This window comes from Colias philodice, chromosome 11, assembly GCF_061535455.1.
Source record: "Colias philodice isolate Cphi_HAF_F1 chromosome 11, ilColPhil1 Martin Lab GWU primary, whole genome shotgun sequence".
In the NCBI taxonomy this organism is placed as follows: domain Eukaryota; kingdom Metazoa; phylum Arthropoda; class Insecta; order Lepidoptera; family Pieridae; genus Colias; species Colias philodice.
This window is the reverse complement of record NC_143096.1, coordinates 847,324-919,412: the sequence shown is the minus strand read 5'-3', so window position 1 is coordinate 919,412 and position 72,089 is coordinate 847,324. Positions and strand designations below refer to the sequence as shown.

The window sequence follows — 72,089 nt, the reverse complement described above, 5'->3', positions numbered from 1 at the left end:
ACTAGTATTTTACCGATTCCATACGTAGTCATACATGTTTCAAAAGAAAAACTTTTACTTTTACTATTATTTCAATTTATCCGGTTTAATTAAGACTTAATATTGATACATATGATCATTATAAATACAAATAGGAATTAACAATATAACGAATACGTGGCACAACTAAAATTTTACCGATACCACCCGTGGTCATTCTCCTTTGTGGGTCATTTGTAACAGGATGGCGGTTCTACAGCGAAAAAAGAAAAATGATGGTCAGAACGCTGATACCGGATACCTTAAGATACTGTAATATAAAATATTACTAGATTAGATAAAATATTATAGGTAGTATCTTCACCGTGTGTGACGCGCTTTACATTCACGCCATCTAGAGTTAAATCTTTATCATTTTTGTATACGTCTGTGTGTGTAAACGACCCTGTATGCAATGACAGATGTTAAAACGCATAATTTTACCGAATTGGGTGGATTTTAAGGCAATGATATAACATATTTCAATAAAATATAATATTCAGTAACCGCCATGACTATTCCTAGGTTTGATGACTATTCCAATTACGCAAAAACTCAAATAAACTAGAAATGTAGAATTCAGCGCCATCTAGCGGGATATTGGCTGGGAACAGATCGTTGCAATCACCTGGTTTCAGTGATGAACTGATGAGTCAATTATAGCCACTATACTTTCGTCATACGTGTGTATGATTGATGTGATTTGCAACGTGGTGATATTTCAGAAAAATCACGGGTCAAATTGTCCCACCGAAAATATAACTGCGTTATAAGAATAACTATACCTACGATAAATTATACATAATACAATATAGTCTCAAATGCATACTAGTGAAATATTTTATTTGAATCAATAAAATAAAAAAATAAATAAAAAATAATAATAATACAAAAATAAATTCACAACACAAGAAAATCCGCGCGCAAATCATAGCGCGTGACAATGAAATCAAGAACTTTCGAGCCGACGCGGACGACGAAGGAGCCTAACAAAAGTACCTACAATCATAGGCGGCTCGTGACAAAATTGTATGGCCGTGTTCACTTGAAATAAAACAACGAAAATAGGTACCTACAATAGCGTTAGCAGTACAAAAAAAATGAGCACCACATTATAAATGTCTATTTATACACTAAAAATTATAGAGTATTTCAAAACGAATTCAATTATTATTTAGCAATAATTAGAAAATCCCCGAATTTGCATTCGTGATCGTATTCATAGTGTTTGTCTACACTAATATTATAAAGAGGAAAACTTTGTTTGTTTGTTTGATTGTAATGAATAGGCTCATAAACTACTGGACATTTTACCAATGTTTGCAAGTTTGTGATTACTTTTTACCGATTTATAATAATTGTATACTTATATCATTGTTTAAAAATATTCAAACACAATATGATATAGGTACTGATTTATCACTGGTTTCAGTGATGAACTGATGAGTCAATGTTAGCCACAATACTAATCACTTTCGTCATACATGTGTATGAACTATGATTGATGTGATTTGCAATGTGGTGAAATTTCATAAAAATCACGGGCCAATTTTTTGTTTTGAATCCCACCGAAAATACATATATTACTAATTGCGTTATTAGAATAATTAATTACTATACCCACGATCAATTATTACAATTTACAATATAGTCTCAAATGCATACTAGAGAAACATTGCAATTTGAATCAATTAAAATGCATAGCATACAAAAATAAATTCACAACACAAGAAATTCCGCGCGCAAATCATAGCGCGTGTCAATGAAATCAAGAATGTAATTTTATATCAAGCCGACGAGCGACGACGCCGAACTAAAGTACCTACAGTACCATTTACCTTCAGTGTACAATACAGTTTACAGACCTACGACGGACGAACAATAATGAGTAATAAATAAAAAAAAACATAGTTTCTAAGGTCATTAGTTTTATTTTATTTTATTGTTATTTTCTTTGAACGATTGGAAATGAAATTACTCAATTTTTACACAGAACTTTGATTTATTAGAATTATGCTCATTATGCATAAGATAACGAACGCGAATGCACGACATCTAGCGCGTCAATGTCTAAACATCGCCTTTCGTTTAGACATTGACGCGCTAGATCTGTAATAAGTATATAGTCTATGCGCTAGATGTCGTGCTTTATGTCGTGTTTCGCTTGGCAAAAGTCACGCACACTACTGTAGAAGTGTCAAATTTTTCCGGTATTTTACTGTTGTTTTTCTAAGTAAATATTGTAAATTATTGATTAAAAAGGTCGAACGCGCACACATTTCATTATAGAGAAGTGATAAAATGATTAGTTTTAAAGAAATAGTGTCTGTGTTAAGTGTTTAGAGGTAATCAAAAATGTATGGAGGGACGGTCGGAACATCAACCTTAAAGCGTCAATATTTAACGCATTGATTAAGACTCATCTCACTGTAATTCATGAGAGTAGCTGTGTCAAAAAAAAAGGATTTCTTTTTTCACAATTCAGTTTTTTATTTTTTCATCGTGGGTATTAATTATTATTACTATCAATGAAAAATTTCCCGAGTTTATTGGATTTGATAATTAGTGATTAGATATAGAGCTAGATTTCACTGTAAATGATTCAAATTAAACAATGAATAAATGTACCACATATTATAAATCTAGTACAAATTGATTATGCTCATCCCTTTACCTATCATATGATCGTCTTAGTCAAATGGGGTCGGTATTATGCCAGAATGTATATTTGTGTACGAACCTAGTGTCAGTTAATCCGAGATTGAATTAAGTTGCGCTATGTATATCTTGCATAACACACTTCAATATTTATATGCTATACAGCGTGATCGATTTGTAATAAATATTTAAAATTATCAAAATTATATTATATTAATTGCAATTATAATTAGTTTAGTTAAAACCGTTGAATGCTATTTGCATACGAATGTTTTCATTTGTTTTCAATTAATAAAATTTTAGTTTATTTTATAGATATGCATAGAAACAGGAGTGAGAATGACCGTCCTCAAGTGACCAATAAAAAAAGAAACATTTAAAAATATATGTAACTAACCATTGTTAACTCCAATGCAAACAGAGGGTGTTATAAGTTAATTATAATTATGTTTGTGGTAGCGTGACATCTGAATACATACCTAGTTGCCAAATGCAGTCAGTGCTGTTTTAAACCAAATCCTTTTTTAATATTTTTAGTAAGGGTATGTTAAAATAAAAGAAGTCATCTTATAATTAACTGCTACTTCAGCTATCAATATCACAGCAAATGTTGAATTGAGTAATTCACATTTACTTTTAATATCTACTTAATGTTTATGTTATAAATGCAACAATAACATCTGCTTGTCTCTTGTTCACAATTCTTTTGGTTTATGCAAATGAATAAACCGATTTAGATTAAATTTAGTACATAGAAGCCATACAAGCCAAGCTATTATCACACCCAAACTTAAAAGCTCCAAAGAAATTGTTAGTAGCAGTCCATACTTATAATTTTATTCAAATTAAAACTGCATAGAATTAAAACACCCTGTATAACAGTATCGGGGTTATGTAAACTAAGTCCAAGACAGTGGGAACCACATGCGGCCTTACACCTGACGGTCGCGAATTAGCAGATTTGCAGCTGGCTTTAATACCAAGATTTGATATTTATTGCGGACCTACTAAATTTGCCTATGTGAAGATACAATTAATTTGTTTTTTGTTACGTGTTCTGACCACTGAATACACGAGTAAATGTTTACATACACTGAATGCAGATACTCTTATTTTAAATTTTCCAAATTAAAGGCCAATTGCCTGTCCGTATTGCACGCCTCATAAGCGAAGTGTTGAGGTGGGTAATACTGTCACTTCGCGCAAAACATCTGATTTTTCAAACTTAAAATGTCTTTATGTATCATACATTGCACTTGTAAGATAATACATGTACACACACATATTAAGAAAAAACACTATTTTTAACATTCATGATATTTTTGATGTCATTTTTGTTATTTAAACTAGTTAAAAAACAGTTTAAAAAAGTTCTGTCTTGGACGTCCGTGTGTCTGTATGTGCGGAGGATTTTCTTGTTAACACGATAGCGACCGAAATACTTTACTAATCGAGACTTTTTTTTTCTCTTACGCTTAAGTATGCTCAGGAATAGAACCCTTTCATTTTTCAGGGTCTGATTCGATGTGGTTTAATTGTTATTAAATAAACAAAAATAATAATTAATAAATAATTATAAAAAAAAAATATGAGGCGTGCACTTTTGGATTTTCCAAATTTTTTTGTACTTAATTTATTCTTGTCTCAATTTTCATCCTCTGTTTCCAAAGCTAAGAATTAGATTTTCATGCAATTTTCATCAAGTTAAAGTGAATGATTTCATCCTTTATTCGCTTAAACCCGTTTTATTTCAGATCGCATGATTCTTGAGCAATGCCAGTTACAAGTAACAACGCCCTGATAAAGAAAAACATTTGCACCTGAAATATAAAAAAAAAGATTTGTAACACAATGTATGCAAGTTGACCGCACTCACAACTAGATGGCGCCAGCTGTCGTATCACGATATTTAGATCTCGCTATCGTTTATCTCACTAAGAATAGTGACCTTCGGTCGCATACAAATGTTTGTTTGGGTTCCGTTCAGGTTAGGGCCTGGATACACGCACGCTATACGCTTTCACCTTTGTTGAGACGTTTTAGTGTCAAGTACCCAGATATTCCCGTTGTTATCATAGTGGACTTCCACCCCTGTTGGGATTCACCTTGATAGCACGGCGCGCATCACAGTTATTATTGTCAATAGTCTGTAGTTACGTTCACTCAATAAATACTGTAGTATCAATCTGCATTTCTCTGTCACCCTTCACCCCCTCCCCCTTACAACTGGCGCCCTGACGTGAGGCCTGTCGACGTGACGTCACCGTGCTACGACGTGCTACGAGATCTGTAGAGTATCTACGAGACAACGTTCGCCTGCGCTACGACGCCTACGAAAGACGACCTACATTATTAATTAATGAGTGGAAGAGGGTTTGAGATAACAAAATCATACAAACTTAACCAACCTACTTACGTCACACGCTCCGGACGGCTTACAACGGTTAAAGTACAGAAAAAATCTGTGAAGATGTTATCTCCAGAACAATTTCAGCAGCTTTTGGAAAGGATTCCCGGCGCGCAACCTGTTAGGAAAGGGTCTTTTACAAATTGCAATTACCATTATGATGGCGTAAAGGATGCCGAAGTAGTTGAAGCCTTCCTGTCTGCTATAAATATTTTTAAGCGTTCCGCTGATATGGGTGACAAGACTGCTCTAGACGAACTTCCCTTGCTGCTTAAGGGTGAAGCAGGAGTCTGGTGGTTAGGAGTAAAGGAGGATGTGACTTCGTGGTCAGACTTTGAAACCCGCCTACGCGAAAACTTCGCGCCAACTCGTGAGCCATATCTGCTGTACTCCGACATAATGCAAGAGAAACAGCTCTCAGGAGTACTGACTGAGGATTTTGTACGACGCAAGCGACTGCTCTTTTCTCAATTACCTAGTCCAGGCCATCCAGAAACTCAGCAGTTGGATATGATTTATCATTTGCTACGCCTTGATATCCGCGAAAAGATTCCTCGAGCTGAGGTCAGAAACTTCAACCAGCTTTTAAAGGCGGCTCAAGCGGTTGAACATGTCCTTGAGGAGAAAGTTGGTGTTTCTCGTTCAACTGAAGTTGAGCCTACTGAACACAAGTTAGATGCCCGACTAGTCCCCACACGTAAAATGAAATGCAGATTCTGCAAGAATTTTGGCCATAATGCAGAGAACTGTAAGAAGTTAAGTGCCCGAAGGGACAGGGATAACGTACCGCAAAAAGGTACGAAAACTGAAGCTAAAGAAGCAGTTACCCAGTTCCCTTCACCATCGACACCAAAATTCAGTTGTTACGGCTGTGGTGCTCCTGGAGTAGTGCGAAGCAACTGTCCGACGTGCCACGCCAGTAAAACTCAGCGCCCCGACCAGAATGTTGGTTTCTGCGCCATATCTACTTCCGCTGACACCAGGGATCGGCCAGTAGTATATGTCGACATTGATGGAATTACCGGTGCTGTCTTTCTTGATAGCTGTGCCAAATCCAGTATAGCGTCCTACTCGTTATATTGCGAGCTCAGAAGGAAAGGATATGTGTTCAAGGAGTTAGGAGTCGGAATAACGTTGGCTGATGGTGTCCATAAACGACAAAACGTTTTAGTAACACAGGCTCCAATAAAAATTAACAATCGCACAATCCTCACAACCCTGTTGGTTTTACCTGAGTCGCGTAGGAATAAAACCCTACTTGGAGTTGGATTTATTCAAGATGCTCACATTGTGATGAACTTGCCGCAGTGCACATGGCACTTCCTTGAAGATCCATCACAGGAATTTGAACTCTACCCAGAGAGTTTTGTCAAGTTTGGGAACGTCGAGCTTGCAACAGTCACATCTGACGACATCTCCTTGTCGCCCTCGTTACCCGAAGAAAGTAACACCGAAGACTGCATGCCACGCCCATATGGTCCTTTGATAAAGGTAGCCATTCCGACGCCTCCTCCCAGGAAGAGACGCTTTGATGAGTCCCCTGGCGGATCTTCCGCATTTTTAGATGCACTCTACGAAGATGCAATGACTAGTCTCAAGAGTTATGATGAGGACTGCGAGTTAAGTGAATTTGAGAGTAATCTCTTCCCTAACACCTCATCTATAATCGATCGAAGTCAGAGATATTAATCAGTCATCTATAATCAATCGATGTCAAAGACATTAAAATTTACCTTAACAAGCTTCTTGACATATTTACGCCTAATAGTAGGCCCGTCAAAAACTTGAAGCACTTATTAAGTTTTGTACGAATGTGTTCATGGTACAGAAGGTTCATTCCTGCTTTCGCTAAGATTGCCGAACCACTTACTCGTCTGACCAAGAAAATGCCTGTTGGCAATGGAAAACGAATCGTACCGTATACAATTAAAACTGACGCTAGTAGCTACGCTTTCGGTGCAGTTTTGGTGCAGGGGGAGAGTGAAACTGAACACTCCTTTGGATTAGCAAGCACCGATTCCAATACACCTGTTGGTGTGTATCATGCCTCGGCTTTAACGAGATATCGTTCTGAAGATGCCGTAGTGCCAGAACCCACTCTACCTATTAGAAAAGAGGAAGGCCTAAGAAGCAAACCACAGACGCTAAAGTTATAACGACCAAGGCTTCTAGACCTAGAGGAAGACCACGCAAGAATCGTCAATAAAGCTACATTCCTGTTCCTGTCCTACTCGTCGGGTCGACTTCATGGACAGAGGGGGAGAATCTGTAACACAATGTATGCAAGTTGACCGCACTCACAACTAGATGGCGCCAGCTGTCGTATCACGATATTTAGATCTCGCTATCGTTTATCTCACTAAGAATAGTGACCTTCGGTCGCATACAAATGTTTGTTTGGGTTCCGTTCAGGTTAGGGCCTGGATACACGCACGCTATACGCTTTCACCTTTGTTGAGACGTTTTAGTGTCAAGTACCCAGATATTCCCGTTGTTATCATAGTGGACTTCCACCCCTGTTGGGATTCACCTTGATAGCACGGCGCGCATCACAGTTATTATTGTCAATAGTCTGTAGTTACGTTCACTCAATAAATACTGTAGTATCAATCTGCATTTCTCTGTCACCCTTCACCCCCTCCCCCTTACAGATTCTTAATATTTCCCTTTATAATTTTAGTTTAATGATACCATTAACGTTAACTAGTTTCACTACAACAATAGCTATTATAAAATTCCTTTTCAAAACAGAACAGTTGTAAATATAATAAACGTTATGGATCGATTTGCATTCGATTTCGATTTAAACTCGATATCGATTCGAGAACAGTTTCCACTCGAATGGCCTCATATATATTCTTGTGGGGAATTGAAATGTTCCTGAATTATTGTTATTGTGCGGTTATAATTTAATTTTAAAATGGCAGATATTGATATAAATGTTTTTAAGGATTATAATGTGTTATTGGACGATATAATGACTAGATGTCAGTGTGTAGGTTCCATGCGACAAAATTTGGAGTACCTATATACTTATATATCATTTTTAAATGTCGGTAAAGAGCTTAAAATAAGCTCAAATAATGATTTTTCGTTACGAATGTTTTCCAAAATGAAATGTATGTTGTGACTTGTGTTACAAACATTCACCCATCCACCCATCCTCTATTCGTCATCACTACATAGGTACATCATTCATCAACAATATAATAGTAATGTAAGTAAATAAGTAAAGAATCTATTTTTATCCGACTAATGACTTACTTTTGCACCAAAGATCCTCGCAGCTCCTGATCGCACAAACCCACAGAAAACAAATCTATTTACATTTAAATTTTAAACATTAACCAATCTAAACGAAATCATTAGTACCCCTGCAGTATAAATCATTGAAAAATCTCTATCGCTAAAGGCATTCAGCTAAGCGCGATCCGATCTAACATTACATAAATTTAAATTAGAAGCACCCTTTCGTTTCAATGTTTTGCACTTTTTGCTTATTGTGCTATGTGTGCCATAGATTCTGTTGTTTGGGGATGCATATGCGAATTTTATTAGGAAATTATGTTACTGAAAATTTTAACGTAAAATGCGTTATTTATTAATTGTAGCATTTCATTTGAACATATTTCATGTTCAAATGAAATGCTCAAATTGTCTTTTTCAGTCTTTATCAGTTCTCTATCTATATTTATGTATATTCTTCTCTAAGGCCAAAAATCCTATTCAATTACATGTTTCAAAAAATAATGTAATTTATTGTGTTCATAGTAGCTAAATATTAACAACACTACAAATCGCAAAAAGTGTCTATTTTTCCAGTACAAGCTTTTCAATTCGTTTTTATTTTTTATTGCCATGTCATCATTGTAATTATTTATATTTTTTTTTATTTCACTCTAATAAATTGTAAATGCACATAGTTATTACACAAATGTTATACATATATACTGCTTTTGCCTTCATAATATTAATTTGATTAATCACTTCATTACAGCGCTTTCGGGCTTCATACGGTATGTTTAAAACAATTCATATCCAACTAATGGAGAGTCAGTAATGTAATAAGTTCTTTTTCCCGCGCGATTTATTAAAATGGTGGTATTCCAATATGTGAGTGCAATCGATGAATGGTGAGTTTAGTTTTGAATCAACATTTTTTAATAAAATAGTTGTTTTGAAAGGTTATAAATTAAAATATTGTCATAGATTCAGATTTCAGCTGTGTAAAAATTTCTTTGTGGTTAAAATTACATGAGTTCTTTAAATTTCATATGAAAACTAGCCGCTCCGCGCGGTTTCACCCCCGTGGCTCCTCTTGGTCGTAGCGTGATGGTATATAGCCTATAGCCTTCCTCGATAAATGAGCTATCTAACACCGAAAGAATTTTTCAAATCGGACCAGTAGTTCCCGAGATTAGCGCGTTCAAACAAACAAACAAACAAACAAACTCTTCAGCTTTATAATATTAGTATAGATTTATATTCGTTATCAGCATGGTAAAAAATGAAGTGTTAGTTTGCCCAAATTGATTTCTATGACAATTAATATGTATTTACAAAAAAAAAAAACAATTACCTGCATAATATGATGCTCAAGCAATGCAATATTTTTCGCATTTTCCAATTTCGAGTACCTACCATAAGTCGATAATAGCATAATAATGCTCAGGCGTAAAATAGAAAAAACCTATTTAAAAATCTCCCGTAATTATAACGACCTAATTCCGTAATCTCAATCTAAGTCCATATACCAACTGTCAAGTAAAAGAATGGAATGAAAAAACCGCCTTATCCGAGATCTTTCCACTACGGAGCAAAACGGATATTTAGCATAATGAGTCGCTTGACGTTTAGCAAGAACGAGATAGGTGTATGAACTAGTCTGTAGGGTAGAAAGAGAGGGGTAGTCGTTTTGAGACAATAATGCAATCTTGTTTCTAGGCCATTTAGTTTAATTAGTGGTAAAGGACAGTGGACGATTTGTTCGCGTTATGTTTGAGATAGTCAGTCAGCGGTGAAGGGTTTGTCATTGTTCCCACTGTTTGTACGATACTATTGTGTGTTTTATGTAACACCACGTAATACTAGTATTTATTTGTTAATTGGGATGCGCTGTTTTGTATGTCAGCAAGTTAGATTCAATATACTATTCAATTCAATAAAAAAAAACAATCTTGTTACATTTAATTCAAGAAATGAGTATCTAATATCCTTTTTTTGTCATGTTAAAATATTAAATTAATATGCAAATGAAACAATGCAAACGTAAAAAATTCATTAAGTATACACATTAAGTAGACAGCATACTTAATTAATTGATTTTTTTTTATATTTTTTATTAAGGGATTTTTGTCCTAAAGGACGATGACAATCCCATAATTATCCCAAAAGTCACTCAAGCATGTTTACACACACACACGACTATTTTTATGATTTTCTTGACATATTTGTACCTTTGTCCAAATTCAGAATCCTAACCCCAAACTAAATGAATATTTTTCAACAAACACTGTCCCGAACATTTCCGTCGAATTAACCCTTCAGAGCCGACAGCGAGGTCGTAACATTGAAACATTTAACATTTAGTGCGCCGCTAATGTTCCGCGCTAAATTATCTTTTAAATGTCAAATGTTTCTCGCTTTTTAGCGACATGGTTTGGGTGAATGATGGAGCTTTTTTAGAAGTGGTTTGTGAAGGGTATCTCAATTTGGATGTATGTACTATGTAGATGTATTATTATTAGATGCAGTGTATACTGTATTGTGGAACAGGTTAATAGTGAATTTATTATATTGTTTTCATTATTTGGTATATGTAACGTATTGTGATGTAAAATTATATTTAATGAAATCTATTCGTTGTTTGATATCAAAATAATTTAATATACCTAAACAAGAATAATCATAATTCAAGTCACACCAGCAGAATGCCGAAGCAAACTAAAATTTACCAATATGCTCCGTTATAAACTTGGCTACGAAAGAATCTTGGCAGTGGCGAAATTTGAGGCGAAATTAACAAAAAAATAGTTCATAAATCATAGCGGCCAGACGGACCGACCGACTAGATTCTGAATATGAAATGAGCTACCATTCATTTGAGGGTTATTCCTTTGTACGTTTTGTGTTCGGGAATTAATTTGAATCTGTGCATTTGTAGTCAATGGGTCTCGAAAGATATATTGATCATTTTTTTGTTTGTGTGTTCCGTGCTTCAAGTTTTTCGTTGTATTTTTTAAAGCATTGCGGTAAGAGTGCACTGTTAGCTAAATTTCAATGTAGCGATGGCGCTAATTTACATATTTGACAATGGAATCATAAAAGTAAGAAAATTGGTAGTTGAGTTAAGAGCAGAAATCATTCGTAACCTGGACGCTATTAAGCTTGTTGAAGGGACTGAAAAAGACATTATTTTATTTCATATTCACGATGAAATTATTGTTGTTCTAATTTAAACACTCTTCTTCCAAAGAAACTGAACAAACTTTCCAAGAATAAATTAACCGTACCTTAAAAATCGTACCTAAAAATGTAAAAGATTCTTTCAACAAATGAGAATCGGGGACAATATGAGTTTGAAATATGGGTTCAAGAAATCCTGCTTCTGAAAAATTGTTCGAAACAAATGAAGAGAGAAAAAGTTGTGGAAAAAACCAAACAATGGTATAACTGGGAAGGAAGCCGTGAGTAAGTGCCGGCCATTGTAGCAACGAGGGTGTTTTCTTTTAATTTTTGCTTTATAAATTTAGGATTACAGGATGTGTACGTAGTGGCGTTTTGTTGGAGGGTCGATTACCTTGATTGTGGTGTTTTACTTTTAATAAAAGTGTTGTCGTTTTGTTATTTTGGACGCAAGAAAGAAATGAGAAGTTACGCGTGATCACTAACCATCAAAGCAATAATCGCTTTAATGGTTATTGCCTGTTGGTTAGTGATATCCTAAAAACCGTTTCGGAAATTTGGATTGAAATTGAAAAACAAGTAATTAGAATTAGAAGAATTAGTAGGAATGAAATCAGTCCAATGAATCTTTAATCTAAAAAATGACACTTATTCCTTCTTTAATGTACCTAATTGTAGAAATTTGCAACTTTTTTCGTGTTTTCACAGAGTTTTTCATCGCAAAAGAAATTACAAAAAAATTGTAAGGTATATTGCCAGTTACTTTACAGACAATAGCAAAAAAAACTCAACCTCCCAAACATGATCAGGCGTCATAACCACGAAGCTCTAAAAAATATAAACTGGTGGATGTTTTTAAAACGTTTGACACTGGAGCCCCTATTCTTGCACCACATATGTCTAAGTGGGACGTCGTAATTAAAAGTTGGGGCACTCAGCTTAGGGTAAGTTAATGCAATTACAGCGAAATTTTTCGCGACATATGGCCGATAGAGCACTGGTTACGAGCTTAGGGTTGAATGCGGTTTCAAGTCGAACGAAAATACTATCGTTTTTGTGGCTGTTTTTAAGGAAAAAGTTCGAGGCTACGAAAGATGCATCAGTGTGTCTATATTTTTATTTTAATTTCGGCCTTATATCCGTTGGCCAGTCTTGTCGTTAATGATCAAATATGTACCAAACATTGTTTGTTTACAGTTTGTGATGTGCCTGACGATTGTGATGTCTATTCTTTGTAGATTCTTTCCCGACGGGCAATACCTACCTAATTAGTAATTGCCATATTAGATAACGATTCTATAGAGGCGCTAAAAAGAAACGTAGAATGCAGGCCTGCTGGAGTTTCAATTTCAAGAAAATTGAAGTATTGAGAGTGATTCAGATTGAGTTTAGAGTTGATAATACTGTTTCTAGTGAACGATAGCTCAATACTTTTTCGCAATCGATACAGACAATGCTCAATTTGACAAACTGTTATGCATCTATGCACCCTTGCGAGCCGTTTTCATTAGCTGTGCCCTTGTCCCATGAGGCCGCTAAGCCCAAAGGTACATATGGTGAATAAATGCCCATCGAATTGCGTATGTATTTTAGTGGTATTTTTATTTGAACTGTACTAAGAGGAATTGTTGTCTTTAGTACCGAGTACCTACCTACTGTTTTTTTGGTACGGCGCTACAGGGTTCTGTCTTTATATTTTATACGGTTCTGGGAATAATAATTGTTGATAGGTAAAGCGTAAAATTTGAAATTATAGTGATGATTTATTTTTTGTTACAGTTACAAGTCTAAATGCTGCAATGACGAAAACGACTAGGAGTAAAAAGAAAGGAAACGCTCCCATAATTTTTAGGCTTTAGCAGTTGGTTTTTAAACATTTGGTATAAATTAACTACAATGAATTATTTAGATTTAATATATCCAATCCTCCCAAACATAAACACACAAAGTACTTATATATAATTAAAAAAAAACTACTTTTTCAGACAAAATGTAGACACTAACAAAAATATTGAATATCTCCATACATTTATCATACAATATGAAATAATTGAATCGCAGCGAGTGCTCCACATCAAAGTGGAGGTCTGATTACAAACAGATAATAGTTTGTCCGTCTGTCCGTCTGTTCGGATGCTGGAACCGCGGGCGCATATGTTGCGTGATTCTGCTGTGTAGTAGCGATTGATAGTCTTGATAGTTGCAAAGTAAAATTGTATTTTTTGTAAATTTTTGTTTGGTTTCAATATGTATCATAACATAAATGTGGTAGAAGTTAAATAAAAAAACATATTTTGATATTTTTCAAAATACAAGAGCACAAATAAAACACCTAGGTAAAAAGACAAATAATTTGATCAAATATTTGGAATGTTACTATTAGCAATATTGATATTGATCTATAGGTATGATGTTTTTAAAATATTTCGGTACGTATGTACTAGTTTTATAGTGAAATAATTTCTGTGACTAAAGAATAATAGATAATAGTTATCTATTGTTAATAGCAAAATCATAGAAATCCAACATGATAGATCTGTCTATAAAATATAAGTATAATTTTCGTTTTCAAGTATCAAAGCATGTCAGTCGCTGATCGCTCCCCTCAAATAATACAATATGCATTATAGCGAAGCATTCGCTCACTATTTATTTGCGAGTACTCAATGAACATTACGAGCTGACAACTGGGTACTTATCCAAAAACCATATTAACAGCTAATCAGGTTAATGTAGGAACAAATTTCAATTGTTATGCTATTTTCCATAGGTACATCTTATATATAAAAATGAATCGCAAAATGTGTTGGTAAGCGCATAACTCGAGAACGGCTGAACCGATTTCGATAATTCTTTTTTTATTATATTCCTTGAAGTACAAGGATGGTTCTTATGTAGAGAAAACGTAAATATTATGTACCACGGGCGAAGCCGGGGCGGACCGCTAGTATACTATGTTTATGTTTAATAGCGTATATTGGACTTATAGAGAAATGTTGGATATTATGGAATGTAGGAATTTCATACTAAACATATGTTTGGCAAAAAACTGATGATCCTGATGATGAATAGCAAATAAGAGGAAATAAATTATTCTAATAAGAGAGAAGACTTTACAGTCACACTTTACAGTCACACAGTACATAGGAAATGCTCTGCTTCATTTTTCCATTAAAAGTATGGTGAATGGTAAACAATTAAACATAATGTATATCTAACATGTGATAGCTATACCACCTTCATTTACTTAAGTAGCTTTTTGGTCTTGATATAATATTATTCATACTTATTTAACAAAATACTACAAATCAGTTTTTAAATATTTGGAGCAAATAAAGTAGCGTGAATATTCACCCGCTCTAACGTATATTTCCCTTTTACCAATACCTACAGTTAAAAAATATTAGCAGCTCTTCTATTTATCTTACTTTTTAAGGAAGATTAAATTTCCATCTTAACTAAGTACGCTCAGATTTCTCAGCGCTCCTTCTTCAAACTTTTTAATACACTTTTTTCATCCAATAAAGTTTTTAAATAATAGACTGCATAAAAATAATAGTGTCTACTTCAATACGATTCTATTCAAAGCGTTTAACGTGTCACATATGGTAATAGGCCAGTATGGGGCATGGGGGCGAATTGTCCTGGCTTTTATACCATATGGTACTGAACTTTATAAACAAGTGTGTAAGGGCTTTATGAATTATCGGTTTGAACGCGGCTTTTCTTTCGTAGATGCTTTTATTGTAGAAAAGGTGTCTGGTAAGGTGGATGATGTGATTAAAAATTTATGGGGATAAGGGAATTTTCGTCTGTAAATCAAATCAAATTTCTTTTGCTCATCTATATACCTATATGTAGTTAGTAATGTGGTAGGTAGCAGTTCTACTTAATTTAAGAAATCAGCCGATGAAAGATACGACGAACTTAATGGTTCATGTATAGAAATCCTAAGCTTTATGATTTTTCCATGTGTTTAGATAAGTAAAAAAGATTGAACTGTATATCAATGCAACTAGGTACAAAATCCTATAACTATTCCAAATACAAAATGGTATTGTAACCCAAATTAAATCCTTAGTACAGAGCTGCATACAGTTCAAAATTGTGTAATATCTCTTCAGAACAATTTTTAAATTTTGCTAACTACATACAAAAATTGTAAATGACGATGACAATCAATTTTGAACATTGACAGTAATCTCATAAAGTCCAATGTCGTGTAGCACAATTATGAACGATTAACAGGATAGCTGATCCAGAATTGAAAGGGAATAGCCGCGTCCAGACCGGCTGAGCGCGGCTCGCGAGCCGCGCTCAGACTTCCTGCTCGCGAGCCGTGGCACCAGAGCTATTTGTGAAAAGTTCCGAGCCGCGCTCGCGAGCCAAGGTGAGCCGGTTTGAGCATTCAGTTTATCTCCGTATAACGATGGAAAACCACGTTTTATTAGCTGCTGCGGCGCTTGTGTTGTCTGGATATATCATAAAAAAAAGAAAAAAGAAACAAAAAATCTGGATTAAAAAATTGTACCAAAACCGAAACCAATACGGTAACAGTTTGTTAAAGGAACAGGAACTCGCTTGTTTTTATTTAAATGATCTGGATCTTTCGAATCCCATAACATTTTGAAGCTTCCGTAAAGTTGTATTTAGCGAATACTGTCTTCTTTATCCATTTTTGATTCTGGCTCGCGAGCGTCGTTATGTCCGTCCACACCGGGCGAGCCGCTCGGACTGAGCCGCCTTTGAGCATCGCCAAAAACCGACAACGCATGGCTCGGGGCTGAGCGGCGCTCGGCCGAGCCAACGTGCGCCCGAGGAAGCCCGAGCGCCGTCCACACCGGCCGAACTATTGGCTCGCGAGCGGGACTCGCGAGCCGCGCTCGGTCGGTCTGGACGCGGCTAGATCATTTAAATAAAAACAAGCGAGTTCCTGTTCCTTTAACAAACTGTTACCGTATTGGTTTCGGTTTTGGTACAATTTTTTAATCCAGATTTTTTGTTTCTTTTTTCTTTTTTTTATGATATATCCAGACAACACAAGCGCCGCAGCAGCTAATAAAACGTGGTATTCCATCGTTATACGGAGATAAACTGAATGCTCAAACCGGCTCACCTTGGCTCGCGAGCGCGGCTCGGAACTTTTCACAAATAGCTCTGGTGCCACGGCTCGCGAGCAGGAAGTCTGAGCGCGGCTCGCGAGCCGCGCTCACCCGGTCTGGACGCGGCTAATGATTATCTCAATTCAATAGTGCAACAAACCAATACCATGCAAGAGTTAGACGAATTTAATTCTTAGTATCAGGGGATAGAGATAAAAATTGCAAATCAAGGAACGTTATAAAAGGGCATTTAGAAGGAACAAGTATTATTAAAATCAACACGACATATGGTATTTTGGTATTAGTTTTCAATACATTTATGGTTAGGCTAAACATATTTTAATATGATGTTAATGCAGGTGGTATTGTGGATTAACAGATTAATAATGGTTTATGATGTTGACTATGTTACTTTACTGGTTGTTTAAATTAATTAGTTTTAGTTAATTTCGTAACATACCTAAGTATTTGTTTTATAATGCCGTGAAGATGCACATATTAATCTTGCTAGATAGGTATCATTAGGCTAATGCTAGATAGGTTTTCAACACAATGTTTTAAATAAATGAACACCATTTATTAAATCGACTTTAATGTGATCCTGATGTAATTTAAACATGATGATGAGGCAATGCATACTTTTTCTTAGTTTTTATCAGTCACAAGAAATACTTATTTATGACAACAAATAATTTTTAGATTGAAGCAGCAGATAAACAAAATTTTATCAAAACCAAATGAAAAGAGTCATAAGTAAAGTAGCTTAGAAATTTTAAGCCACAGTAAAACTATTTCCAAAAAAACGATACCTCCATCAATTGATCTGTTATGACACCAAAATTAATTAACATAATCGTTCCTCCTGTACCTTCAATCTTCCACAATACACAAAAGACAAACTTTCACAAAACAAAGCACTACAACTGTGAACGCCAACCCATCCATACTCGGAACTCAATCAACTACTGTCCCCAGACACTAAAGAATATTAACTCGCAACTAATCTGTCTCCGTTGTCACGGCAACCGATAGACACGCCAATCAAAGTTGCAGATGTGACCTTTGACTTGGCATCATCAGTCACGGAGTAACTTGTTACAGCTTTGACTGTTCTGAGGATTGTTATTGTTCTAGTAGCTAAAGAAAAATGGCTGCTCTTGTAAGAAAGAAATATTGGGACTGCTAATTTTGGATGGAATTTTGGTCTTGAAGATGTTATGAATAAGGTGTTGACTTCCTGTAATTATTCCAATTCAAGAAAATTATCCTCGTGGTCATATCACGAGGATAATTTTCTTGAATTTAATTTTCTTTCAACAATTGAAAACAAGGCATCTCAAGCGGTGGTATCAAATTGTAGCATAGATTAACGATATAATTACTGCCACACTGTATCAAAGGTAATGTTTGAGTTTTACATAGATGTTATTTAAAGCTATTTGGATAGAATATTAGATGGTAGAAAAGGTCGTATAGTTTTGTGTAGCCATGGGCCATCAACTAATTCAGAAATAGTAAATCATCCAGTAAAATTGTCAGATAGGTACCTATTAGGTTACTAGAACATAATAATAAAACATTTTGTTGTGTTAGGTACTGAATATTACAGATACTATTTTTGATGGGACTTAACAGTTATATTTTATTCAGTGATAAAACCTATGATTTTAAACTACTCAGAGAAAAGATATCAACCAAAGGTAGACCGTAGAAGTTCCATCAAAAGACTAAATGAAGAGAACTACAGTTAAATGTCACACTATTTATACAGATTACTAATACCAAATACGTTCCAATAACTCAGTGTTGCGAAATTATCAACCCTCAGTCACGTGTTCGATAAACCGAAACACGCGCCACCAATTACTTATCACTAAACATCACTAGATAAGAACAATTCATTGTGATAACCGATTTATATTGAAATTGAGTTAAAAATTTGAATAGTTGAGAATGTATTGGAAACTGAATGGGTTGTAACGTTAGTCACAATGAGTGGTATAAATTGGCTTGCTTTAATTTGAAAGTAATCAATAATTTAGAATGAATAGGTATATTAAAACATTCATAATTTTATATCCCTTTATAGATTTGTAATATTGGACAGGCGTTTTTTAAAGTTTTCCATTAAAAAATACAAAACAAAATGGTGCAATAAAATAAAGGCAATTTTAATCTTCTCAAATCTTTTCATATGTATTTTTTTTTTCTTTCAGCGTATTGACCATTCTTTCATACAAATAACGATTTATTCATAACATTTCACCTCCGACAAGTCTAAAGACAATAATATCATTACGGATTTTGCTCATTAAATCAAAAAAATCTCATTAACGCTCGCCGAAAATAAATGGAACAGATTTTCATGAAGCGAAAACGAATGGCCAAAAAAATGGTAAAAATCTGACAAATGGCTTTCCTTTAACGTCTGCGCCCATCTTATTATCGTTACCCACTACTGAACAGACCTCATTTGAGACTTCTTTTCATTTCTATTAACCACTATTTGCTAACTAATATCAACCTTTTCTTTCTGTACTAAAGTAGCTTTTTCTTTACCACGAGCAGGAGTATTAACTTCTATAGTTTTCATTCTATTTGCAACTTTATCAGCTTGTACATAGAGTTCGTTTTCGGTTCCAGTTCCAACGTTAAGGATATCAATTTGAGAAGAAGCGTCTGTGTTAATAGCATTATTCGCAATCTCATCCATACACTCGAGGGTTACGCCGACTCTGAAGGTATCATTTTTTATGCCACATATAAAACATATTTATTGCAATCATAATCGTTGGAGTTTTTTCTAGCACCGTGTTTTGTGAGATAAACAGAGGATAATGATCAAAGTAACTTTTAGTGCCTTATATTTTACTTTTATCTTCATATTGTTCTGAAAGTTATCAAATTTGTTTGTATAGGCATAGAATAATAACAAACAAATAAGAGTATAATATGTACTTATAATTTTGAAAAATATTTTTTTTCTGCCATACGTCATTTTTTATGAAATAAATTTTGGTTCGTTAAATAGCACCTACCATTTTTTTTATAATTTACTACTACAGTTCTATTTTAGGATCCCACTTCCATAGATTTTTTCTAATAATATCTAGCTTAAATAACACTTCAATTACATAAAAACCTGCAACACGAAGTTCTTATAGATATTAAGAAGATACAGATGCAAAATCGGCTTTCAGTTCTCAACATCATACTGTCTTTGTCAAGCTGACCCTACCACAATTCCATGCGCTCACAATTCGCGGCAATTATTATCTTGAACCAGATAGAGCTCCCTTGCTCACTATCAATCCTCGCATCTCATTGGTCGAACAATCGAAGCTCCGCCCCATTCTCTACTCCCATTGGTCGAATAACCACGCCTCCCAACTTCAAAGACTTCATTAAGGGTAGTTTGCGCCCCGCTCACGTATTTTTCACCCTAAATATACGCTCGCATTCGCAAAGTTACGAGCGGGCAGTACGCACGCGTCTTTATACCACGACTACGATATAAGTGAGCAAAGTTTTCGTTCCGAGTGTCATATATTAAATGAAGAAACAATGACAATGGACATTCAAAATAATTATTAAAGTTATAAAGAGCAATCCCCTGATTCAAAAGAATCGAATTTGAACATAGAAAGTGCGCGAACGTCACAATTAAAACCCGACATGCAGTCTACTGTGTTAAAGGCGAAGGCCGCTAAAAGGTCCTTCGATGTGGCTTTTTTGATGATGCCTGATGAGAAACCCCGGCATCCACCACCCGAGAAGCAGCTGCGAGTATCCAAGCAGTTGTTCAATACAGAAGAATGGGAGCAGTCTACAAAAAGAGTGTCAGAAGTTTTCAAACACAGTGAATGTTCCAATGATAATACGCTAGACTCCAAAGACCAGGATGAAGATAGAGTTCGAATAAATAACAACATATCACCCGGTTTCGGTTCCGACGTCAACATAGATGTTGGCACCGATGAATACCCAAGTAAGACCACATATGCGAGTGATTCTGATTCATCTGACAAGTCGCGCAGCCGGCCAAACTCCAACGAAAGTGCCGCACGCCCGCCGAAATTTTTACCGGAGTACAAGAATAAGATTTTTGATGATCCGACTCTTATCAGTGTGCAAACAAGAGCAAGGTATGAAAATAGATTTTTTGCTAAACAGCCCGAGGTTTCACCAAAGAGCGCTTTTACAAAAGTATCGAATTTTGGATTAAGATCACCGATTCCGAATCCATCGGTCAGTCCTGACAGTTTAATGTATCAAAATTCTGTTAGTCCACCGCTGGCTACTTCGCCGCCGGTGAATAACTTTAATAAAGCTGGATTTAGCAATTTACTGACACCCGCACATCTGTTAAACGGACACAATTTTTTCAAATCGCAAAATATGCCTTCCTCATCTCCGAGTTATCCGGAATCTAGTCATATACCACAACGACCAACCGTGCCGATTAAGAATGTAGATTTTCACGGCAAAGCTGATGCAAAACTTCAAATGTCACCGAATAAAATGAATTTTCTACCATTCAGGCCAGAGCTGCCGTATCTCCCCGCAGGTTCATCTTACCCTTTTGGCGTTCAGAATTTCCAACAACCGAGTCCAGATTTCATGAAATTCTCGGCACCTCCTCGAGAGCCAGTTAATCCTTTAATAGCCAATCCAGCCGCGGCTATATTAAGTACTTTACTCCCATCAACTTTAGCTGCATTTTCGTTGCCAGCGCAAAACGTCTGCGCGAAATGTAGCATAAGTTTTAGAATGACTTCAGACCTTGTGTATCATATGCGAACACATCACAAGAGTGAGTCGACCGTGGATCCGAATAGAAGAAAGAGGGAGGAAAAATTGAAATGTCCTGTGTGTAACGAGAGTTTTCGGGAGCGGCATCACTTGACGAGGCACATGACAGCGCACCAGGACAAGGAGGGAGATATGGACGAGATATCGCCGTCTCAGTCTTACAAGAAAAGCAAACAGTATTATCCCCACAACGGCATTCACCAGAAGTAGTGTTACAAATTTCAATGTTATTTCATGATATTTTCAAATCGATATTCATAATTCAATTCTAGTAAGTATCGAGATTTCTTCCGATGCCTGTTAATCGATCAGTCAGTGTTGTTATTGTTATCAAATCACTCTTGTGCAATATTAGTTGTAAGTATTTATTTTGTAAATAGTTTATTTAGATGGAATATAAATAAATCGTATGAATTATTTCTGTTTTTCATTGACTTTCTTCAGCCTTTGTATAAATAAATATTAATATAGGTCAGTAAAAGTTATTGCAATGGTTAAGTTTGTGACACATTAATTTTCGAGAGACTCGACTGTGATTATGTACCTAGTCATGGAAGGGATGAGATGATAAAAATATTTTTATATGCACACAACAAACTTACAAAGACAACTTTGATTCTTTAAAACGAGAAATATTATTACTACCTACCTCATTTAATTCTTATAAAGACTGATCATTATATACAGGGTGTTCCACTATTGGTATACTAAGCGCGAAGGAACTTGTAGTTTTGCATACACTGATCACGTAAAAAATACATTTAATAAACAACAAAATTACGTCAAAAAATTTTTGATAATTTTTTCCTGAAAATCCATGTTTTCTTCTCTAGCTTCGCGCAGCCGTCATATACCGCTTCTCTAATGTGAGCATTTTGTCTATGAAAACATAATCTTAAACGATAGCTCACGTGCTAGTGGCAAAAATGGGCGGGTTGCTTGCTATGGGTGTACACATAGAGTTTTAAGATTTCATCTATTTGAAAAAAAAAATGCGTCTGGAATTTTTTAAGTATTTTTTACGTACTAAGCGTATGCAAAACTATAACCTCCTTTGAGCTTAGTATACCAACAGTGGGACACTCTGTATAATTGATAACCATGTTAAAATATAATGAATGCCTCATTAGAAAAAAAATTCTAGGTCTAAAGTCTAGACTAGACTATCTATACTTAATAATATTATAAAGAGGAAAAGTTTGTAATTATGTAAGTATGTATGTATGTATGTATGTATGGTTTTCACGCATAAACTACTGGACCGATTTCAAAAATTCTTTCACCATTAGAAAGCTGCATCTTCACTGAGCAACATAGGCTATATTGCATTTTCAAAAAAATTTGAGATCCTTACCAAAACTGCAATAATGTAACCCAAGGTGTAAAAAATTCCTTAATAGAAATGCTGTCATCACGTGCGCTGCGGAATCTATTGAAGATAGAACAAAAAAATGTTCTACGGTATTATAGAATGGATCAATATCTACAAGAAAGTCCGCGATACCATATGTCCATCTTCAGTAGTTATGTTACTACAACAACTTTTTTACGTTTTCAAAGTAAATAGAAGTGCCGACAGTAATCAAACCATGTTATCCATACACAATATATATTAATCCTTATCCCATTAAATGATGTTTTATTATAGACTGTTTCAATACCAGCAAAATACTTTTTAAATAAAAAAAATTGGATATTCCATTCAAAAGATATAACGAATTTTTAAAAGTGTCAATCTACAGAAAATAGTAGGTATAATGAGCAGGCGTATAGTGCGGGAAGGGGTGAAGGTGATTTTCATGTGATTAAAAATTAAACCTATAGTCCGACCTATAGTAGACTTTTCACTGTCACGATATCGCTATCTATGCGGGTGAAACCGCAGGGCATTGCTAGTATTAGTATAAAAAAGTCACTTCACACTATTACCATCCATCCATCTCCCATAACATATCTTTGACATCCATAATGTTGATATATCAACGCGTACCGTACAGTTAACAAGTTATTGTGATTACTCAAGTATTTTATGTCGTTAAAAATAGTTAAAAGTGTTATTTTCTTTTAATAATTAGTGAGTTAATGTGTGTAGTGCTTATTGACGTTAAAAGTGCACCATAAGTGATCCCCAATAAACAATAAAGGTACAATCCGTGAAAAAATATTCCTACTTGAATATAAAACTACCGTTCGGTCATCGACAAAGCAGCTTCACGGCAAAACGCGTAAGCGCCGCGATATGCATGGCGCTTAAGACCTTTTCGACGCCGTCTCACTGTTTGAATGCTTACGGCCTGTGGAACTAAATAGAACACTGCTATTTTGTCCATACTAATTACAAAATACAATTTATAATGCAGTGCTTAGCATGTCCACAACTAATTGATCGTCGCGAACTTATTATATGCGTGGCTTGTAAAGGGACATATCATTATCAATGCGTGAATATTTCCTCGGAGTATTATCGTGACAAGGTTTCGGAACTAAAAAAGTATTGGAAATGCCCTGGTTGCGAGAATATCGCAGCGCGCCCTCGCCGAAACGATAATACACCAGTACGCCGCGTCCTGGATTCAACCCATGACATCTCAGTAATGTCCTGCGACGATGAAACATTAGCGAAACCTCAACATCTTGACTCGCATTCTATTCCATACAGTGAATTCGGTCAACTGCTCGATATAAAACTGCAGAATATAGTCGAGACAATTTCTGAAAAAGTATTAATCGCCATAAAGTCAGAAATAAACACCGCTTTAGATAAACTTCGATCAGAATTCACACAAACAACCGATTTCCTGGCTGAAGAGCAAAGGGATTTAAAGTCTAAACTGACGTCTGTCTCTAAAACTTTAAAAGAGGTCCAGTCTGAGAACGCGCGTTTACGGGAATCCGTCTTAAAATTAAACACAAAAATAGAGACCATCGATAACATTTCCAGATCTTGTAATCTTGAGATTCACTCTGTACCCGAGCGAAAGGACGAGAACACTGTTGCTTTATTCAAAAAACTCTGTGAGGTGTGTAAAATACAATGCGATGACCAATCAATTCGCGCCTGCCGTCGTGTTACTAGGACGCAATCTTCTCCACGACCTCGTAATATTCTAGTTACCCTTGGCTCTTCGCGTCAGCGGGATGAAATCATTTCTGCTATTCACCGTCACAATAAAAATCACCCTAATGACCACATAAACTCATCCCACCTGGGCATAGAAGGTTCACCTGCCAAAATTTATGTAGCAGAGCATTTATCACCTGAAATGAAATACCTTTACTACGAAACTAGACGGACAGCGAAAATAAAATCTTTTAAATTTGTTTGGGTTCGCTTTGGAAAGATTTACGTACGTCGAAATGAGTCATCTAATGCTATTTTAATAAAAAACATTGACACTCTCAGTGCACTTTAGTTTTAACCTAACTCACACGGACTTATGTACAATGTTGTCATTTTATTTTTTCTATTTTATGGACGTATTTTATCAAAATGTAAATAGGATAAGATCTAAAACTAAGGACATTTATCTTAATATCTTAAGTAACGACTACGACATTATTTGTTTAACCGAAACAAATTTAAATAACTCTATAAATGATAACGAATTGTTCGATGATCGCTATATCATTTTTCGAAGAGATAGATACACAACGAATATTACAAAGAAAGAGGGTGGAGGAATTTTAATTGCTATAAATAAAAGGCTTAATGTGGTTCGTAGGTATGAATGGGAGGGTGAGATTGAAGATCTTTGGGTGACAATTATCCCATCCCAATCAAATAATAGGCGTATACATTTATGTTTATGTTACTTACCACCAGACTTAACTTTACCCTATATCAAAAGTTTTTATCAATCTATTCATAATATAGTTCTTCAATCTGATAATACTGACGAATTTATATGCCTTGGTGACTTTAATACTACTAATATTGATTGGCTAAGGAGCTCTGATAACTCCTCACTATTGCCTTCTAATCCACGGGATCAAAAAGCTAACCTTCTCTTGGAAACTATTAATCTTTGCAATTTTTACCAATTTAATCATATTGAGAACATTAATAATCGTTATCTTGACTTAGTCTTATCAACAATAACTTGTGTTTCAGTAAATGACGCAGATCCCATTAGCCGAGTTGACCGTCACCATCCCGCATTGTCAGTTACAGTAAATTATACAGTTAATCACTACCCATCATCCCGCTTCAAACAACCCACGCGTCCCAATTTTAATAAGTGTAATTTCTCACGTGCTCGGTATGAAGTTTCTCAAATCGAATGGAACAACGTGCTTTGTTCCAACGATATTGACGTCAACGTCGATATATTTTACGGCATAATAAATACAATCATTCGCGATACATGCCCTTTAACATCCAAAAGAGTCCATGAATTTCCCATATGGTTTACGCCCGCATTGAAACGATGTATTCGTGAAAAATTAAAGTTTCACAAAAAATTTAAAAAGTTTAAAAATCCACGCGATTACGATACATACTCTGTATTACGTCGTCGCAGTAAATTGCTTATTTCTAAATCTTATAATAACTTTATCTCCTCAATTGAAAGTGCCTTGCAGGATAATAATATTAAACGTTTTTGGCGGTACGTTAATGATAAGAAATCTTCCAAGTCCTCAATTCCTAAGACGATGAAGTATGGTGATCTAACATGTTCTGATAGTAGGGGGATATGTGAGTTGTTTTCTAATTATTTTAATTCTGTTTATCAAGGCGCGCAATCCTCCACTTCATCATTTACCGAAAATACAATATCTGCATCTTTAAGCAACTCTGTACTCAACAACATCGCAGTCAGTAAGCAGAAGATTATTACTACAATCCGAAGACTAGATGTGCGTAAGGGAGCAGGTCCAGATGGAATACCACCCCTCTTTATTAAAAATTGTTGCAAGGAACTGGCGATTCCATTAACGATCATGTTTAATCAATCCCTGAAGACTGGTACATTTCCTAAGGCATGGAAAACGGCTCACATAATACCCATTTTGAAGTCTGGTGACAAATCGAGCTGCGAGAATTACCGACCGATTAGCATACTATCTTGCCTGGCTAAATTATTTGAAGCAGTAGTCTACGATACACTATATTTTCATCTCCTTCCCTTGATTTCTCCGAATCAACACGGATTTATAAGACAACGCTCGACAACTACAAATCTCTTGACTTACCACTCATATTTATGTTCTGCCTTTGATAAAAGACAACAAGTGGACGCCATCTATACCGATTTTTCCAAGGCTTTCGATAGAGTAAACCACATAATACTTTGTAATAAATTAAGTGCTTGGGGAATACATGGTAATTTACTCCGATGGATTACTTCCTACCTGTCCAATCGTAGTCAGCTTGTTGCTCTAAATGGCTCATTATCCTCACCTGTTCTAATACCTTCCGGCGTCCCGCAAGGGTCCCATCTCGGCCCCTTACTCTTTATCGTATTTATCAATGACCTCATTGACAACTTAAAATGCCCATCTCTTATGTATGCTGATGACTTAAAGGTATTCTCCACTGTGGCCAATATTCAAGATGCTTATATACTACAAAATGACCTAGATTCTATAGCGAAATGGTGTGAACTTAACCAAATGACCCTGAACGTCAATAAATGTGCTGTTATAAGCTTTACGCGAAAGTTTAACAAATTAAATTTTAATTACAGTTTTAACAGTCAGCTTCTTCCTCGTGTTTCCGTCATTAAAGATCTTGGTGTCTACTTTGACGACAAATTGTCTTTTAGAAGTCATTTCGATGACATTATTAATAGAAGCTCTCGTCTCCTTGGGTTTATCTCAAGGATCACGAAGGGTTTTAAAACACCATCTAGTCTTTTATATTTGTTTAAAACCCTGATTCGTTCAATCCTTGAATTTAACTGTGTCATATGGTCACCGCACTATACAATTCACATCAGACGCATTGAACGACTTCAGAAGCGTTGCTTAAGGCTGGTTTCTCTTCGTTACCACATCGGACGAAGTGGATCTAGCTACGAAAGTCTTCTTGAGAAATTTAATCTTGTCTCGTTGGAAAAGCGTCGACAGAGGCTAGAACTCATAACACTCCATAAAATCGTTCACTCGTCTATCCACTCTCCGTCGCTACTGTCAACTGTTAATTTTAATGCTTCATTTCGCTTCCGGACTAACAATACTTTTTCTTTATCTTTAACCAGGAATAATACCTCTTTTTATAACCCTATATCTCGTTTCTGCCGTTTATACAATGATTTATCCAAAAAATTTCCCGATTTTGATATATTTGATCATCGAATAAACATATTTAAAGAACATGTTTGTCAAATAGTGAAATGATGTCCTAGTTGTCTAATTTTGTAATTTTGTTATTATTGTATAAGAAAGCATTATTTTAATTATTTTAATTGTCTTTCTCTTATATATAATATTTAATTATTGATTTTTTAATTATGATTTTATTGTAACACGCTTTAAATAACTGTAAGCTGTATCTCATTATAGTAGTAATTGTACACATTTTGTTGGGTTGCGATCTGCTCCCGAAATTGATATGTCGCCTGTGGGTCCGGCAAGATCGTGACCTGTTGTGTGTATTTAATTTAAATAAATAAATAAATAAATAAATCCGTTAACTAGCAAGTAGCATACATTTTCCCATGCATGGCACGCTCCAATGGCACGACACGTCACGCTGTTCAGAACGCTAATAGGCACCCATAGAAACTGAAATATACCGTAGCGTTGCTAATCATTGGTTGGGGGATGAATGAAGCTATCATCTCGTTGAGAATATCAATTCTAATATGTTATGAATTTAACAAGGGATCTAATTGTCCCAGTCTTTGAAAAGAGATCTATCAACTAATAACGCGATGATGGATTCATAGGAAGTAGTATTTAAAAGTCGTTATTAATTAAAACATTTTGATTTGTGATTTGATCAAAAGGTGATACCTTAATGTGATGAGATACACAAGCGGTGGGAATATAAGAAGAGCTATCAATAATGTAGAAAAATAAAGATAATATAGGTTGGAAAATTGATTGGAATCTACACAATTTATAATAATATGTTAAAGAAAATGTTGAGTTATACCACGATTTCTCTTCCAATCGACTATCTTCTGTCTGATAAAACAAACTTTTGCTTGCTCGTATTAATTTACACGAATTTGCAAAATTGTATCAAATAAGTTTTATACCTATGCTTCAATCTTCATTCAGATGTTTCAAAATCAACATGAACATTGCCATAACCTATTTCCCACCACAATTCTCTACGACCAAAACTCAAATGGACCTTGCAGTCCAAATCCTGTGAACAGATTTGTTCGCAAGCCTTTCGTCATGCCTTTGGACACGCTGTAGGGATGAATCAATTATGCTACATTCGATTAGTCGAAAATAATATAGCAGAACTGATTTGATGGCTGATATAATTTTATAATTCTAGGATGTAGTGTTGTAATTAGATTTAGAATAACTAATGGAGTACAAAGAAATACGTGTAGTTGGGTTTATATACTTTTATTGCCAAAGAAGGTTTTACCTGTGACCTATAGAGTATAGACTAACATTGCAATTGAAATATAAACTTTTGAAAAAAAAAAGTTTCTTAAAATCTAGATAGAAACATTATTAGATAAATAGCATATATTTATCTTCTTACTTACGGAAATTTCCACAGAAGAAAGGCAATCGCTCGCACTACAACGATCATAAAAACATATTTTGTTTTCATCAAAGAAGATAAAAATTAAAACACTTTAAAAGTGACGACTGAACGTTGAAAGAACATTATCATATGGGATATAATATCAGGGACCGAGGTCCGAGAAGAAACCGAACAGAAAACTTTAAAGAAATACAAAAACAGCTAAAACTTTAAAAGAAAAACAGGTACAATCATAAACACAGGTCACGGAGTCGAGAATGGGCAAAGTTCGCGGTCCCGATAAATGCTAGACGAACAATATTCGCGCTGGCTCGCCGAGCTGTGAATAATTCAATAGAAAATATTCATATTGGGGACACTGCTACCCTATGTGATACAGGATGTTACTTTTTGTTAAGGAAATAATTTTTTATAGCAACAAAATATGGGTATGTTTGAATAGGTCAGATTTTGAAGTGGTTTGTTAACGACAATAATAGTTTGTGAAATTTAGAAGTCAGTGTATATAGACAGCGATCTAAGAGTATTTGACGAGTTTTTAACAACGTTGAAAAAAGACGTTAAAGAAAGTACCAACTTAAAAAAAAATAAAACTTTACATACTATTGTTTCAACCTTTTGAAAAGTTCTGGTCTTCATTCTAATCTGTAGTAAGTTAAAATGCTAAATAATGTATTAAAGGTTACTACAGCATAGAGGAGCATAATTTTAACAGTTCTCATAAATTATATTGTCCTTACAATTTAAATATAATAAATTTCGATTAGATGCTCACTAAACAACACCCTGTACATAGAGAACATGTTTGCAACTCCTCTTGACGAATGTGTTCCGTAATACAGAGATATATTTGAATATTGTTCACTGCTCACTGCTTACACTGGAAACTGTTTATGTAAGGGAAACGTAACTACTATGTATAATTTATAAAACTTTTTATGGAAGCTGTAGAACTTCAGAGTTTAATACTTCCGGTATTTAAATAAAATTTACATCTATGTATCTAAGAATGATAGGATATATGTATTAAATAATGACTAGGTTTCTAAACAGGGTGATTCTTTAAACAGAGAGAAAGAAATTAACTTTCAAAATATCGACCACCGCTACAATCATCTCCGCATTACTAATCCCATCACAATCTAAACATTTTCAATTGGAATGCCATCACAGACATAAATAATGTATTTCCGAACGCATTTACAATATTACGCGTCCGCCGTCCTCCGCTGCGTCATTACAAATGATAAATAGTCCGCACACTTCGATAATCAAATTCAAATTTGGAATCTGCTACCCTCTTTTTTCTTTTCAGCCTGTTTTGTATTGTGAGAAGATTGTGGCTTTATTAAGCGTGAAGGAAACATTGGACGCGCTAGGCACGTGACCCGGAACCGATTATGGCGGAGATTTGTATGTATTTGTATGTAAATAGGTGAGGGTGAGATAACCAGGCGTGCTTGATAGCGATCGGTGTGATTGAATTAAGTGTGTCGTTTAGTTGTCTTGGCGGGGGTTGATATCGGGTTTGAGTGATTTTAGTGTGATTTCTACAAGATAATTGTTAATTAAATTAACTTGGTTACTGATAGTTTTGTTTTACAAAAAGTATTTCAATGTTTTCTTGTCGATCATATTATTAATTTATATGGACGTGAAGCTCTTTGAATCATATTGTGATTAGGTACACTATATTTGTTTCAGATTTTTTGAAGTGAAATCTTCTTTAGCGGCGTTGAGCACTTTTTCTGTAATGGGTATAAAATCTTAAACTCGCGACAGGACACGTGACCTGGTCGAAAAAGCGTAAGACGGATACCATTCCAAAATATCAAACATGCTCAACGTTAATAATCAAGTTTTCACTTCTGCCGGCACTCCCGGAGTGCAACCCGTCTTTTTTTAATGCAGTGTTGGTATTTATTATTTATCTTTTCTTCTAGTTATTATGACTTATAGCTTATGTAAAATTACTTAAAAAGTGTTATATTTAACATCTTCAGCTTTTTTCACCTGCAAGTGGTAAATCGAACCTGACTCTTCCAAATAAAAAGGATCTACTATTCCATTTTATAATGAACTAGCTTTCCGCCTGCGGCTTCGCCCGCGTTTTCAAAGAAAAACCCGCATAGTTCCCGTTCCCGTGGGATTTCCGGGATAAAACCTAGCCTATGTTACTCGTGGATAATGTAGCTTTCGAATGGTGAAAGAATTTTTAAAATCGGTCCAGTAGTTTATGAGCCTATTCATTACAATCAGACAAACAAACAAACAAACAAAGTTTTCCTCTTTATAATATTAGTGTAGAAAAGCAGGATGATGCTAATTATAGCAGCTACATTTAATCTTGCCAAAACACTAACATAGCGAAATGTGTTAATTCCAAACAATGGCTAATAATGTTTCCTGGCTCGACATAGGGCACAAGACAATGTGCGAGGCAAGCAGACGGAAAACATTGGTCTCGGTGACCGCGCTCGAGCTGAATTATTGCCTTATTTCTTATATTATAGCAATTTATTGCCTTATCTATAATATAAAAAACCGGCCAAGTGCGAGTCGGGCTCGCGCACAAAGGGTTCCGTAGCAGCAAATATAATAAATTACAGTTAAATCAACCTATCTCAAAAACTATAAGAGATACTTTGATCAAACCAAAAATCGTTGAAAGAGTTAATTAGCATGCATCACCTCTATTTTTTTTAGAATTTTATACCCCGTAGTTATAAAAATAGAGGGGGGGGGGACATACTTTTTACGACTTTGAGAGCTGATATCTCAAAAACCGTTCACTTTAAGAAAAATGTTTTTTAGAAAACTTTATATCATTTTAAAAGACCTTTCCATTGATACCCCACACGGGTATGTACATCGAAAAAAAAAATTTCATCCCTCAGTTACATGTATGGGGGGCCCCACCCCCAATTCTTTTTTTTACTATTTAGTGTCATATTTTTGTAGCGGTTCATACAACACATATTCCCATCAAATTTCATCACTGTAGTACTTATAGTTTCCGAGTAAATCGGCTGTGACAGACGGACAGACGGACAGACGGACAGACGGACATGACGAAACTATAAGGGTTCCGTTTTTGCCATTTTGGCTACGGAACCCTAAAAATGAATCCCAAAATGTGTTGGTAAGCGCATAACTTGAGAACGGCTGAACCGATTTCGATAATTCTTTTTTTATTATATTCCTTGAAGTATGAGGATGGTTCTTATGTAGAGAAAACGTAAATATGTACCACGGGCGAAGCCGGGGCGGACCGCTAGTTCCTTATATTATAGTAATTTATTGTCTTAGTTCTTATATTATATGCAACTAGCTGTCCCGGCGAACGTTATTCTGCCTTACTCTTATCACTTAGGGGTATATTAAAAATAGATGTTGGCCGATACTTAGATCTACCCAATCGGCACACAATATTTCAAGAGTAGGTCCAGCCGTTTCGGAGGAGTATGGTAACTCACATTGTGACATGAGCATTTTATTTATACCTATATGTGGGTCCAAATAAATATTTTTCATTTTTTTATAGAGAGATCGAGAAAGATGTATTGTCTAGTTTATGTTAGATATTTGATGTTTTGGCCTCTTAGAAAATTATAAATTAGGAATCACTGAATCAGTCTTCCCGTGACCTTCCCGTTCCTTTTAACGAAACTTGTTCATTTTTCATTAACATTATATCCAGAATTGAAATTTATACGAAAAAGATAGCATAATGAAATTACTAACCTACTTTAATTTTTTACTTGTAATTAATACAAAACTGTTTAAGGACGATTACATTAATTTTTAATAGAAAAATTTAGTTGTAACAGGTTTTGTTTCGTCATATTAAACCGTAAAGTGCAAAGTAAGGGAAAATAATATATTCCTTGAATATTGGTGGCTCCGTTCATTACCTTTGAATTTCGACTTACGAGTACTTGAAGGTTTGTTCTACTTTGTACTTTAATTCAAGTACACTATCCTTATTATGACAAATGAGAAAAGTATTTTATATTATCTTATTAATTGATAACTGAAAACTCTACCCAATATTTAGAATTTTTTTATCAGTAAAAGCTACATGTCAATATGATTTTTCATTTTTTAATTAATTAAAAAAGCAAGGAATTTGTATCCATAAACGTTGAAGTAAAAGTTCCATTTCACAATTGTATTGTTTTGATTAGCCTAAAAAAGAATTATCCATTGTTTCTACATTTCAACTAGTTTTATTTAAAATAGTTTTATTTAACAGGGTTACAAGTAGAATAAGACATAATACCCGGAGCGGCGGCATACATCCATATTAATTTGAACCATATTTCATTGTATTTAATTCATATGCTAAATAGAAGATCTTTACTGCGTTGTTATTTGAAAATTTAAACCCAATTTTTGATAATAGTATTTGGGTTATTTCCTTCAAAAGTACATTTCTTTAATCATTATATTTAAAGATAAATAATTTTTAAACTTAATACTTAAGTGAAATAAGAAATAGGTAGTGGTGTGCTTTATTTTGAAAATTCAATACATTATTACGCTTTATAACAACAATTAACAAACGTAAGTAAAAATTAGAATTGAATTATGAGAAGTATAATCTTCCTTAAAAATTGATTCAACGGGATGTACAAAAAAGCTTCAGCCTGTCACGTAGGTTTAAAAGAGCTTTTATTATATTATTCAGGAAGATAATATCTGATGTTATCAGTATTATAATAAGCATAGGTAGATACTTAATTTAGCCAAATCACATGTAGAAGCAGCAACACATATGTATTTTCGTGAAAAGGTAATATAGGTGTATGGTGGGAATTCCTACAAGAATAAGGTCATGCCCTCGCCCTCAAAGTCCTGTATCACACTATTTATTATTAAAAACCACATTAACACAAAAAATCTAGTTAAAATATACAGTATGTTCCATACCATAAAAGCATTGGCGCAGAAATCACAGCTTCGCATTCGTGCATATTTTCCGCTGCTATCTTTTTGCTCCATCGAGTGTCGATATTTTACTCCTATCTCGGTTCCCAGTTTTATGTGACGTTGCTTGAATATACATTTGTTTTTGCTTGATAACGTATGATATGTTGCCTCTTATTTTCTAAAATATGCTCGTTTGGATGTTTAATGATCTTTTTATTTTATTTCAGCAATTTGATTATCAACACGTCGCGTCGTAAGGATGGACATTGGACATTGGACATGGAGCAAACTTTAATTGTAAAAACACGATTTTAAACAGATATTTAGAATGTCGTTGTGGTGGTAGAGAATAATTAATAAGTCTTAAGTCCTGTGCTACATTTGTACTAGAAATATTATAAAGCTGAAGAGTTTGTTTGTATGATTGTTTGTTTGTTTGAACGCGCGTATCTCAGGAACTACCGGACGATTTCAAAAATTATTTCGGTGTTAGATAGCCCATTTATCGAGAAAGGCTTATAGGCTATATTAAGACCAACAGGGGTGGAGCAGTGCGGGTAAAACCGCAGGGCACTGCTAGTATATTACATATACATATAAACTTATCAATAATTTTATCCCTACATACAATCCTTGTTTAATCGATGTTATTAAAAATAATGTAATGTAAACTACTACAAGCTAGCTATGTCACAATTTATCAGTCAAAAAGGCTTCAAATGAAATATCTCACACATCCGTTTAAACGTTACCTCTATATTACAAAATAAACAAAATAGTATACAAGCCTATTTTAACCTGCTACAATAGTTAGTGAACAAAAGATGGGTCCCTTTCTACGCACACCGGATGCATGTATAAGTTTTGTCGTAACAGTATTTATTACCTTTTGTTTCTCACAATGTACGTGAAAACTAAGCCTGTCTAAAACCGTCTTATTAATAACCTTGTTTGAGGGTTAGTATAATTTTGTAATATCCTTACCTACATATTACACGGGATAATGCGGGAAATATTTAACACTAGCTTTCCGCCTGCGGCTACGCCCGCGTTTTCAAAGAAAAACCCGCATAGTTCCCGTTCCCGTGGGATTTCCGGGATAAAACCTAGCCTATGTTACTCGTGGATAATGTAGCTTTCGAATGGTGAAAGAATTTTTAAAATCGGTGCAGTAGTTTATGAGCCTATTCATTACAAACAAACAAACAAACAAACAAACAAAGTTTTCCTCTTTATAATATTAGTGTAGAAAAGCATCAGAACTATTTACTAGTTTTGTTTCAGAATTGTAACGGTTTGTTTTGTAGAACTAATATTTAAAAAACGAGTAGATATTTTAGAATCTTTTTATGACAAATTTCCCTAATAGTCCGGGATACATCGCCCATTTTTGCAAGTGATTACTATCAAGCTAATTTTTCGTGAGTAGCTTTATTTTGATGAGATGCCCAATAATTTCATGTACGAAACTCTCGATTGTGGTAGCTTATAGAGGTAACAAGGATAAAAATTTTTGATTTGACGGTTCTCAAATATTTATTACGCAATTTGTAGGACAATATGTCTGTTGAATTATATAAGTATTAAATAAGTGAAAATAAAAAAATCAGCTGGTTAGTAATCATTTATGATGACTTCGTTATCGATACACATTGGAAAGGGGGACTCTTTGATCAAACCATAGATTTTGTAGGACAAATATTTTTTCGAATAATTTAGATAATTATCTTGAGATTGAACAAAAAAAAAACATTCAGTTAGTAATTAATATTTGAGAACCATCAAATCAAAATATTTTATCCTTGTTTCCTCTGGTAGCTACCACAATCGAGAGTTTTGTACATGAAATTATTGGGCATCTCATCCAAATAAAGCTACTCACGAAAAATTAGCTTGATAGTAATCACTTGCAAAAATGGGCGATGTATCCCAGACTATAAATATCAATGGAAATTAAAGAAATCGTAAAAGAGATATAAATATGTACATACACTAAACAAAGTAGAGTAGAATTACGTAGGTAGAGTATTAGCGGAATGCCGCCTGGTGATCAATTTTTTTCTATTATTTGTAAATTTATAGAGTAGGTACAATTAGTCAAACAAAAGATATAATGCTAATTTTAGAAAATTATTGTACTTAATTTTACCAATATCCTCCAACTAACGTATACACAATATGATAAGAGTTTCATTGATTTCTCAAAATACGTTCATTATATTCAGTTAATGAATATTTATGAAAACTGAGCATAATACGAATCTCGAATAATACATAAATGTTAATAAGAAGCAATAAATTCGGCTTAATTCTGTGAAGCTGGGCTCCATCTGCCTATTCAGTAAAACAGACGACAGTTATTTTACACAAAATTATATTTATAACACAAAACAATATTGTTATAATTTATTTATTTAGGTTAACTTAAGTCACAGTTATTACAAAATAGCATCCGTGTCAGAAGTGAAACTTTCGATGCTTGACCGACGTATTTTAACATCACAGCGACCGAGATTTATCATTTAAGGTACCTATTATAATATTACCTATGTATTTAATTATAGTATTATGAAAAAAACCCATTCGCAAAGGAGGGGAATATGATAAAATACCTCTCTATGAGCATAAATGGTTATAATTAATTTACCTATATATAAATAAAATTTACTTTTAACGCATTAGAAGACCCTGTAAGTGTAAGAAAACTTCAATTACTTAAAAGTCGAAGAAGGTTCAATATATTTAGGTAACTTATAACTTACAACACGCAGAGATTCTTTATCAAAAAACAATTGGAAGATTGGCGTAGATTAGATATAAATCAGTTATCAGACGACATACTCGTACGAGCGCGAGTAGTCATATTTTTATTAAGGTGAAGCGATTTGCCAAAATAAGTAGTAATTTTTTTTTGGGTGACTTCTTCTAGAAGTACTTTTGGATCGTAATAACATAGCTTTACTATGTACCACCCGTTCGGAAAGCTTATACGGAGAACATGATAAATATTGAAAGTTACACAACCACACAAATCAATACAATTAAAATGCTTAGTTCACTTACATGTAAAATATACTACTCTAGCTGGCAGCTCATATCATATAGTTTTCCTTGATAAATGGGCACTAAAATAATTTCCATCTAACACTGAAAATTTTCAAATCAGACCAGTTAATGGCGTTAAAACAAACAAACAACAAACTCATGACTTATTATTTTTTATCTATATACATTACTTATCTATATAAGCCTCTCGTCTTCCCCTTAAATATCTATAATTTTTACCGTGGCGTCGCTCAATGTATCACGATAATATGATGGCGGATTTATGGCGGCAAATCGAGCCTTAATGGAGACCTACGGCTTCAAATGTATTGATGATAGATGAATTATCACCATTTTCAAATCAATTTCTTAACAGATGATAAGTTATGTTAGGTGGTAGACTTTTTTAATTTAAGGCTTTTGCTTTTTATTGGATAGACTAAAAAATTGCACCAATTCGTTCTATTGAGTAATGATAACCACGTTTATTAGTCCATTGAATAAAAAGTTCTAGAGTGCGTGAGTTAGTAACGTAAGATGTTTCTTCAGAAACATGTCAAGAGTCCCTAGGTAATAAACACACTAAAACCCCGGGCCACTAGGAGGAGCCCCGGAGTGGGGGGAGGGGGGAAATGGGTCCATTTTTTCATTTTTCGCTTAAATCTCAAAAACGGTACATGTAAGAGAAAAACTTTCAATGAAAAGTTGAAAGGCCATAAAATTATCTACAGTTGTACCTGAATCATTTTTTACTATATCCTACCGTTTCTGAGTTATACGCAGTAAAACATGATTTTGGCTCAAACAATTTCCACATCAATTGATCAAAAAATATTTATTTCTTCCAAAAAACTCAAATGTGCAACTTGTGACCGGTACTGATAGATTGCTCTTAATTAGGTCTATAATTGGTAAAATAAACACATTCCTCCATGGAAGCCTTTAGGAGGAATCGATTGTCAAAATATTATATTATGGTAGTTTGAGTTACTGAACTTGATCTTTTTATTTTTTTCTTCCAAAAAACTCAAAAGTGCAACTTGTGACCGGTACAGATAGATTGCTCATAATTGGGTCTATCATTGATAAAAATACCAGATTCCACCACGGAGGCGTTTACGGGGAATTGAATTTTATTAGGGTAGATACGATACTTGAACTTTTTATTTTTTTTCTCCAAAAAAACTCAAAAGTGCAACTTGTGACTGATACTGATAGATTGCTCTTAATTAGGTCTATAATTGGTAAAATAAACACATTCCTCCATGGAAGCCTTTAGGAGGAATCGATTGTCAAAATACTATATTAGGGTAGTTTGAGTTACTGAACTTGATCTTTTTATTTTTTTCTTCCAAAAAACTCAAAAGTGCAACTTGTGACCGGTACTATTAGATTGCTCTTAATTAGGTCTATAATTGGTAAAATAAACACATTCCTCCATGGAAGCCTTTAGGAGGAATCGATTGTCAAAATACTATATTAGGGTAGTTTGAGTTACTGAACTTGATCTTTTTATTTTTTTCTTCCAATAAACTCAAAAGTGCAACTTGTGACTGGTACAGATAGATTGCTCATAATAAGGTCTATCATTGATAAAAATACTAGATTCCACCACGGAGGTGTTTACGGGGAATTGAATTTTATTAGGGTAGATACGATACTTGAACTTTTTATTTTTTTTCTTCCAAAAAAACTCAAAAGTGCAACTTGTGACCGGTACCGATAGATTGCTCATAATAAGGTCTATCATTGATAAAAAAACCAGATTCCACCATGGAGGCGTTTAGGAGGTATTGAATTTTATTAGGGTAGTTACGATACATGAACTTTTTAACTAACTACCCTAATAAAATTCAATTCCCCGTAAACGCCTCCATGGTGGAATCTGGTATTTTTATCAATAATAGACCTAATTATGAGCAATCTATCTGTACCGGTCACAAGTTGCACTTTTGAGCTTTTTGGAAGAAAAAAAAAAAAGTTCATAATATATCGTAACTACCCTGATAAAATTCAATTCCCCGTAAACGCCTCCGTGGTGGAATCTGGTATTTTTAGCAATGATAGACCTAATTATGAGCAATCTATCTGTACCGGTCACAAGTTGCACTTTTGAGTTTTTTGGAAGAAAAAAATAAAAAGATCAAGTTCAGTAACTCAAACTGCCCTAATATAATATTTTGACAATCGATTCCTCCTAAAGGCTTCCATGGAGGAATGTGTTTATTTTACCAATTATAGACCTAATTAAGAGCAATCTATCAGTACCGGTCACAAGTTGCACATTTGAGTTTTTTGGAAGAAAGAAATATTTTTTTATCGATTGATGTGGAAATTGTTTGAGCCAAAATCATGTTTTACTGCGTATAACTCAGAAACGGTAGGATATAGGAAAAAATGATTTAGCTACAACTTGTAGATAATTTTATGGCCTTTCAACTTTTCCTTGAAAGTTTTTCTCTAACATGTACCGTTTTTGAGATTTAAGCGAAAAATGAAAAAATGGACCCATTTCCCCCCTCCCCCCACTCCGGGGCTCCTCCTAGTGGCCCGGGGTTTTAGTATGTTTATTACCTAGGGACTCTTGACATGTTTCCGAAGAAACATCTTACGTTACTAACCCACGCACTCTAGACCCCCCTTGGAGGGATTCATTCAATGGACTATATTTAAATTGTTAAATAAATCATCATTAATTGAATTGTATTATTTTCGAGCTTATTAATAAATGCAAGATGTTATTAAAATACAGTGAATGAATACTCCTGAATACAAGAGACTGTTAACACTTTAATAAAAGCTAATATCACTAATCTAACAACAATAATTAAAAACCATGTTCAAACCACACAAACGGGTCATTAAATATAGCAACAATACATCGCGAAAGCTTTTTCCAAAGCTTACCGGATGCGATGTGCCTGCTTCCTTCTCTGTCCCGCTCTAACGTGGGCGTGCGAGCGAGATGGAGGCACTTTAAAACGTTGATCGACGCTATGGGGACAGGAAACAATACTCGATGGCTTGAATTAATGACCGCTACCGGTAGATAGGGGTTGGCAACTTTTGGCGGTTTTAGATTTTATATTTACACGTTGTAGTTGTTACATTGTGAATTTTTTATATACTCGTGTGTTTCGTTCTGAGATGTTTAAACAAATTAAGTGTAATTATGTCGTTAGGGAGCTTATTTGCAGACATAATTGTTAGAAATATAATAGAATGAACAACTGTTATCTAATAATTAATTCATTACATTTAGCTACTCTGATCAATATAGGTAATATGCATAATCTTTGAAACTGGATTGAAAGGTACGTAACAGATAATAATCCGCATGTACGTAGTTACGCGAAATATATAAGTATGCATTTATAATTACACATTATTATCTCTGACAATTTGTTTGACAATACATCAGCGATCTTCAATGATTGATGATTCCCTAGGGACTAGATGATCAGAAATTTTGTGGATATAAATATACTAGCGACCCGCCCCGGCTTCGCACGGGTGCAATGCTGATACTAAATAAACTACAGGAAAACTGTGATCGTTGTATATAAAAACATAGCGGCCCGCTCCGTCTTCGCACACGGGTATAAAATAGGTATATAGCCGGGCGGCCGGCCGGTACCGCCGCAAATGCTACGTCCCGCAATTTTTAAATCTGTAATATCTTCGAAAATATTCACTTAAATCATACGGTGTAAAGGCCCATATAGATCTATATTAAATGAACAATGTATTGAAGGTATTTAATTGGTTAAGGATTAATGCTGTATTGGTTAAAATCGGATCGAAAATTAGCCATTATTTGTCGTAAAAAGTAAATGACAAAAAAAAGTTATTGTGGGTTATCCATAAGAGATAGACATATACCATCGCGGACTTTTCTATAGACCTTTTCAATGTGTATAATACTTAGTACATTATTTTGATAAAACTCGTAGGGTTCAGCCTGCGTTTGCAATGTAAGCGGAAAAAATGTAATTTTTTACGACATCACATTAGAAACCTCAAAAATAACAGTACTTCTCCACTATTTAATGGATGTTATTATACATATAAACGTTCCTCTTGAAACACTCTATCTATTAAAAAAAACCGCATCAAAATCCGTTGCGTAGTTTCAAAGATTTAAGCGTACAAAGGGACATAGGGACATAGGGACATAGGGACAGGGAAAGCGACTTTGTTTTATACTATGTAGTGATAACATATCATTTCACAATGAACAAAATCTTTAATATACAAAAGCTGTCTCTATTGTAAATTGAATCAGACAATAAATTAATAATTTAAAATGTTCCAAAGGTTGACGATATCCTCTTTACGCAATATTTCAGGAAAACAATGGAAGCCGTTGTCCGCGCGTTCGTTCAGATTTCACCTGCGGGTTTTAGAAGACCCCAGTGACACAGTGGGTACAGTTGCAGATGGTACAACATTCGATTTTATCACGAATTAAATGGTCAAAGATTTAGTTTGACACGGGTAATTATAAGTATTGTAATAAAGTATTTTACTGAGTAACTCTTCTTTTATTTATTTTTATACAAATACCATAGAATAATGAAGTAATATGTATAATAATTATGCACTTACCTATAAAATTTGTAGGGAACTTAGTCAAAAGACTAATTTAGCATCATTGACATAAACACAGCTTACTGATCTGTGCTGTAGTGTTTATCTATTCGTTAAAATGACAAAACAAATGTATGAAAATTAGCTAATCATACTCTTTCTTTATCTTCCTTCTCATTAGGTGGTGAAAAGTTATTATAACAAATAATACGTTACCGTGAAATAAAATTAAAAAAATATATAAAACTTGATAGTTGGCCTCTAGGCTTAAAAAGGTTTTATTGAAAAGTGAAGCTACAATAAATTAAAATACAGTACAAATTCCTATTGAAATTAGACCGCCCATACACGTCGATTGGTGTTCCGGCACACCTTCAAGCTTTAACTAATAGCTTTTCACAACACACGATATTAAACCATAACACTTGGAAATAGAGAGCAATATTCAGTTACGGTATTTGTTAACTGGATTCTGTTAAAGCAAATGATATTGTGATGTATGGCGCTGGGAAAAAAATGTTTCTGTTTCAAAGTGAGGTGGAATATTGTCTCTTTTTGAGAGATAGCTAGCGCCTACTCTTGGTTTTGCCTGCAGAATAAAGCAGACTTTCTATCGAAAGGTCATAGTTTTAGTTGCATTTTTTTATTATTACGTCCATTCATGTTCAATGTTTAGGCAGTATCTGTCAAGCGTCACTTGAAAATTAAATAAATACGATGAGACATGTGAAAGCTGTAATTTTTTTTAATCCGACCTTACCTCATAGATAATTGGCCTGCTTGCAATTAGGTTCATATTACATATTATCTTCCGCTCAAAATAACCAGGAATACTTTGCAAATGCAAACGTTCTAATAATTGCTTGATAGCAAAACTTCCTGCTTTCAGTTTTATCTAACCAGTGGGCCGTGACAATTGAAGCCAACCTTTGCATTACAACTTTTGAACTTGTTTGAAATATTGGTTTGGTTTTGTCTGATAATTACGCTCTACACTCTACAGCTTAGATCATTAAGTAATGATCTAAGCTCTACAGTAATGACTGCGCCTTAATAATTAAATTTAAGGACCATTTAGAAGCTTATCAAGATTATTAGAAAGAGCTTATCTATAAATTCAGTGTTTGTTTATAAAAAAAAGGTCATACAATTCAGATAAATAATAAGAACTTATCTCTTCATGTGTACCTAAAGAAATTTAAGATTTCACTCGTGTGACACAAGAAGCTGATTTAAAAAAAGCGGTCACCCATCTAAATACTGATAATTGATAAACATGCCGAAAAATATCATAAAGACAATATTTATTCCGATTGAAATAAAGAGTTGAAAAAACATTAGAATTAAAAATAAAACGTAACGTTCCAACTACGTTTCGAATCGGAACATTAACTTATCGAAATGGTCGAATCACTGAGCAGGCATCGCTTACCGACTAAACTTTGTACGATTCAAAATTCCATTCGAAAAACCGTACCCGTCGTTAAGGCACTGCCGATTTATTGCACCGAATCGGCAATATTTCCAATAAGCGTGTAAGTTTTAATATTTTAACCGGTTTTGCATTTTGATTGGAAGATAGAGTGCAAATGTTTCTATTGATATTGTACTGTTAGACGTCACTTTTGATTTAATATTTTTGTGGATAAATAGTTGTCAATATAGTTGTCACTGTTTCCTGTCCGAACATGCTTAGCTGTCGAATACTATAAATTGCCGCTTTCCTTTGACTCGTGGCGCATTCGTACGAATAGTGCCTAGGGGCTCAGACGTTGTTTATACGACGTTTGACCCAACTACCCTCACTTAACTGATAGTCGTTGACTAGCTGCGATTTGTTATCAACTACCTACATCAATTAGGTAGCTGTGTAGAATCGCAGTACATTCTAATTACATTCAAACTAATATTTTAACGCAGCCTCGCATTTTGTTTCTTACATCAGAAGTGGGATAGAATTCAAGCCTACACTTGTTAATTGTTTTGAGTTTTGTAACGGCATACTGGCGTTTGTGTTTTTTCGTTCGTTGTGTGAAGTAAAAGTTTGTTACATGGATTATTGTAACGGGAATGTAGTTCATCGAAGGAATTGTGTGTAGTGATCCAAATCGCTAGTTGAACTCTGGCGTTGAGGTATTATCTAGTCGCTGGCGTATCGTAGTGATGTATTTCACTAGTCGAACGAGCGTAGATATACCAAGATACGCGAATGGAGTGTCTATGTCATGTGGACGTGGTTATTGTTCTGTCAGGTCAGTCTGGCCGAGGCAGGATGGTTGTGTAATCCCGAGATGAACTACCGTAGTGTTGTAATACGAGAAAAGGCGTACGAGGACGTACGATTGTCAGTATGGCCGTGTTAGACGTCACTTTTGATTTAATATTTTTGTGGATAAATAGTTGTCAATATAGTTGTCACTGTTTCCTGTCCGAACATGCTTAGCTGTCGAATACTATAAATTGCCGCTTTCCTTTGACTCGTGGCGCATTCGTACGAATAGTGCCTAGGGGCTCAGACGTTGTTTATACGACGTTTGACCCAACTACCCTCACTTAACTGATAGTCGTTGACTAGCTGCGATTTGTTATCAACTACCTACATCAATTAGGTAGCTGTGTAGAATCGCAGTACATTCTAATTACATTCAAACTAATATTTTAACGCAGCCTCGCATTTTGTTTCTTACAGTACAATAGAAACATAGTGGTATATGTTTTTTGTATGATTACTGAATATTTTTTTATAATTAGCTATATAATGAACTTACTTAATAAACTGTTCAACTGAAATGTGAAAAATAAAGCAAACTAAATTTGGTTAAGGCCAGGGCATACCTAATTTATAAGGAACCTTATTTGATATTCATTTCTATCTTATTCATTTTAATTTAATATTTAAAAAAAAAAAACAAATTGCCATTCAACCTCCTCTTAACAGTATATCCGTTAATGGCCGATACAAATAACATTTGTAAAACGTTTCCAAGCGTGTGTCTGTCCATGCGTTATGAAGATATTACGTGTGACTTTTATTTTCATATATTTTCAGGTAATATTTCATTGATAAAGCATCCGAATATAATAACGATGAAGATAGAGTTATTTTTGTATCTGTTAGTATTTATATAGGTAAATTACATAAAAATACATACCTACTTGCTTTAATAAAACTATTGTTAAAATACAGAAAGATGTAGAACGAATATTGATGCGGTTTGATGAAAGGTCAAGGCATTTTATTTGTAAATTAGTCGTTATAGGAGCTAGAAGGGAGGAGTCTAAGTCATAAACATTATATTAATTGATTTTTAAATAAAATGCGCATTGTTTCTATAACAATGTTGTTTATAATTATATTATATATGTATAGTGTCACAATGTAAGTCGTAAATAAGTTATCAAAGATTGTGTTTGAAGATGACGCCTTAAGGGTGCACTCACACACATCAGTCACCGTCACGGCACGTCACCGGACAGGATTAAAAAAAATATGTATCAATAGTTCTAGTATGACTCTGTTCCCACACGACAGTCGCCGGCACGAAATCTATCAGTGACGTCACCGGTCAGGCACGTCAAATAATCTTTCCATACATGTATCATACTTTTATCCCCACTCATCCGGTGCCGTCACGTCTCAGTTCAGTCAGCGTCGTGCTACCGTCAATTGCTACATGTTCTCTAGGGTGACACACGTCTAATCACTGACTAACCTGATGTATGTGTTCAATGATTCAGTCAAACCGGCGACGTGACTGACGGACAACATGACGGTGACTGGTGTTTGTGGATACGTACACAAACCGTCACCGATCAGTCATCGGTGACTTGACGGTGACTGATGTGTGTGAGTGCACCCTAACTCGGTTTGCGAGATACGCTACCGTTTAACGGCGCTAGGGTTGACACAATTTTATTTATTTATTTGTTATAAGTTATTTATTCGTCATTAATACAACTAACTAACTTATTTGTACTTACAATAAAAACTACTCACATTATATTTAAAAAATGTGCTAATTATAATTTTGTTATTTTATAAATATTCCATCTGATTTAAAAGATGCAGTAAAATCAATTAATACAATAGGACAAACATACAAAAAGAACATCCTATATTGCATTGCATCTAAGGCTACATTTTTTCACTTCCCGATCTCATCGCAAGGAATTGTTCTATTTTCAGCGCCTATTAGTATTGATAATCAATCTGAATAGAAATTAGATAAAAAATTCTGCTTTAAATAATAAATAGAATATCATGTTTTACAAAACTACTTCGCATACAAGGAAATTACTTTTAATACCTACTACAACAAAAAACTCCAAAGTGCCAACCCTAAAACCACCCCCATGTTGCCTAAAGGGTTTCGCTCCCCGACAAATTGTCGGTTAAAAACAATGTTATTAAGCAAACCGCACGTTGATGCGTTTTGCAATCTCATAAATATTAAGTATCAGATTTAAAAATACGAGATCCATTGTCGCTTTGTCCTCACTTTTATCTGATGGTTTTAAAATTAATCTTTAACACTTGGGGATGACCCTATAGTCTGCACTTATAATCAATAGTTTTTCTAATATGGAAATCAAAATATTATTTGCAATGCAATTTTTTGACTACTAGGGATTATAAGTTATAACTTCGAATAGATTATTATAGTAGGTATTGTATGTAATAAAATATATACTTACTAGTGGTCCGCCCCGGCTTCGCTCGTGGTACCTAGATGTTTAAACTATCCTATCTCCAAAGTTGGATCGAACTACACATCGTTTGTGAATTTTATTATAATCGGTTAAGTGGTTTAGGAGTCCATTGAGGACAAACATTGTGACACGAGATTTATATATATTAAGATTTGCTATTAATAAGTCATAACAAACAAAATGTTATAGTTTCAGCATCTGAATAAATAATAATTTCATTCATACTGAATAAAGGGCTTTTAAAAGGTATTCTCGTATTATCTCTGCCTTTTTTCTATGACGGCTAAAGATTTTGATAGGCAATTTTAATCCTAGGAAGTAAACCAACAGATATGAATCTGAAATACGCTTATGCCAAGTAAGTTGCATAAACAATATAGTAATGGTAACTTGACAGTAAAAGCTCTGATAGTCTCGATACTTTATTATGCATATTTTTTGTTATTCCCGCTGAAATATTATCTCTAAAATAAAGGAAAAACGTTCACCAACCCTTCGTGACAACAATTAAGCAGAGAATAGCAGTTGTCGAAGTTAATATCAACATTTACATATTTCAATCTCGCCACGCCCCGGGCGTTCAAGTTTTATGAAGCTTCAAACCTTTACGAGGCACGATGGGGGCAAGCGACGCTGGGCGTGGTTGGCTTTTGGATGGGTTTACATGGTAATTGTTCAATACGAAATACATGAAAATATACAAACATAACCTGCCATTCCTGGTTAATCGCCGATAAATACAAAAATATTTGAAAACGATATGTACCATATTTAGGACAGTTTATTTAACGGACAATCACGTCTTTTGAGATATTTTTTATTGTTATTATCATAATATGCCATTACAGAACATAATATTCGTTTTGTACCTGTCGAGTCGAAAAAAAAATAGGTTTGATATCACGTAAATGTGGAGAAAAAAGTTTGATACTTAATTAAAAAATATCAATAAACATTTCAAATGTGAATATTTCCTTTGAAAGGTGAATATCTGCATATTACTTTTAAGATATGCCCTTTACAACATAAAAATACACCCTTACACCTAAAACAAAAGCAAAATGCACTTAAAAATAATCAGCATTTCATTAATAACGTTTTTATGAATTAAACATATAATACAATGAAAAGTAAATCTGATACAAACGTCTTTTCCGTCTGGACGCGCTCTGAATCATATTTCATTTTGTAATGAAATGCTTTGCTCGGCTGACCCACTGCGCGAATTACAGCGAATTTGACTGACCTTGAATTAAATGTAACATATTTTTTTTCAATCCAACCCAATCGTGTATTTTTCTAATACTCAGCTGTGTGAAAATCAATTAATCTCGCTGTTTTTTTAATTATAATATTGTAGTGTGTACGTTTACGTAGTTAAAAAATGTATCTGGCTACAGTATTTTATGTGTACTACGAATAAAAATTACATAATATATTTAAAGTCTACTAGCACGCAATTGTTTTTAATAATTCTTCTTTTACTAATGCACAAAATATATTATGATAAAAATAATGTATTATAGTAGATTCATTAAAACCAGCGATTAACACAGTGCGTAAACTCTAGCCATTAGCGGATGATAGTCGAACCGCATCAATCATAGCCGAGCCAATTCATTACCACCACTCCACAGATTGCACCCTCTATTGCTTACGTCATATATTCGTAATAGCCGGAAACTGTGAAATAGCCTCATTTTCTATATTATAACCAAACTATCTGTTATAGATATAGACTAAGGTTATTCGTAAGTAAAAAACTTTTTTGTTTAAATAAGTTGGCAAAACTCGCCAAAAACGTTTTGTAAAAGTTTCATAATGGATCCAACAACCTAAGCTATTTTTTTTTATGTAATTAGCCAGGCTAACGCTAACTAAACAATGTTTTTGTGTAAAAATTTACAGACAGTTCAATAAGTTATATTATGTAATATGTTTCTTCTAGAAGTTTACGCATAAATATATATTTATTATCCACAAGTTTCAAATTAAGACAGTTCATCAAGTTATCCAAATAAAAGCTTAATTAAATATCATTAACTAGCTTTCCGCCCACGGCTTCGCCCGCGTTTTCAAAGAAAAACCCGTTCCCGTAGGATTTCCGGGATAAAACCTATCCTATGTCCTTTCTCGGGTATCAAAATATCTCTTTACCAAATTTCATGCAAATTGGTTCAGTAGTTAAGGCGTGATTGAGTAACAGACAGACAGACAGAGTTACTTTCGCATTTATAATATTAGTATGGATTTAACTCAATGTTAGTCCATTCAAGTTTTGAGGCATTCTAATACACCTTGTTAAACGATTCTGATGGATCTTTCACCACGTTAGCTATAAGAATAACAAGAACACTAAAATAATTAAAATTTACAATATGTATAACACAATTCCTCATCACAAAATAAAGCTCTGTATTTCTTTCAATTAAGTAGCACCGTATTTGGACACGTTCACAATATTTGTGCCCTGTTCATATTGTCCGCAGTGGCCAGGGCATGGCATATGGACAGACATGCAATCTAGGAAATTGTTACCAAGAGCTACGAAGAAGAAGCTGTAGAAAGTACTGGCTACTTAAATTACGATGAAAGGACAATAGTTTGTGAAGATAAATGCATATAAGTTAAGGAAAATAGTAGCTTTTATTTTTCTATTACATCATATGGGGGGGTCCTTCATTCAAAATTATCGGCAGTTAAAAATAAGATTGAAAATTCGATATATTTAATGTCAAAAGCTTATAAAATAAACAGTACAGTCTACTAATGATAAGATGACTCTTCGATTGTTCTGTTAAAAATCAACTCTACATAATATTATGTTCTACCTTAGATCATTACTTAATGATCTAAGTGTTCTACATACATATACCTAGATTAATTGTCCTATCTATTTATTCAACGTTTCTAAAATTCCCCAAAACATAACATAATAGGATTCTCTTTAAAATGTCTCATCTGAATTTTCCTACATCCCCACATCTCAGAGCTATGACAGGTCCGTTCAGCAATTTAATCATATTAACTTCTCAGCATTGTAAGGGAATTTTAAATTACATTATTGCTGAAGTCTTTGTTTTCCAAATAACCAATGTTAATCTCGGTCCAAAATTCTCATAATATTGAGCACAAATATTAAATACATTACAGGAAGAAAATTGTTTCAGCAACATGTTTTATCGTTTCGGACTTTGGAATCCATCTATACATTTAAGGCATAAAAAAATCCAACATTACCTACTTGATTTAATTTTCCGCATATTACGTAGCTTTATTTTAAACAAGGTCACAATACAATAACGCTAAACAGATAAACATTTAATCACTAAAGTGATATTATAGCATAACTGCGCCCTCTGGTGCACAATACGATGTAAATCACAATCAAAATGCTCGTAACGACCGGACGGTGAGACGGGAATATTCTGGAAGTGTTTAATGGCATTAGTATAATATTAATACATTTTTACAGTAGCTCATTTCAATTTACTTTGGATTTCTATACAACTGTTTAGTTTAGTGCATATTGGTATTTGGTACACGATACCAAGAAAGATTTTTTTCAGTTTATAACATAATATTAAGTTATTTGTACAGGATTGTCATTGGTTTTTTTTTATTATTATTTTTCGGTTAATTGACAGACACGTTTTGTAGAGCTGTTACTCTATACAATAAATAAATAAATCATTTTTACGCCGCAAGCAGCAACATGGTGCTGAATATTATATAGATTCCCAATTATTGAAGATGCCTTTCATTATTTACTCAAATAATCAGAGCAAGAGGACATCGAAGCAGTAGACGACTGACGACAGGCTTGCAAATGACACATCATGTCACATACCAAAATCACACACACAAAGTAAAATTGAGCTGAAGCTATCATAGCTTTAACATTTTTGATGCTTATATTTTACACTAGATTTCCGCCCGCGGCTTCGACCGCGTTTGCAAAGGAAAACCCGCATAGTTCCCGTTCCCGTGGGATTTCCGGGATAAAACCTATCCTATGTGTTAATCCAAGTTACCCTATATATGTGTGATAAATTTCATTGTAATCGGTTCAGTAGTTTTTACGTGAAAGAGTAACAAACATCCATACATCCATACATCCATACATCCTTACAAACTTTCGCCTTTATAATAGTATTAAGATTAAGAATTAAGATGACGATTTTTTATGATGATTTCTTTATTAATACTGCATACCAATACGTATACCTACATAATATCACAGACTAATAATAATTACAAATAATATTAAACTTCCTTATAATAATAACATTAAATTAAATAACTAGTTCTCCCAGAATAATGCCGCTCGCAAGCGACGATGGGTCTATGAAATATGCGTTCTGCACTAAACAGAGTTAACATGACAGCTCACTTTAAAATATTAGCCGGCTATACATATTGCTCTGTTGGCTATTCGATGGTCACAGTTTTCCGTGTTATTTATCTGTTTGAGTTTTCCTTAAATAAGATAAAAACAAATCGATTGATGTGGGTGGGTAGCAGATTTATTGTTTTTAGTAGTCATAGGATATTGATGATTTTCTTGTGTCAAAAATATTGATCGTTTTAACTGACTTCAAAAAAAAGGAGTAGGTTCTCGATTAAACTGTACTTTAATATTACTTTAGCGTATACTTATAGACTGTCTACACTTCAGTGAAGATTCCAATGTGTTTAAGGTAGGTATACCTAATAATAATGTTTTCAAGCATTTTATTTTTTTATTTTCTATGATCCAGTTTACTCATAACCACAGATCACAGAAACTAAAGGGAGATATGGTTAGGGGGCGGGGCCGGTGTCGCAGCAATATGTACAAAAAGAGAACAAACTGTAGCGGTGCTGTATACGTACGTCACTTACAATCTAATGTGCGAACGAATAGTCGCTCTCATATTTTTGTGTGATGACACGCACACAACGCGAAGTATTGTTTTGATTTTGTTTACTGCAGTTGTGTGCGTAAATTTTTTATGAGACACGGTTTCGTACTCAGCGCAAGCGATTGGCATCTCTCTAGATCTCAGCTCATAACACTTTAATACCGTTATCTCACACCATACATTTAAGAACTTCACAATATGCGCATAAATTCAATTCAATACAAACACATATCCATACGCTTGTGATAAATATGCTAAACTTTATAAATAAATCGTCTAAGTGATTGCACATAATATTTGTAAGAGCATATTCTTGTAAAAGAATCGACCAGACATATATGTAAGTGGGGTCTGCTTAGTATGGGATATGAATTGATACTGTTCATATTAGTAGCGAGAGAATACACATAAATCTATGCTGATATTTGAAAGATTTGTTTTCTTTTATATATTTGTTTGATTTCACTTAAAAACTTCTGTAACGATTTTAAAAATTATTATACTAGTTGAGAGCTACCTATGTCATTACCGAAGCACAGGCTATATTTTGTTTTATCCGGGGACTTCTCAGTCGAGAATAGGTTTATCATGTATTTCTCATTTCGTTCATATTATAACAAAGCAATTAATAAAATAAACTTTATTCAGGATTAATTTTCATAAGTATTCTAAAATACAACAGCTATATTTCTTGCCTTGGCACAAGAACTTTATATCAACCGCAATATTCACGATACAATACGATTTACCTATATACGTATAGAAAGGTAACAAATATGTTATTATCATATTCAAACAAAATGAGATGTCCGTGGTATAGTAACGATATACACGCCTACCTATTACCTAACCGCTCCCGGCGGAATAAAAACATCATTACGTTGATATATAGTTTTATGGAAGGAACATTTTTAATATATTTTCATGGAAAACATGTACCTATAAAATATGATAAAATGACATGTACTCGTCCTCCTCTTGGTAGTTGTGTGAATTCATAAATGTGTAAATTCATGTACTCAAGATTTTTTTCCTAAATTTTTCATTGATGCTACGATAAACGATAAGTCGTAGCGTGATGCTACAAAGCAGATTATCCCGGTAGCGGTGCGATGGCAAAGAGAGTTAGTCATTATAAATTCTTCGATTTCAGGTTAAATGAACAATTATATTATAAATAGAACATAATATTTGGTCGTTTTAATAATATCGTACAATTATTTGTAACCGTTATAATGCAATTTAGCTCTCTAAAAGTATATAATACTAGCTTTCCGCCCGCGGCTTCGCCCGCGTTTTCAAAGAAAAACCCGTTCCCGTAGGATTTCCGGGATAAAAGCTATCCTATGTCCTTTCTCGGGTATCAAAATATCTCTATACCAAATTTCATGCAAATTGGTTCAGTAGTTAAGGCGTGATTGAGTAACAGACAGACAGACAGAGTTACTTTCGCATTTTTAATATTAGTATGGATAATCAATGAGATGATATAATTTTATCTGATACTTACATAAATATTTTCATAAATTTCAAAATAAATCATTGTCACATCCAGTATGTCTGTATGTCTGTATATTTACACGTAAGCGATGTAAATGGGAGGCCGCGGATGAAATATGTAATATCCATATTGGCTCTAGGATGTTTTGGCATATTGAGGACCGCTCCACTTTCCTGAGATTGGAAACTAAATGATATTTCTATACTAAAGTAAATATAAATAAAGGTTTAAAAAAAAAGAACTTGTGTGCCGAGCACACGTGTCAGAAGTGAAACTTCTTTGGCAAGATTCAAAGATACCAAAATCGTTGCCTTACTCCATGACGTGACGGTATTACCATGACGCGACCTTGAAATTTTACTCTGAATGCACCGAAGTTTCACTTCTGAGTTGCCAATGTTTATATGGTCCTAAAAACTAGTAAAGTGAAGTCCCATGTCCCCTAGTGGGGTAAGCGGCAGATGCATTATACATCTGTTTCACTGATCGATTTTCTTTAGGGACAAGTAGGTGATTAGCCTTTTGTGTCCTACCTCGTCATCTCTAGTATATTATGTACACTGTACATCCGTGAAAAAGCTTTTTTGATTTTCACAAATATGAAAATTATTACAGGTTCTTTGCTAACTTCGCATCCAAGGCAAAATTAAGTCAATTCGCAGGCAAACTCGTAAAACATAATAAGTTTGCATACACAGACTAACAAACAGTTGGTTTAGTAGCGACACTCAGGAAGCGCGACCTCTCTTATGTTCAAACGACTGGATATATGTTGGCTAAGATTATGTCAGAGTGGATGTGGTATTTTATATTTTATTTTTATTTTCTTTATTGGAAAACATACAGAGACAAAGACAGAGATAAATCAAAAAAATCTTATTAACTAAAGATACATGAAAATGCCTCTTCATAGTGTTTTCACTGGGAACATATATTATTATTTTTGCCAACACTCAGCAGTAAGAAGCACAAGAAAAAATAATCGATAATTAATATTTACCATGCGTACATAAAGACGGAGGTAAACAAGTATGTATTTGCAAAATTAACATTCAACACATTAACATTCTTACATGTTTAATAGCAATTTTTTTACATTCATTTTGTAAGACGAACAAATATACAATTGTATTATATAAAATAGAGACAAATTGCAAGAGCTTTCAGCTTATATTTAGGAAACCTCAGTAGGACTACAAATCTCATTTGTATGTTATTAGTATTGTTATAAGTATTTATAAAACAATTTTGTTAAAAATTAACTCGCCAATATAATAAGTAACAGGCAATAAAATAAAACAGACCGATTCTTAGTTTTATCGCATTATAGTAACAGGACCTTTAGTTTCTGTGATCTGTGAACAGGACACTGCGGAAATGGACTTCTCATGGCACATTGAACATTCTTCGCCATTCTACTTTTAAAGCTAAAGAACCTAAGAACAACTACTATGGCCATTTAAAGCGCTTCAACAAGAAGTTTAATTAAATAAATAGTTGTTTGAGTTGGAGTTGTTGCATCTAGCATTACAAAATTTTTATTTATTTAAATTAAGGTTGATGTTCCGACCGTCCCTCCATACATTTTTGATTACCTCTAAACACTTAACACAGACACTATTTCTTTAAAACTAATCATTTTATCACTTCTCTATAATGAAATGTGTGCGCGTTCGACCTTTTTAATCAATAATTTACAATATTTACTTAGAAAAACAACAGTAAAATACCGGAAAAATTTGACACTTCTACAGTAGTGTGCGTGACTTTTGCCAAGCGAAACACGACATAAAGCACGACATCTAGCGCATAGACTATATACTTATTACAGATCTAGCGCGTCAATGTCTAAACGAAAGGCGATGTTTAGACATTGACGCGCTAGATGTCGTGCATTCGCGTTCGTTATCTTATGCATAATGAGCATAATTCTAATAAATCAAAGTTCTGTGTAAAAATTGAGTAATTTCATTTCCAATCGTTCAAAGAAAATAACAATAAAATAAAATAAAACTAATGACCTTAGAAACTATGTTTTTTTTTATTTATTACTCATTATTGTTCGTCCGTCGTAGGTCTGTAAACTGTATTGTACACTGAAGGTAAATGGTACTGTAGGTACTTTAGTTCGGCGTCGTCGCTCGTCGGCTTGATATAAAATTACATTCTTGATTTCATTGACACGCGCTATGATTTGCGCGCGGAATTTCTTGTGTTGTGAATTTATTTTTGTATGCTATGCATTTTAATTGATTCAAATTGCAATGTTTCTCTAGTATGCATTTGAGACTATATTGTAAATTGTAATAATTGATCGTGGGTATAGTAATTAATTATTCTAATAACGCAATTAGTAATATATGTATTTTCGGTGGGATTCAAAACAAAAAATTGGCCCGTGATTTTTATGAAATTTCACCACATTGCAAATCACATCAATCATAGTTCATACACATGTATGACGAAAGTGATTAGTATTGTGGCTAACATTGACTCATCAGTTCATCACTGAAACCAGTGATAAATCAGTACCTATATCATATTGTGTTTGAATATTTTTAAACAATGATATAAGTATACAATTATTATAAATCGGTAAACTATCAAAGTAATCACAAACTTGCAAACATTGGTAAAATGTCCAGTAGTTTATGAGCCTATTCATTACAATCAAACAAACAAACAAAGTTTTCCTCTTTATAATATTAGTGTAGACAAACACTATGAATACGATCACGAATGCAAATTCGGGGATTTTCTAATTATTGCTAAATAATAATTGAATTCGTTTTGAAATACTCTATAATTTTTAGTGTATAAATAGACATTTATAATGTGGTGCTCATTTTTTTTGTACTGCTAACGCTATTGTAGGTACCTATTTTCGTTGTTTTATTTCAAGTGAACACGGCCATACAATTTTGTCACGAGCCGCCTATGATTGTAGGTACTTTTGTTAGGCTCCTTCGTCGTCCGCGTCGGCTCGAAAGTTCTTGATTTCATTGTCACGCGCTATGATTTGCGCGCGGATTTTCTTGTGTTGTGAATTTATTTTTGTATTATTATTATTTTTTATTTATTTTTTTATTTTATTGATTCAAATAAAATATTTCACTAGTATGCATTTGAGACTATATTGTATTATGTATAATTTATCGTAGGTATAGTTATTCTTATAACGCAGTTATATTTTCGGTGGGACAATTTGACCCGTGATTTTTCTGAAATATCACCACGTTGCAAATCACATCAATCATACACACGTATGACGAAAGTATAGTGGCTATAATTGACTCATCAGTTCATCACTGAAACCAGTGATAAATCAGTACATATATCATATTTTATTGTGTTTGAATATTTTTTAAACAACGATATATACAATATTATTATAAATCGGTAAACTACCAAAGTACTTCCGAATTTTCAGACAGACAAACAAGTAGTTTGAACACGCAGTTTTCTTATACTAGTAGCAAAAATCAAAACCATAATATTATGTTTCCCTACTATATTTTACTAAAAGTCGAGTGCGTCGAAATCGTAAATAATAATATGTTTTTCACCTTCCTGGTTATTTTCCCATAGTAAATAGTGTTTTAGGTTTGTTGTTGTAGGTAGGAATAATAATAATTATTCTTACATGTTGGTTATGAAATGTATATTGAAATAATTTACTTTTACAAATCATTAGTGATATAAGTTTTGAGTGAAAATGCTTGGATCAGCATAATATTATATGGTACTTCAAATACATGTTTTGATAAAAAAAACAATAGTGTAATAAAATAAAACTGCGTTTTATTGTAATCAATGTTGACAATTTTAAATTCCAAAATTATTGATCAATAAAATAGTTTACACCAACAAATATAACTTTTATTTTTATAACAATCGTTCATAATATAAACCGTAGCAGGTGGCGTTTTGAAGTTCTGTCTACTCATACAGAAAAATGGAAAACTTGTTTTTTTTGTAAACAATTTATTACTCATGTTGTTTGGCAACTCGAAGCGTGGTCGTCCGTCGTAGGTACTTTTGTTCGGCGTCGCGTCGTCGTCCGCGTCGGCTTGATATAAAACATTCTTGATTTCATTGACACGCGCTATGATTTGCGCGCGGAATTTCTTGTGTTGTGAATTTATTTTTGTATGCTATGCATTTTAATTGAATCAAATTGCAATATTTCTCTAGTATGCATTTGAGACTATATTGTAATAATTGATCGTGGGTAGGTATAGTAATTGATTATTCTAATAACGCAATTATATATTCGGTGGGATTCAAAACAAAAAATTGGCCCGTGATTTTTATGAAATTTCACCACATTGCAAATTATATATTATACAATTACAATTACAATTATTATAAATCGGTAAACTATCAAAGTAATTACAAACTTGCAAAATATGCTTTTCCGAATTTTCAGACAGACACACAATTTTATTAGTTTGTTTTAGCAAAGTAGGTACCTATACCTATACGCTTACGTCGCGCGTCGCGTCGTCGAAAACGGTGCGCCCAGAAACAAACATACCTAATTCAGTTACAATCCTTTTTTTGTTCCGTAATTTATTGTATTTATTCTAATACGATTTTTTTTATTCGTCGGCCAGTTCTACTAGGTATAAAAAGATAAAATTGAAATATAATTATTGTAGCGACAGCCATATTATGTTAGTATGTTTTCGTAAATATGTTTTTCACCTTCCTGGTTATTTTCACATAATCTTATATATAAAAATGAATCGCAAAATGTGTTGGTAAGCGCATAACTCGAGAACGGCTGAACCGATTTCGATCATTCTTTTTTTATTATATTCCTTGAAGTACGAGGATGGTTTTTATGTAGAGAAAACGTAAATATTATGTACCACGGGCGAAGCCGGGGCGGACCGCTAGTCTTATATATAAAAATGAATCGCAAAATGTGTTGGTAAGCGCATAACTCGAGAACGGCTGAACCGATTTCGATATTTCTTTTTTTATTATATTCCTTGAAGTACGAGGATGGTTCTTATGTAGAGAAAACGTAAACATGTACCACGGGCGAAGCCGGGGCGGACCGCTAGTCTTATATATAAAAATGAATCGCAAAATGTGTTGGTAAGCGCATAACTCGAGAACGGCTGAACCGATTTCGATAATTCTTTTTTTATTATATCCCTTGAAGTACGAGGATGGTTCTTATAGCTAGAGAGCTAGTTAGTTTAGTTTTAGTGCAGTGGCAGTGTAAATGTTGTTGTTGAGGTTATGTAAATTTAACACTTTAGTTAACTACCAAGATATAAAGAAATGAGTCTAGGACACAATAACTATTGTGTTGTGGACTGTATAATTTTGGGTTCGTGGTCGAAATAAAACCCTCCCTTCGACATACATACATATATTTTCCTTTTACAATTACAATTTATTAATCACTATTACTTATTAACTACTGGTCTGTAATAAGGACTTGCTCTAATTGATCACTATTAGTACTTATTCGCTACTGGTCTGGAGTAAGCACTTGCTCGAACTGAACTCCATTAGAAAATTTGTGCTATTTATATGCGTCGCCGGCGGGGAGATTCAAAGCGGCCGCCCGGCGGCGAGGCACAAAGCGGCGGCGGCATCCAAAAGGCGGCGAGACTCAAAGCGGCGGCGGCATCCAAAAGCGGCGGCGGCTGTCTTGCATGTGCCGCCTAGGCCACGCCTCCTCCACGTGTAAACGCAATACACGTGGCGTACTGAGTACAGCGCGATAGGCGAAACCGCGGTGCGCCTCGTCGAAACCGCGGTGCGCCTCTCGTCCACGTGCAGCGTTAATATTCCGCCTTATACACGTGGAGCCGCTGCGCGGGGAGCCCCGTTACCGCCTGCGTGTACTCGTCCTTTACAGTCCTCCCCCCGGCGTAGCTTGCGTAGCCTCCTTCATCACGACGAGCTTGCTGACGGGGCGTCTGAAGATCCCGCTCTTGGTCTTCACTTCGGCTACCCGCACAGCGTCGTCCGGCCCGGCGTGAACGCGCACCACGACCCCCATGGGCCATGTGTTGCGCGGCAAGACGTGGTCCACGATGATGACCACGTCACCTTCCTCGAGGCGTCGCGTGTCCTTTCGCGCCTCCCCCCGTGGCACGAGCGTCGGTAGGTACTCCTTGATCCATCGGCGCCAGAAGTGGTCGGCGAGCGCCTGGCTGGCGCGCCAGGTCCGTCGGTCTGCTTCGTCGCACGGCCCCGTCGTCGGCAGTCCCGTTGAGGAGCCCAACAGGAAGTGGTTGGGCGTGAGGGCTTCGGGGTCGTCTGGGCTCACGCTCACGTGAGTCAGTGGCCTCGCGTTCACCGCGAACTCCGCCTCGGTGAGTAGAGTCCGCAGCACCTCTTCTGGCGGCGCCTTCTCCCGTAGTGTCGCGCCGAGCGCGGTTTTCACCGACCGCACTAGCCGCTCCCATGCACCGCCTTGATGCGGCGCACCCGGCGGTATGTAGCGCCACTCCATCCGGTGGCGCAGCGCTTCTTCTTGTAGCGCCGGCGCCCACTCGTTGTACGCCTTCTTCAGTTCTTGATCAGCACCCCTGAAGTTCGTTCCGTTGTCCGAATACATCAGACGAGGCCACCCTCTGCGCGCTGCCATCCTTCTCAGCGCCATGATGGCTGAGTCCGTTGACAGAGACGCGACGAGCTCCAGGTGCACGGCGCGCGATGTCAGGCATGTGAACAGCGCGCCCCATCTCTTCTCTCTTCTTCGTCCGATCTTGACCATCATTGGCCCGAAGTAGTCGACCCCGCAGTTGGTGAAGGGTCGGTGGAACGGGTCGAGGCGAGCGCGCGGCAAGTCCCCTTTGGCTGGGACCTGCGGCATTGCTCGGCGTACTCGGCACAGCGCGCAGTTCTTCTCCACGGCGCGCACTGTAGGCCGCAGGTGGATGACCCAGTAGCGCTGCCTCAGGTCGTTGGTGACGCGCTCGCGGTTGGCGTGTCCGGCGGCACAATGTTCCTGTAACACTATTAGTCTGGTTATTCTGTGCCGGCCGTCGAGGATTACCGGCTTCTTCATTGTGTCGGGTGCCGTGGCTGCGTTTATGCGGCCCCTTACTCTCAGCACGCCGTCTTCCATTACCGGGTCCAATTTGTACAGTCTACTGGATCTGCTGATGGGGCGCGCGTCCTTGATTCGCTTTATGTCTTCTCCAAAGCTGTCGTTCTGTGCGCGCTGTACCAGCAGTCGTTCGGCTTGCTCCAGGTGGCGACATTCTAGTCTCGTCGCCGTGTGTCTGATGCGTATGTCAATGAATGCGAGCACCCTTGCTGTTGCTCCCACCAGTGTGCGGAATTTGGAGAAGCGCTCTGGATCCGGCAGCCATTCCATCTTCCGTGGCAGCTCGCTTACATGCAGTACATCAGCCTCGTCCGTAGTTTCTCGTAGTTCCTTCTCCGTGGGCCACTGGTCCTCCGTCTTTGTCAGGAATTCTGGACCCTGGAACCATCGATCATGTCCCGTGGTGAAACTTAGGCGGGTGGCGTCGTCGGCAACGTTTTCATGAGTCGGCAGCCACCGCCACTCTTCCCTTTGTGTTAGTTCTCCAATCTCACCGAGGCGATGCGCGACGAACGGCGTGTATCTCTTTGCATCGTTGCGCACCCAGTGCACCACCGTCGATGAGTCTGTCCAAAACCAAGTACGAGATATGTCATACCTGTGCTCTCTTCTTATCTGATCGGCGAGTCTGGCGCCGATCACTGCCGCCTGCAGCTCTAGGCGCGGGATTGTCTGCGCGCGCCGTGGTGCCACCTTCGCTTTCGCCGAGACGAGTCTCACTTGTACGCTGCCGTCCGTTCGCCGCATACGCCAGTACGCCACGGCTGCATACGCTTGTTCACTGGCGTCGCATAGCACGTGCAGCTCGATGTCTTCGACGTTGTCCGTTGCGTAGCATCGCGGCAAACGTAGCGCGCCGACCGTTTCCAGCTGCGCCAGCCAGCCCGAAAACTGCTCACCCTCTTCTTCGGGTATTGGTTCGTCCCATGAAATCTGGAGGCGCCACAGGCTCTGCAATATGATTTTAGCACGGATGGTGAAATAACTTAAGAGGCCTAGTGGGTCATAAATTGACATTACCGCACTTAATGCTTCGCGCTTGGTTGGCGGGCGCTTGCGATCTCGCACCTCCACCGGTACCCTGTTCATTGCTGTGTTGAATCCTAGCGCGTCCTGTTCGGCGTCCCAAATTAGTCCGAGGATCTTCGGGGCTGGCTGCGCTCCTCCCAGCTGCGTTGGTGTGCTGGCGTGCAGTTCTCGTGGCACGTCCCTCAGCACGCTCCTGTCGTTGGCGTTCCATCCTCGTAGCTTGAAGCCTGCCGCCGCGTGCACCGTCCGTATTTCTTCGATTGCTTGTCTGGCTTCCTCCGCGTCGGCGTAGCTCACCACCAGATCGTCCATGTAGTGGCTCTTAGTTATCGCATCTAACGCCATTGGATATTGTTCTGCGTGCTGCTGCGCATTATGATTACGGATGTAATGCGCCATAAACGGAGAGCTCGCTGCACCGAATATCATGGACGTCATCTTGTAGTGCTGTGGCGGCGTGTCGCGTCGGCTCCCCCTCCATAAAAACTGCTGCGCTGGCTGGTCTTCGGGTCTTATTTTTACTTGTAAGAACATCTCCTCTATATCTGCCGTGACTGCCACTGCCTTTTCCCTGAATCGAAATAATATACCCGGCAGTGATAGTAGCAAGTCTGGGCCCTCAAGCAGTTCGTCATTTAAACAAGTCCCGTGGCTTTTGGCTGCCGCATCGAAAACCAATCGCTGCTTCCCTGGCTTGTTGGGATTGGTCACAGCGAAATGCGGCAGGTACCAGCACACGCTGCTCTCGCCTTCACTGCCGTCGCATGGAACCGCATACCTTTTCTCAAATAAGTTGTTCATCTGCTTGGTGTACTCGGCTGCGAATTCCGGCGCGGCGTCCATCTTGGCTTCAATCTTCAGAAGTCTCCGCAGCGCGGCATTGTAGCTCGGCGGCATGCGGACATTATCTCTTTTCCATGGCAGGCCGATTTCATACCCGCCCGGCGTCTTCTTCGTAGTCATCTCGACGATTGACGTTGCTCGTCGGTCGGCTTCACCTATGCGCGGTCTACTGGCTATGTTCAATGATTCTATCTTGAAGTGTTCTTCCACCAGGTTGTGTAGCCGTAGGTCCGCTTGCTGCTGTTCTCGGACGTGAAGCACGCAGTCCCTTTCGACGATCATTCGACGCGGCGTTGTTCCATGTATCACCCAGCCGAGATTTGTCTTCGAGGCGGCAGGTTCATCGGCGCCGCCCGTCCGAAGTTCTCTTGTCACGATATGCTCCCAGTGGTCGGTACCCACCAGGACACCCGCGCGTGCTTGTTCGTAACATACCTCATGTTCCGGTATGTCGCGCAGGTGTCTGTACCGAAGCAGGGAACCCGGGATGGACTGCTGATGCAACTGTAGCTTCTTCATCGTGCGGGCGCGCAGGTCGTGTAGTGTCCCGTCGCTCTGCCCCCGCAGCTGCACATTCACCAGTCGACTTCCTTCTTCAATCTGCTCCATGTTCGCCCCGTGGATGCGGAGCGGCGTGGCGGGACCTTCGGCGCCGATCTGTCGCGCCAGGTCCTCATCAATGAGGGTGATGGTGGAGCCCTCATCGAGCAGTGCGTGCGTCGATACCTCCCCCCGTGGGCCGACGACGGTAACTGGACACATCTTCAGCAGGACGGCGCGGGGCGGTGCGGTTGCGCGGTCAGCAACCGCCATGACGGTTTCTTCGGTCGACGCAGCAGGCTCTTCTCTTCTTACGTCGTGCAGTGATGAATGATGCGGGCGGCGGCACTGGTTCACGCCGCATGGTTTCGCTCGACAGTAGATGCGCCGATGTCTCTTCGTGGCGCACTTGAAGCAGGCGCCCTTTTCCCTCACCAGCGCCCACCGCTCATCCACCGACAGCTTGGCGTAGCGCGGGCAGGCAACCATGGTGTGGTCGCGCCCGCAGCACAGGCAGAAGTCTTCTTTCTTCTCTTCTTTCTTCTCTTCTTTCTTCTCTTCTTTCTTCTCTTCTTTCTTCTCCTCTTCATCACCACTGCTGGAAACTATGGCGTATACTGCCGACTTCCTTCTTGGTGGAGCAGGTCGCACTGCCGCTGCTGCCGCTGCTGCCGTGGTGTCTCTGCGCGCTGGCGCAGTGCTGCTCGTCGGCGCGTATGTGTAGCGGAGCGCCTGGTCCGCCTCTCTCATCAGGAAGCGGGACAGCACCACAATTTCCGGATCTGCCGTACCTTCCTGTGAATATGCATAGTCGCACCATCTGGACCGCAGGTGCGGACTTAGTTTGTCCAATATCTCCCTTGCTAGCATAGGATTGTATAAATACCCTTTCCTATCTATGGTTTGAAGTATGCATACCACGTTCTGTACCTTCACAGCGAAGCTGTTGATGTCCTTGGCCGCTGCTCCAGGTCGCGGCAGCTTCCTCAGGTCCTCCATGGCCCTGTCGATAATTATCTCGGGCCTCCCGAAGCACTGCTCCAAGGTTTTCATGACTGCTTCAGGCGATGAAGCAGTGTGAAGCAGCGCTGCCACGGCGTCCCTTGCTTCCCCCTTCAGGCATGTACGCAGCCGCTGGATGTTTTCTGCGTCGGACACTTGGTACATGCTGCTTGTGTCCCGGTAGGCTGCTCGGAACGGCAGCCACTCTTCGATCGCACCTGAAAATATAGGAAGGTCCGCGTGGCGTAGGCGCGGTCGCGCCATCTTCTCTAGGGACGCCGCCAGCTGCTCTATTCCTGTTCGTCTGGTCGGCGTCGGCGATCTTCCTCTTCTCAGTTCGGATCTCTGGTGTCTGTCATCCTTCGGCACAGGATGTGACTGGAGCCACTCGTCCACCTTGTTTCGTTCTTCTGTCGCGGTGACGATATCTTCCGGCAGGTCCTCGTCTTCCTGTATGGCGGACACCTCGAACTGTAAGCGTTTATTTATTAGTTCTTTCTCAATTTGTAGTTCTTTTCTCTGGATAGCGGCGAGTCGCTCTGCCGCTTCTAATTCCGCCGCCTTAATCCGCCGCGCCGTACTCGCCGACGACCGCACCGATCTAGCGGATCTCGCTGGCGAATGCCGTCGCGGTTGCGGCGGGATCTCCATTGTTTCTGTGGCTGACGTCAAGCGTGCGTCAGACGGCGATGCTAACGGGTCCAGCACCAGCCGCCGCATTCGTTCTTGCCGCACACGCTCTGTCTCCTGGCTCCGGTCTTCAACTTCCACAGCGTCACCCTGGCTGCGGGTTACCACCATGCCTAAAGAGGTGACGCACCGCAGGCTTATACTGGCAGACTCGTTCCGCTGACCAGCACCCCTGATTCCCGGCGCGTACCACTAGGTCACCACTGGCGGCCCGTGTCTGCCCGTAAAAAACCTTACGACTCACCTTATTGGACTAGTACCAACAGCGCGGCCCCGTCGGTAGGTACCTGACTCGCCTGGTGACGATCAAAAACACCAGCAGGCTAGTACCAACGTTACCGGTTTGCCGATATTCGTCCCTCGAAGGTGAGCTCGTTGCCGATGTGTACCTCTCTTCGGCAGGATCTGGTCTTCCACGTGCAGCGTTTCTTCCTTGAAGTATCCGGCGCTCGTTGGATCACACGTTGTTATCCGGCGATCGAAGGGTCACACGTTGTTATCCGGCGATCGAAGGACCACACGTTGTTGTGGACTGTATAATTTTGGGTTCGTGGTCGAAATAAAACCCTCCCTTCGACATACATACATATATTTTCCTTTTACAATTACAATTTATTAATCACTATTACTTATTAACTACTGGTCTGTAATAAGGACTTGCTCTAATTGATCACTATTAGTACTTATTCGCTACTGGTCTGGAGTAAGCACTTGCTCGAACTGAACTCCATTAGAAAATTTGTGCTATTTATATGCGTCGCCGGCGGGGAGATTCAAAGCGGCCGCCCGGCGGCGAGGCACAAAGCGGCGGCGGCATCCAAAAGGCGGCGAGACTCAAAGCGGCGGCGGCATCCAAAAGCGGCGGCGGCTGTCTTGCATGTGCCGCCTAGGCCACGCCTCCTCCACGTGTAAACGCAATACACGTGGCGTACTGAGTACAGCGCGATAGGCGAAACCGCGGTGCGCCTCGTCGAAACCGCGGTGCGCCTCTCGTCCACGTGCAGCGTTAATATTCCGCCTTATACACGTGGAGCCGCTGCGCGGGGAGCCCCGTTACCGCCTGCGTGTACTCGTCCTTTACATATTGGTTGAGGTATTTATAAACACATAATATACTTTTTAAAAAATCACGTTTTAATAAATTTCTAGAATTGAATTAGAACAGCTGATTCAAAATAGCCTAAAAAATCTTAATAATAATAATTACGCTTCACAGCAAGAAGAAATGTACCATATGTACCCGCACAAAGTCGATATTGTGTTGCCTACCGTTCGACTCAATGGCTAGGGTTGTAACTACCTTTAATAATTATTACCAAACTAATAAACCGAGTGATGCGAAATAACCATAATTCTTTTAGAGTTTGATAAAATGATCAGGCAGGTATTTTCTTTAATCCTCTGAATTCTCGGTTACTAAATTGTATCGTTGAAATTATTCTTAATCGCGTAAATTTAATAAATAATCATATGGAAAACACTTTTCATTTGTTTTTTTACTTTCACGCCCAACTACTATACAATAATTACGTTGTTTCGGTATTTTGACGAGAAAACGCAGGAAACATCCGTTATATCATTTTAGATAGATTGTATATTTTGTATCTGTAGAATTGAAATCAAAGCTATGTATATGTTGTCTCCATTCTTTTCTTATCGGATTGTTGATCCCAATGCGAATGCGTCACTTAAATTTTATAAAAGACAATTAAGAACATCAAAAATAAAGTGATACGTAAATATTTCACAGTGCAATATATTATGTAATTAATAATAATTATATATTTATGAAAAAATAATTACATCAGATTTAATAATAGCAATTGTTTTGAATGTACATAATATGAATAAATGATTACATCATAATAGTAATAATCACAATTGTTTTATTTCCCATTTGTTGCAACCCTAGCATATTTTCATGTAGCAGCAGAAGTACCTACACTGGCGGCGCGGCGGCATCGTGCGACATCAAAGGCATTGCCTTACTAGGTAAGTTTATAATGACTCATTTCTTTTATTATATAATTTACGTTTTACTTTTACAGAATCCGATTCAATGGATTATGAAGACGAGTCACACAACGCCATACGATAGTGATGATGAATGAACATTTCAATAAATGCATGCGTGTTTTTTTATGTTGTTTTGTAATTGTTAATTGTTTCTTAAATAAAGAAATAAACTAAATATTTAAATGATGATTTGTTATTTGCAACACAACTTTATATTTGAGATTCTTTACAAATGTATATTTAGTTTTGTATCATCAAATTTATAAATTTTATTCCATAGTTTTCAAAATTAAATGTAAATGACCATAAAAACATTAATAAAGTAAATCATTGATGTAAGGTCAGGGAACGTAATACATATATACATCTGACCATGTAGAAGCTAAGTCTTGTTGACTGCTGAAGTCTGTAAAGTTTTGTTGTCTGCTGAAGTCTGTACGCAATGAAAATGTCTGCCGTTTCGAAAATAAGTTTTTAAGACCCTAATAAATAAAATATATGAATGGCAGATCTGGTCAAATACTTTCAAAATTGTATTTTTTTCAGCACTTTCATAAGTGTCTGCCAGAATGTTATCCGCGTGATAATGGTCTGCCATTGTTATTTTCCGATAGTAATAATAATCTATTTTCAAATATCAAAATGGCAGACGTGGTCAAATGGTTTCAAAGTTCGCCAAAAATTTCCACCTGTCTTACCTAAGCGCGCGCCCCGTCCACCACTCTGGGCTTAGTGACTCCTCATCTCATGTATAGTAGGTATAGGGGAATCAACACACAAAAATCCAGGTCTGGTCAAATACATACAGGTAGCTTTGCGCTAGCTCTCTAGCTATTACTTCTTATGGAGAGAAAACGTAAACATGTACCACGGGCGAAGCCGGGGCGGACCGCTAGTAAATAATAAAATAATAAATAGTGTATTAGATTTGTTATTGTATCTTGTATACCTACGAATAATTATTCTTACGTCTTGTTGGGAAATGTTCAAATACCTACCTATTGAAATAATTTACTGTTACAAATCATTAGTGTTATTAGTTTTGAGTGAATAGGCATGGATCAGAAATTCAGAATATAATATGCTACTAACTACTCAAATACATACATGTTTACACAACAAACACCACTGACCTCTATAACTATAAGTTATAGAGGTCAGTGACCGTCAGTGACAAACACTATGGATACCTACGCTCGCGAATGCAAATTCGGTGATTTACTAATTATTGATACCTAGTCATTGAATTCGTTTTGAAATAGCCTGTACTTTGTAATTTTTAGTGTTATAGACATTTATAAAATGTGGTGCTCATTTTTTTGTAATAAATCATCCCGAACGCTATTGTATTTTCGTTGTTTTATTTCAAGTAAACACCTATACAATTTTGTCACGAGCCGCCTCTGGCCTCTGGGTGAAATAAACAAGTCAAATGATTTTTGTTCTAATTGTATTTTGGTAGTAGTTTGTTTAGAATTTACATTACCATTGTTTAATTTTTATTTTGTATTTGCAGTAAAATAAAAAGATGAAAAACTTCATTAGGTATATTGTACGACACCTCACTCTGAATCGCGCTAGCGAAATTTTTTCGTTACAGAGCTCATATACAACTTTCGGACAATCTTCATTGAGGCCGGCCGGCAAATCGAGTATGTCGAGAAACTTCACTTATTCGATGGAGGTATTCTACCTTCCTTCCTCCACAGTTGTGGGACCCCGACGTGCATTGAACACGCAGCTTTCTGATACTAGTAGCTAAAATCAAAACCACAGAATATGTCTGTGATCAAAACCATAATAATATTTTTACCTATTATTTTACTAAAAGTCGAGTGCATCGAAATCGTAAATATGTTTTTCACCTTCCTGGTTTTTTTTCCATAGTAAATAGTGTTTTTGATTTGTTGTTGTATGAATAATTATTCTTACTTGTTGGTTATGAAATGTATATTGAAATAATTTACTTTTACAAATCACTAGTGATATTAGTTTTGAGTGAAAATGCTTGGATCAGCATAATATCATATTTGCTACTTCAAATACATGTTTTGATAAAAAAAAACAATAGTGTAATGTAGGTAATAAAATAAAACTGCGTTTTATTGTAATCAATTTTGACATTATTTATTTCCCAAAATTACAACAAAATAGTTTACGCCAGCAAATATAACTTTTATTTTTATAACAATCCTACTTGTTTTACATTCACGCCATCTAGACTTAAATCTTTATCATTTTTGTATACGTCTGTGTGTGTAAACGACCCTGTATGCAATGACAGATGTTATAATGCATTTTTTTACCGAATTGGGTGGATTTTAAGGCAATGATATGACATATTTCAATAAAATATAATATTCAGTAACCGCCATGACTATTCCTACGACCTTAATCTTTTCCAATTACGCAAAAACTCAAATAAACTAGAAATGTAGAATTCAGCGCCATCTAGCGGGATATTGGCTGGGAACAGATCGTAGCAATCACCTTAAGATACTGTAATATAAAATATTACTAGATTAGATAAAATATTATAGGTAGTATCTTCACCGTGTGTGACGCGCTTTACATTCACGCCATCTAGAGTTAAATCTTTATCATTTTTGTATACGTCTGTGTGTGTAAACGACCCTGTATGCAATGACAGATGTTAAAACGCATAATTTTACCGAATTGGGTGGATTTTAAGGCAATGATATAACATATTTCAATAAAATATAATATTCAGTAACCGCCATGACTATTCCTAGGTTTGATGACTATTCCAATTACGCAAAAACTCAAATAAACTAGAAATGTAGAATTCAGCGCCATCTAGCGGGATATTGGCTGGGAACAGATCGTTGCAATCACCTTAATGTTTTTGATTTATTTCAAAACTAGAGGTCCGCCCCGGCTTCGCCCGTGGTACATATTTAGCAATAAAAGGTAGCCTATGTCCTTTCTCGGGTATCAAAATATCTCCATACCAAATTTCATGCAAATTGGTTCAGTAGTTTAGGCGTGATTGAGTAACAGACAAACAGACAGAGTTACTTTCGCATTTATAATATTAGTATGGATTTGTCCCAATAATAAAACTACCTCCTCCAAAAACACAACATCGACTTCCGTAACGAAAAAGGTAACATCGCGGTTGGCGGGAGTTATGCAGATTTCACGTATTTATTGACAAACTTCAGCAGATAGGAGGCGACGGAGGATCTGATTCCGGTCGCGATTGCGCACGATTTACGGTTGTAATGTGACGTCGTATGTGGTAGGGTACTTGGGAAGTTATCATCTAAATATGTAGAAAAGTTGTGTAGGTAAGAAAAAAGTTCATTTGGCTCAAATTACACAGACATTGGGTTCCACAAAATTTGTAGGTATATAACATACGTAGTGTTCTGTCCTAAGCATGTTCGCTTATTTATAAGAGAGAAATGTAACATGGCTTACCTATCTCGTTACCAAGAGGCAAAATTATATAAACTACCTACGTATTGCATTTGGGAAGGAAAAGCAATTTTAATTACCTCTATGTAAAACTATAATGAGTATCAAGCATGACTTGTTAATAATAGAGCATGATATTATTACCGTCATCTATGCAAACCATATATGTATCGTCGTCGTCGTCGTTTCAGCCGTGGGACGTCCACTGCTGGACAAAGGCCTCCCTCAGGGTTTTCCACCACGACCGGTCACCGGCGGCCTGCATCCAGCGGCTCCCTGCCACTGCCATTGCTGAAGTGGCAATGGGCTGGGCACATAGCCCGCAGAACCGATGGCCGTTGGGGCAGAAAGGTTCTCGAATGGAGACCACGTACTGGGCGACGAAGCGTGGGACGACCACCCACAAGATGGACAGACGACCTGGTCCGAGTGGTAGGGAGCCGCTGGATATATGTATGCAAACACACAATAAAAATGTGAGTCGATATTACTAACAGAATATGTTTGGATAGACTTTGGTATAAAGTTAAACCTGGATTATCTACTGTTGTTTTTTTTGAAGTGAAAACCTCTTTAGCGGCGTTGCACTTTTTCTGTAATGGGTATAAAATCTTAAACTCGCGTCAGGACACGTGACGATCGAAAAAGCGTAAGACGGATGGATATCAAACATGCTCAACGTTAATAATCAAGTTTTCACTTCTGCCGGCACTCCCGGAGTGCAACCTGTCTTTTTTTTTAATTGCTTAATATATGAGCTAATCTTAGTAACTGTTCATATAGCATAACAATATCATGTATTTTAGGAAATTATTTTACTTGATCTATGAATTGATATGAATTATTAAAGTATGAATTATTAAAGTATACTTTGATAATTCATACATAATGTAATTTTTAATAATATGTAATGTATAATATGCTAAATAATGTAATTTTTAATAATTTTTTTTCCCTCAACTATGCTGTGTACCTACATACAATTAATTGGTTGGCATTTCACCGCAACATGTAATTAAATTTGTGTATAACGAGGCAAAATTGTCAGCTGTGGTGTGCACCTTATTAAATAAATAAATAAATATCATGAATTCGATAATACCATGGTAGGTACTCCTTAAAATAATTTACCATAAACTTCTCATAGCCCCTCAAAAGTTAACCCCAAAATGCCAAACGGTTTTTATTTCCATAGAAATATGACGCCGGCTGCTCAAGCCTCTTGTTATCTCGCGAAATACATTAAAGAGTTTATCTCCGCTCTTGTATTCAGAAGGTGTTCTCAGTCGTTCCGCCGCAACATAGATGTTTAAGTCTCTTTGGTTTATTTGACCGAGCTCCGCGGTGATAGGGTTGCTAACAATGTCTTTGGAATTAATTTACTTATTCTTTAAGATGACAGCGACGTTTGTATAAAGTATTGAGAATGTGACCTACTGGGAAAGGAAATAGATTAGAACATGAAGCTTTCCTTTAAGCAGCTATAGAAGTGTGAAGAAATGTAATTAGCTATAAAATTTTCTATGCAAGTAGAATTGTAAACAGGAAATTAGAAAACTTTTGCCTTAACTTGACTCTTGTAAAAGATAAGTTATATCTTTCTTAACTCAGACTTGCAGTGCCTTTCATGCGAGTAACTGTCCCGTGATTTTCTACATTTATTAAATTAAATAATTTCCTTATCATCTTTGTGACAACCCTACCCCTTATCTAGATCACGTAACGCGCCCGCGCCTTGCATATTCCGCGGGAACCTTATCGTTTTGTATTAATTAATTATCATTTAGCTTCCCCGCTTGATGCTCTTTATTGCCTTTGTTTTAGATTACGTCTAAGTATGCTTGGAAAACGCGAAACTATGAGAACATGCATATTAAGTACACTAATATGATAGAGACGGTTGCTAGAAAATGTTACTGCTTTTTGTAATGAGAAGTAAAGATTTGGGTCTTTTGAATGACTAAACACGATTGAGAATTCGGCTATTCAGTATTATTCCGGTCAATCCGGACGGAGACATGGCAAAGGGCTGTGGCGGAAAATTCTCTTTATATGAACCTTGAACTTAGAAATTATCATTAATAATTCTAGTTAATAAAAATGTAAAATTAGATCAATAAATTGTTAAAATAAAATTAGATTAAAAAATACGTGTGGCACTCGGGGACTGCCGCGGTAAAGCTATTGCATAGCATGCCTTCAAGCCCCACATCTCCGAGCCCGTCGGAGTGGGGAGCGTGAGGTTTTTCGTTACGGAATTTCTCGATTCGGTCCCCGCGCTCAAGACCCGCGATAGAAGCTATGCAATAGCTTAAAAATTGACACTGAATAAAGTTTTCAGGACAACATAAAAAAATTCAAAAAATACATTAGAACACTGCTTACTAATAGATTAGTTGCGAAGTCGATATAAAATAAATCTCACCGTACACATTAACTAAAGAAATGTTCAAAAAAATCATAATAATAAGCAAAAAACAAGGAAAGTTTTCATCTATTTTAGGGTGGTATCGACAGCTATCTCGTTTACAGTTAGCCAACAGTCCCCCTGGGCTCGTTGTAAGTGGCCAATGATTATTTTGCTATGAGGACACTATTCGCAAAGTCGAGCGATAGTGGAAATTGATTCTTTTGTGGTTGTGGTTGTCACTTGTCATATTGAAAAGTTGTGTAGAGTGTAGCTGG

The 72,089-nt window shown here is 36.4% G+C and overlaps 2 protein-coding genes across 2 annotated transcripts; one reads left to right on the top strand and one right to left on the bottom strand.

Moving 5' to 3' along the window:
* Nucleotides 1–20,154: 20,154 nt before the first annotated feature.
* Nucleotides 20,155–21,760, top strand: LOC149484334 (uncharacterized). The gene is given in 1 exon segment (XM_089700340.1): nucleotides 20,155–21,760. A coding segment is annotated over 1 exon segment (1,458 nt). The 3' UTR covers nucleotides 21,613–21,760.
* A 36,877-nt stretch (nucleotides 21,761–58,637) lies between these two features.
* On the bottom strand, nucleotides 58,638–64,058 carry LOC149484333 (uncharacterized). The gene has a single exon (XM_089700861.1). It carries the CDS (start codon nucleotides 64,056–64,058, stop codon nucleotides 58,638–58,640), a length of 5,421 nt encoding a protein of 1,806 aa, XP_089556987.1.
* Nucleotides 64,059–72,089: the final 8,031 nt, after the last annotated feature.

Coding starts and splice junctions, on each gene's coding strand:
- LOC149484333 (XM_089700861.1), bottom strand. CDS start 64,058: ATGGTGGTAACCCGCAGCCAGGGTGACGCTGTGGAAGTTGAAGACCGG.